The 54693-nt window shown below is 29.9% G+C and overlaps 2 protein-coding genes, 1 long non-coding RNA gene and 1 pseudogene across 3 annotated transcripts; 3 read left to right on the top strand and 1 right to left on the bottom strand.

Annotated features, from left to right (window-relative positions):
- The first annotated feature begins 27864 nt into the window (after positions 1-27864).
- Positions 27865-31899, top strand: LOC107012214 (formin-like protein 6). Its single transcript, XM_015211990.2, has 5 exons — positions 27865-29146; positions 29254-29513; positions 29625-29824; positions 30164-30405; positions 30781-31899. The coding sequence occupies exons 1-5, from the start codon at positions 28016-28018 to the stop codon at positions 31555-31557; spliced, it is 2610 nt and encodes an 869-aa protein (XP_015067476.1). The 5' UTR covers positions 27865-28015; the 3' UTR covers positions 31558-31899.
- A 10371-nt stretch (positions 31900-42270) lies between these two features.
- Positions 42271-42695, top strand: LOC114076443. The gene is made up of 2 exons (XR_003577374.1): positions 42271-42512; positions 42605-42695. It is a non-coding gene; the product is annotated as an uncharacterized LOC114076443 (long non-coding RNA).
- Positions 42696-42885: 190 nt separating this feature from the next.
- Positions 42886-43929, top strand: LOC107013153. Its single transcript, XM_027915333.1, has 4 exons — positions 42886-42949; positions 43023-43101; positions 43183-43318; positions 43437-43929. The coding sequence occupies exons 1-4, from the start codon at positions 42886-42888 to the stop codon at positions 43653-43655; spliced, it is 498 nt and encodes a 165-aa protein (XP_027771134.1). The 3' UTR covers positions 43656-43929.
- Positions 43930-44032: 103 nt separating this feature from the next.
- LOC107013152 lies at positions 44033-51373 on the bottom strand (annotated as a pseudogene).
- Between the last annotated feature and the right edge of the window lie 3320 nt (positions 51374-54693).

Below are 54693 nucleotides of genomic sequence, written 5' to 3'. Positions count from 1 at the left end.
GGGTTACGCAGCTTGTGATGGTCCGTCGTATCTACGACGGTCCGTGCTGCAAGTCCGTCGTGAAGTTCAGAGAGCGATTCCGGTATCCAATCTCCAAAAATTGAAGTGTTTTGGAACGAAGACCCTGTGACGGTCCTCGTATCCATGACGGTCCGTCCTGCAGGTCCGTCCTGAAGTTCAGAGAAGTAACTCCAGTACCCCGATTCCCAGAGTTGAAGTGTTTTGGAACGAAGGCCCTCGACGGTCCGTCGTGCCTATGACGGTTCGTCCTACTTGTCGTCGAGGGTAATGAGAAGAGCAGCAGAAAAAACTAAACAAGTGTGGGACGACGGAGTTCATCACGGGCCGTCGTGACCAGGACGATCCGTCGCGTGGTATGTCGACCCAGTCAGTTTTTATCAAAAATAATTCTACTGTTCGAACCGGCTAAACAGGTTGTTACATTAAATTGTGGGTAGAGATGAAATTGTAAACTTAATTGTCAAGGTCGGTTGTTGCACTGTAACGTTGTTATTGATAGGATTATCACTTACCTAGTGAGTCACATTGAGGGTCAAATTTAGGAAAATAGTGAATAGTTAATCGTACGGGTAGGAAATTTATATTATTTTAATGTTAATGTTAAGGCAAATTGAGAACTCCTCTCTACTCGTGATTGCCAATTTTAAAAATGAAACATTATGGCCAATAAAAAATTTAGAAAGTTAATGACTAATTAATGATTTTTTTGGTGATCAATTAAGAGTTAATTTAGAATTCTATAATGAATTTGAAATTTCGATCAAAGCTTTAGGCGTTATTCCAGTGTTTAAGTTATGGGTTATGCCTTTGATTTTAGGTATGTAATTTTCTTATGGTTATCACATAATGACTCTAGTATTAATATGTTGGTATAGGTAATTAAATATTACGTGTACTATATTATATGAATGTCATTGTATAAATCTATTGGAGGAATCAAGACTTAACCTTAAGCTTTAATATAAAAATAAAAGACTTGATATACCAATTGACCTCAAGATTAGGAACTTGAATATAGATTTGTGCTTGATGATTTTTGCGGATCTAGGCCAAAAGTATAGAATGATCGATGTCCATGAACTTGTTAATTTACAAATTATATATATTTGATAGATTTGAAGTGTTCGATGCATTGAAGAAATGAAAGGCATTGGAGAAGTAGTTTGTTTGACTTCAGTTTTTCGGTGGAGGTAGGTTATGGTTTATGCTATTTGATAGTAAACTCTTAATAGTGACTGTTATGCATTGAATAATATTGTGAAGTTTTCTATGTACTTGATTGTGTGATTGTGTGGCTTGGTCGTGTGTTTTGTAATTGGTCTGAAATCCCGAGACCGTGGAATGTATAATCTTAAACCATCTCTATCGAAGTAATGCCTTGAATAAAGAAGACTCGATGAAATATTATTAACGAATAAAAAAGTGGTGATATTAAATGATAAATTAATGGTATTATTGGATCGGAGTGTCACTTCCGACACGGTATTCCTGGATCGGAGTGTCACGTTCCGACACGGTATTCTTGGATCGAGTGTCACGTTTTGACACGATAATATTAAAGGAAAACCATGTTGAATTAATGGAAGATACTCAATCTCAAAGAACTAACTCCCAAAATGGTTTGGTTTGGAGACATGAGTCCTCATGTGTGATCTTGATACCGTTGACTTAATAAGTGCTTACTTTATTGTTATTGACACTTGTTCTTGTTGTTTGTTGCTTATCACATGTTAAGTGCTATAGTTGAGTTCATACGATTATTCTTTGTATATTAGTTACTATTTTGGGTTGACCGATGATACTTACTCAGTACATGTTGCCTCGTACTGAGCCCTACTTGTTTTCTTCTTTGTTTTCCTTTTATGAAATGCAGCGAGTGTAACTATAACTTCTGATTTCCCTCAGCTCTAGCCAGCCTCCCGCATATCAAGTTCCAGGGTGAGTTATCCATTCAAGCTCGTGTTGGATTTTTTCGGTCATGAATACTTTCGGACACATACCATTTTATTCATTTATTTTGGTGTATTTGATATTCTTAGACTTAGTATTGGATATTAGATGTCATTGATGTGATGACTTTCAGATTTTGAGAAATGATATTTAGTAACATTTGAGTTTTTCGCGTTATGCTTGTATTTTGTAAGTTAGGTTAAATTGGTTGGTTCGCCCACTTAAGAGGTTAAGTGTGGTGCCACTCACGACTCGTTTTGGGTCGTGACAATAAACAATGTAATCATTAGAATGTCCTTCATCAACTGATTATATATTTTTATATTTCTTTTATAGATAAATGCATGTGATGGAATGTTATTATAATATAATCTATTCAGACGATACATTCAAGTTTTCACGTTTAACATGAGTCTTTTGTTATTATAAATTTAAAATTATAAAAAAAAATATAAATGAAGTTTTAAATGATAATAAAATGAAATCATAAATTTAAAATTGAATGCCTGCCTTTTAAGTGAATTTGATATCCAAAAATCAAAACACTAGATTAAAGTTTCAAATATCATTGACAAACGCCAACTTTATCAAAATTTTAAAGGCATAGTTTCATATATACACAATAAAGTACTAGTTTATAAAAAAAATCATCAAATTTTAAAGGAATAATTTCAAATATATATAAAAAATAAATAGTCTAAGCACATAAAAAGTATGCACTGAGTATATATTATGATACATTAAAAAGACTAAAAGCCTATTTGAATGGGCTTAAAAGTTGGTCAAACTGACTTAAAAGTCAATTTTTGACTTATTAGAGTGTTTGACAATTATCAAAGTAACTTATTTTAAATAAAAAATGGGCAAAAGCTAAAAGTTAGGTGACGGATGTGTTTTTTTTTCAACTTAAAAGTCATTTTATGTTGACCAGATATATTACCTTTTTACCCTTAATTCTTCTATTTTTATTTTTATTATTATTATTATTATTTATTATTATTATTATTATTATTATTATTATTATTATATTAATATTATAATAATTATTATTATCATCATTATAATTAGTATTATCAATATTATTTGTATCTTTTATTATTATTAATTATTTATTTTATTATTATTATATATTACTATTATTAATAATATATATATATTATTATTATTATTATTAATTTATTTTATTATTATTAATTTTATTATTATTATTATTATTATTACTATATATACATATTTTTTATTATTATTATCATCTAATTTATTATTCTTTATTATTATTATTATTATATATTATTATTATTTATTTATTATTATTATTATTATATTATTATTATAATTATTGTTATTATTATCTTCATATTATTTTATTATTATTATTATTATTATATATTATAATAATTATTATTGTTATTATTTTACTATTATTATTATTATTTATTATTATTTTTATTATATATTATCATTATTATTATAATTGTTATAATTATTATTATTATTATTATTATTTTCATATTATTATATTATTATTATCTATTTTTATTATATATTATTACTATTATTATATATTATTATTATTACTTTCATATTATTATTATATTATTATTTATTATTATTAATATATTATTATTATTATTATTATTATTTGAAAATAATTTGTGATAATAAAGGAATATTTGAATGATAGCAAAATATAATTACTTATGGATGTAAATATAAATTTATTTTATTTTATTTTTTTAATTATAAAAACCTTAAATTAATCAATTTTTATCATGTTAACAACTTTTAAGGATATTTCAAACATTTTGATTAAAAAAGTGTTTACCAGCACTTATTTTCCAAACACATCAATTTTTTTTTTAACTTCAGCACTTTTATCCAAACACATAACTACTTATTTTAGAATTAAGTTTCAGCACTTTCAAAAATACTTTTTAAAAGCTATTTTTGTAAGTCCATCCAAACGGGCTCTAAATAGTTTATTTATACATTTTGTGTGTATACTGATTATACATTATGATACACTCTACATATAGTATATACTGACTATACATGAAATATACACTGAATATTCAATTTTAACCAACGCAAAATCTTTTTTGAATTATAGGATAAACAACACAAATCTACTAATTTAGTAGTTAATACCTTCCTTCCCGTGAATTTACAATATTACAGATCTTGTATTGGTTGCATCCACATACATGTATATTGTATAGTTCAACAAAAGTGAACATCCTTGTATTGTTAAGAATCATGTGTTGGAAATTTAATAACAGATGCATATACATGTTCGAATACTCTATTAATGAAGGGATCGATACAACTCAGATCTTAATTAACAGTTTTGCTTGTTGGATACACATGTATTTGATAATAAATCTTTTGTCAACAAGATTAAACACAAGACTTAATTAAATTACTACATATTAAATACAAATATATCTAATAATAAATCTTTTATCAAACAAAATTAGATATTGAAAAATAGCATTATCAATAATATTTATAATGGTGCAATATTTATATCTATTGTTTTTGTAAAATGACAAGTATAAAGTAATGGACTTTCCCTTAGTTATACCTTACTTCATTCGTTCCTATTTAGTTGTCACCACTTTAGGTTTGATGTCCCTTAAAAAACTAGATAAATTTATCATTTTACCATTTTTTCAGTGTTCTCTTTAAATCAAGTTTTCAATACATGAACATAAATACTTTGATTGACTAATTTGACCAATGAATATGAGTTGATTGCTTAAATTTTCTACGTTGAGCAAATGTATACTTTTTAGTTTCAAGGCTAATAACATTCAAACAATAAAATAAAAAGAATAATGTCATTCGTGCATTGAATTTGTGAAATGACAAATATTATGCAACTTCTAATTTTATCAAGGATGTCACATAAATAGGAACAAATGGGTATAAATAAGAAATCACTTGGTTATCTAAGATGCACAAGTATTCCCTCCGTCCAGGGGCATACCTACCCTTAATTTAGGGTGTTCAATCGAACATTCTTAATTGAAACATTATACCGTAGTTATAAGTAATGATACTAAAATGGTTAATAGCATATCATGAATACCCTTAAAAAACAATAAAATTTCTTAGTTCGATAGTTCAATTCCCCTGACTAAACTTTTTTACATTTTCAAAAGAGCTCCTAATTAATTTCTTAATCATAATTAATAAATATGTTATTTAAAATAATCCAAAATAATAACTCTGTTATTTGACTTTTGATTTTTTTCATTAAAAAATGAAATTAAATTTAAAAATAGCATTATCAAATATATGTTATTATATCGTATACAAAACAAAGATTCAAAATCTTTTTGAACGAATGATACATAACATTAATTTTAAAATATATAGAGGAATTTCAAAATTATGTTTAATCGATAATAGAGACTTTTGCCGGACGACGGTTAGCACTATCATTGTTGAATACTTGAATTCTTTCGCTTTCATTAATGAACAACTTTCACATATAGCAAACACAAAAATTATATTTGTATGTTATAACTATAATTTATATAATTACATTTTATAACAAATTTTGCTATGCTATTTTCGCTATATATATATATATACAAAAAGCAGTGGCTATTTCGCTAGACATATATACAAAAGATATAATTGTATAATTCCCTGACTCCTCTTCAAATTTGTATAATTTCGCTGGCAAACCATTTGTATAAATTGATGTCAGTCTCTCATTTGTAGAAATCGTTGGCATCCTCTCAAATTTAATTTTATGTGTTTGTATATCTTTATAAATTTAAATTTGTATACAATTGAATCAAAATAAAACATTTGTATATCAAATATCGTTCTCTCTCTCGCTTTATACAAACATAAATTATACATTTTATTTTGTATGATTTGTATTTGTGTAAAGCGACAAGAGAGAAAGACAAAAGAAAGTTGGGCAAGGAAATATTTGTGTTGTCTAATTATAATTGTATAGGATGAAGATATATGTATTTGCATGTGTATATACGATTTTCTCTCGCTTTATACAAATAGAAACGCAATTATACATTTTGTTTGCATAAAGCTAGAGAGGCGAAGGAAAGAGTGGCGAGCGAGAGAGGGAGAGTGATGAGCGAGAGTTTAAGGGACAGAGACGACTGACAACATCTTTGCTATGGGGCAAAATTAAGTCAAACTGTAGTTATAGCATTTAATTTGAATTAATAGTTTATCATTATATACAATTTGTCTTCATTAATTTGGTATAATTATTAAAAATAGAGAACATCAATTAAAAGCTATAAGAAATCAAACACACATTGCATAGATAATGGTTGCATTAGTTACAAAACTTAATAAGCACATTTAATTGCTTTATTTTTATTAAGATTTTGATGATTTAGTAAAGAAAATCGTGTGACGAATGTGAATTTGAGGCCTTTGAATAAATTTTTTTACAAAAATTATAAACAATTTTGCTATTCTGAACTGTTTTTGTAGGAAGTGGTGTATCTCAATGTATCTAGTGGTGTATCTCAATGTATCTCACTTTAAATATGATATAACAATTTTAAATAGTGAAATTATAGATAATTTTTATTTTCTTCTAAAATATAGATTAAATTAGATTATTACATATGATATATATATATATATATATATATATATATAAAATTTTATTTTCTAAATTACATAAAGAAACGGGCCAAATTATATGATTGGGCCGACAGTCTTCATTTGTCGTGGAAAATGCAAATATGAATAAGAGGAATAAGGTCGGTGAGCCTAAACAGAGAAAAATAATAATTATAAGATATTAGGTATTTTTCATATTCAAAATATTGAGATGTTATTCTCTTAGGGGAAATTTGATGGTTAAATTTTAAATATTTGCAGAATGTATATTCAAATATACTAACTATAAATCATAATATCATATTTCGAAAAAAAAATATTTAAATTCTAAATATTCTTTAAAGAAAGTATGGTCAAACTCAACTTCAACTACAAATTTAGAAGTTCCAAACAAAATGAAAGATACTTAATTTTCGTAGTCAAACATTCACTAGGCTTTTAGCGGGACATAAATTTATGTTTTATTATAATATTAAATAAGTTATGCCCCGCTTCATCAAAACAATTAAAAGTAAATACACGAACTAATTGAAAGTAATTTAACATATACACTATATATATATATATAGAAAGTAATTTTAATCAAACATAAAAATAATATAATTAATTTTCCATCAAATCGGATCCATGATGGACCCCTTAGCTCCAAAATAACTACACTCATGTAATCTATGCGTCTTCTTAATTATGAAAAATACATAAACTTTAAATTTTGAATCAGTACGTGTCATTCTTCCAACCAAGTGATTCTTAACTTAATTAGTATGGGAAAAGGTTGCATGCTTAGGGTAGGTATCAAGGCAACAACTAGAGATGCTTGACGTGCATTTTGAGAAGCCTTAACTTCACCACTCAATTATGCATTTCTTAACAAACTCAACATTCCAATAATTATTGTTTCTACCTTTCTAAAGAAAACAAAAAAAGAGCCAAATAAAGCTAATTAGACACTGTTTGCTTTAGCCTTTCACCAACCATAAAAATTTCTCCATGCTTTATTTTTGTCTTTGTCTTGTCTATATATAAGAAAAAAAGCCTTCTTCAAAACGAACTATCACCCCCTTTTTGGCTTTTTCTAATAACAACTTTGACCTCTCAACTTTAAAACCTTTTTCATCTTTTAGATTTTGATTTTGGAAACTTATATTCCTATAGTTATATTTTAGCTAAATAATAAATAAAATGTATAGTTATTATGTTAATTTTTAATAATGTATCACTTATGAATATGAGTTATGATAAGTTGGTTGAGGGTCCTTTATGCTTAATAATTTCAAAAAGAAAGAAGTAAGAACTGTGTATATCAATCTTTATATTTTTTCAAATTTCACTTGTAAAATTATATTTCTTCCATCACTATTTATTTGTCAAATATTTTCTAATTTGATGTCCCATTTTACTTGTTTTTTTTGACAAATCAAGAAAGAACATTGTATTTTTTTCTATTATATCCTCAATATATTAACATTGAGTGAAAATGTAGTGAGTGAATATATTTGAAATCCTATTAATTAATATAGGTAAAATGATAAACTTATTATATCAAACAATATTTTCTTAATAAGTTTATCAAGTCAAAATTTGACAAATAAAAAAGGACGGGGGAGTATTTGTTTGGTTCACAAATAAAAAATTAATAGAGTAATTATTACGTGATAAAAAGACTTTGAAACTGTTAAAATTGGTGTTACTTCCTTTTGTCCGACAATACTTGTTCATAGGATGTACAAAATCGAATCGAATATCGAATCAAACCGCAAATCGAGTCAAATCGAAAAAAAAATTCGACTAGTGGTTTGGTTTGACTTAGTTTGGTGTTGGAAAAAAAATCCGACTATATTTGGGATGATTTGGTTTCAACTAAACAAAAAACAACCCGAGACCAAACCAACCCGACATTATATATATAATTTTAAAATTTTATTTTATACGTAAAAATACTTACTTTGATATAATTTTTAAATATCTCTTATACTTTTTTATAGTTTTTATCTTTTAATATATTTATTTCATGTTTGGAAGTTAGAATTCTTAGTGATCTAATAAAGATTATAGTCCATACATCTTGGTAATTATAATAAAGTTTAAAGAAAAAACAAATTAATGCTAATGCAAAAAGAAAATCAATTCAACAGTAAGATTGACAAAATATTGAATATTTATTTTTTAGTTTTACATCGATTTAAACAATTAAATATATGATCTAATTTTACTTTCTTTTAATATTTAGTCATGTAACTAATGCTTACTAGACTTATTTTAGCATGATTTAGTACTTTAAATTATGATCAAATTCATTATGACTTATTAATTTGCAATATTTATTTTACGCGATTTTTTTTTGTTGATATTTTAGTGTCATTAATCATATCATATTTTTTGTTATTTTCTTGAGAAATAACTTAGATAGTTGCATTTTGATAAGACTAAAGAAATATTTGAATTACAAGTAAATTATATGTTTGTATGAATGTTTTATCAAAAAAAATCCGAAAATTCGAAAAGATTCGATGAAACCTGAAAAAATCCGAAATTGAAAAATCCGAGTTTTATTGGTTTGGTTTGGTTTTTAAATTCAAAAATCCAACACAAATGATTTGATTTGATATTTGAAAAACCCGAACCAACCCGGTCATGTACCACCTACTTGTTCACACTATTGACTTTCACACTTCTTAAGAAACTATAAATAGAAGGGTAATTTTACTATATCATCCTTCAAATATAATAAATACAATATCTTGAAAAATGTAATAGGAAAAAATTATAATTAATTATAAAGATAAATTAAAATATAAATTTATCCATTGATTTCATAAAATGAAGAAATATTGTTGAACATCGATAGTGAACAACTATTATTGTACGAAGTACAAATAATTAAGCAATTAATTATTTGGATAAAAGTATTGAAATGTGTACTCCCTTCGTCATATTTAACTTCAGTTTTAACCTACTTTTTACATTCATTAAGAAAAAGGAAAAGGCATGATATATCCAACAACTTTGTCATTTAGAGTTGGTTACATCCCTTATTATAAACTGTACTCATATATATTTTTATTGTTATACGAATAACTCATATATATTCTACCGTATACAAAAGGAGCTCACATATACTCTTCATCTAACAGAAGTGAAAAAAATAATTTTAAATTTATAATTCTGATTTTTAATTTAAAAAATATTCATATAGGGGTATATATGATCCTTCCAGCAAAATTCAAGCTATATTTTTATCTTTCTCAAACATAAATTATTTTTTGACTTCTTTGATTATCATTATTTGATTTTCTTATTGTTATTTTTTTCTTTCATTCTTTAGAATTAAAAAATAATCATTAAAACTAATTTTTTGGTGGCTATATTATAATTTAAAATTGCTTTTTGTGGCTATATTGATAATTTAGTTTTTGTATTTGTTAAAATAAATTAGGACATCTATGATAAATTTTACAAAAAAAATAGTGAAATATGAATAAATTTCACCATTAAAATAATAAATTCAAATTAATCGTGGAAATAAAAAAGTCAAAGCAAAAATACGTGAGAGGAGAATCAAACATACTTTCTCTGTCCCTATTTAGTTGTCTACTTTACAAAAGGCACACATATTAAGATAACAATAATTAACATGGTGAAGTTACAATTTCACCCTTATTAAATATGATTTCAAAAAGGATGAATTAAGACTTAGAAATTTTCAAGAAGTTTAAATGAGGGTATAATAGAAAATTTATTTTTGTCCTTTCTTAATTTATCGAAATGGGACATCTAAAAGAGAAAATATGGACAAGTAAATAGGGACAGAGGGAGTACAATATATGGATTACATTCTTTTTAAAAAATAAATAAATAATTATATTAAAGTTAATGTTTTCACTTCTATTAGAGGAAAATGGTATATGTATGAATCACTTGTATAACAGTAAGGGTATATATGAGTCACTTTCATAACGAAGATATATCAACTTTAAATGACAAAGTTGACAATATATCAAACCCCTTTTCCTTAAGAAAATAATAAATATATGATATAGTTTTTAAGTTATTCTTATTTATTAGATATTCATATAGAATTGAGCAGTATTAAAAAGAAGGCACATGAATTGTGGTGCAGTGGTGAATGCTTCACCCTTAATTAACGATCTCAGGTTCGAGTCTTGAGTCCAAATTTAGTTAAAGTTTCAATGTAGACTCCAAATACTAAGTGAAAAAAAAAGAAGGAATCATCTTATTAAAATTAATTATCAATCTTTATATTACATTTTTAAAGGGACAATTATTTTGAAACAATCTTTTTGAGTTGAAGCAACTATTATGATAAAACACATCTATAGAAATTAGAATGTGTTTGATAAAATGTGCATGTAAGTATTTTATTAAGATGGTTAAAATGCCCTTAAAGATTTTCCGAAAAAATAAAAAATAAGATCTATTTATACGAGAATAGAATATATTAAATCCCTGAATATAAGATTATAAATTACCTTAATTGTTGAGGAATTCAAAATTTAGTTTAAGATTTCAAATTTATATCAAGTATTACACATTTATATTTTCAATTTTTTTAAAACTTATTAATGAAAATTTTAGATCCGCCATGCTATACAAAAGAAAGAAATTGCATACTTGCTTGTAGGGAAAGGAGGAATGGATTCCCATGCAGAAATCTTTTTTCGAGTGTCCCTTTCAATCTTTGCTTTCGGTTTAGTGAGCCCAACTTATTCTCTTAGATATACTGATATATTCTTTTAACGGAAAAGGGCTTAAAATACCTTCGAAGTATTGAAAATGGTACACAATTACCCTCTATCCACCTATTGGCCCCCAAATACCCTTCACATCCACCCTTGGGTCCAAATTTACCCCTTCATTAACGGACCAAAATTAAAAATAATTAAATAATAATTTTTTATTACGTGGCACTCAACCATTGGTTGTAATTTAATTATTTAAAATAATTTTAAACCCACCCATTACCCACCCATTTTAACTAAACCCGCCCACTTGACCCAATTTAAAAAAAAATCCATCTCTATCACCTGATAACCTTGGTGTTTAAACTTTTGTATGAGTGCCACGTAATTAAAAATTATTATTTAAATAATTAAATTACAACCAATGGTTGAGTGCCACGTAATTAAAAATTATTATTTAATTATTTTTAATTTTGGTCCGTTAATGAAGGGGTAAATTTGGACCCAAAGGTGGATGTGAAGGGTATTTGGGGGCCAATAGGTGGATAGAGGGGAATTGTGTACCATTTTCAATACTTCGAGGATATTTTAGGCCCTTTTTCGTTCTTTTAAATAATTATAAAAATATGATAAAATTATATTATTTTTTAGCATATATATACTTATTATTCATGTATTTGTGTATAAAAATTCTTAGTCTCTACTATCCACCCCTACTTCACTCGTTCCTAATTGTTTGTTGATGTTTCAGTTGATTGTTAGAAAATCGATGTTTTCGTGCACATATGGTTTGAAAACACATACATTGGATTCGATTGGCAACATCTAAAGTTGATATTCTCACATACATACATATACAGTTGGTCACACGTATCTTTAACTTCTATTTCAAAAATATATACAAACATTTTTAGATATATTTGACTAGAAATTTGATATGAAATTATTAATTAGAGTGATAATATATAACTTTTCAAAATTATAAGAATTAATAAATAATAAAAACACTTAGACATTTTTTTGTAAATTTCCTTAATGAAAATTCTAATTATACCTCTCTGTTGATCATCTATTAGGTAGTGCAATTTACATTTCTTAATTTTCAATTTTAGGATTCCATTATAAATAAATTTTATCCTCAATATTTTTTTTAATTGATATACACAAATTTTCATATATTAATTATACATGATTGCACATATTAACTTGAATCATATACTAGAATATGCATTCAACCCCCTATTTTTAATGACTAAGTTAACGACTATTTAAGTTATTTTTCTTATTAAGTCATTCATAAAAAGAAGATGAAAATGACGGTGGAGAATAAATGATTAATGAGTATGGTGATCTCATGACTCTATATTTTTATTCACTAAGGTCTAAGGATAAGAAAAAAGAGAGAGAAATAAGTATCAATGCACAAAAATTTCATATATTTAAGAGTTAATTATATTTTATTTCGAAGGTTTTCTTAATTATAAAAATTTCAGACTTTTTATTGCTTTTGAATATATTTTTTGTTTGATATATTATAAATGATATATTATCTAATGAGAGAAACGTATTCGAGAGGGGACAGAGTTATATACAAGAGGAATTTTGTAATTTCTTTTTAAGGATTAAAAATTTAAAAAATATTTTAAAATGTATATTTATGTAATTTGATCGGAAATAATAGATAGGAAATTCTTTTTTAAAAAATTGGAGAATTAAAGGCAGTGATGATGGCAAGCAGAGGCAATCATATTTTGGCGTAATACATAAGAAAAACAAAATAAAGGAACAAAAATTGATGTGAAAGTAATTATGTTGACAGGAAGATTTTATAAATTTAGGAAATTAAGGTTGTGTTTGGTAAGATAGAAGAATTTTTTTTAAGTGACTCCTTTTTTTTTTTTTATAATTTTGATAAATAAATAAAATATTTTCTTTAAAATATTTATATATAATTTAGATAGATACTATTTGAAATGGATGAGACTGGGTACAAAATTAATTTTCCTACTTTCAATACATGGTTAATAATTTTTAAAATATTTATATATAATTTAGACAAATACAATTTAAAATAGGCATAATTAATTTTCCGTACTTTCCCTAGGTAGGTTATTGTTCTTATTTTTGAAGAACTTATTTTTAAAAAAAAAAAATTAAAAATATGAATTAATTAAACATGAAAAAAAATTAAAATATTTTTTTTTAGATCAAATACACCCTTGATGATTAAGACAACATATGCCTACATCAATTATGTCAATGGTATAGTGGCACTAAATTGGAGTCCATCGTCTATGCTATGTCTTGCGCATGCAAATCCTTAGGGTTGTTTGGTTTGTCGACTAGTTATAATGAAATTAGTACCAAAAAATCAAACCATCAACAAAATAATATTGAAATAATTAATTTCAATTTGGTACAGATGATTTGAGAGTTGTTATAAAATATTATAGTGTAGATGTTCATTCATATTAGAACTCCGACAAATATCAAATCACGTGTGATACTGCAGGGCTCATTCGACGATAACGCTTGCAACAAGATTTTCTCCATATCCGGGGCTCGAACACGAAACCTCTAGTTAAGGGCGAAACACTCACAATAATGCTCCACAACCCATGTTGGTACTTTATCAAGAAGTTACTTTCACTATTAATGATCTTCATTATTTCCTCTATAATGAATATAATTTCCACCTTTTATGATCAATATTTTTGTAATCTTACACCTCTTTAACCTTCTCCATTATCTTCATGATTAATGTGTGTTTATGACAAACTTTTTGTATGTAGTTATGTAATATTATAAATAGAGACATAAGCATTAATAGTGTATAAACTCGAATATTTAGAAGAATAAGAAAAACTCTCATCTTTTTGTTTCTCTATTTATATTGCTTTGATTTTTTATATTCCTTATCTTATTTTGCTTTAGTTTTACAACGAGAGTCAATTAATTAATTTTTATATTTTTTGAAATTATTAGTTATTGTGATTTTATACAATTTTTACATCATTTTAAAATAAAGTACGTTACTTTCCCTATTTCAATTTAAGTGACATATTTATACGGTGTTTGGATATTTTAAATTATTAATTAATGTGATTTATAATACCTTTTTGCATAGTTTTTAAACAATATTGTTACTTCTCATGTCTGATAGAACTTTATTGTCAATCAATTTTTATTTTATTTTAAAAATACTTAAGTTATTATTACTGTAATTTATAATACTTTTAATGTAATTTTCAAGTACATATCATCTTTCAAAAAATAAAAAATAAGACAATTAAATTAAAATGAAGCTCACATCTTTAGCTATAAGCACATAACTCAAGTACATACGTGATATATATATATATATATATATAGGGACAATTTGATAATGCCCCAAAAATCTATCGCGCATGAATTGTTGGTGAGGTTACCTAGATAAAGATGAGGACCAACGACAAATTAAAAAGGTGGCTTTGGAGTGCTTTAGAGGTCATATTATTATTTTATATCTAAATAAGTTTTTGAAAATATTAGTACTATTATTATTTTCCATCAAGAGGTAAGAATTGTTTATCTCAGCATTAATTATTAATATTGAAATAAATTTTCAAATGTTATAATTAAAAATTAATTAAATGTTGTTTCAAAATTATTTTCTATTATCCATCATATCAAAATGTGTCCTTGGTCTCATTATTTTGCCGTACCAACTTTCTTAACTTTCAGAGCAATAAGACAGTAATATTTAATTTGGGTGTTAAATTGTTCATTTATTTTAAATATATATTTTCAATTGGATATTTTTAAAATATTATGTTATTATTGTAGCTAATAATATAGTTCGAGGTTTCTCCTTTCAATTTTAATTTATTTGGTTGGGTGACCTTGCTTTGCTTATATTTGTTTTAGGATATTTGATGTTTTAGAAGAAAAAAAAAAGTTAAATTTTGATTTTTTTTTAAATTTTTTTATTTAATATTTAATATCAGTATTGAATTTCAATTATATTTGATTGTATGTTGTAAGATCTATTCTAGAAATAGCACTTTTAACATGACAATTTTTTCATACTCAAAACTCAATTTTGAATTTCAAATTTTGCCTTGCAGCTCCAAGCAATGAAGTACTCCCTTTGTTCCTATTAAGTTGTCACTTGTCACCATTTCAAGTTTTACATTTTTAAGATATGAAGTAAGTTTATTATTGTACTCTTATTTAATATTTTCTTAAAGTCAAATTTTTAATAAATGAATATAATTAATTTATATCAATTATAATTTATTTGATGTATATAATTTAATTATTTAACTTTTTATATTGATTTAGATACATATTTTCAAGACTAATAATCTAATAATCTAATATGAAAATAATATTATTTCTGTATTGATTTATGAAAGTAAGATATTTAAAATAGAATGTAGACGAATTGTGAACTTATGAGTTAAATTTCCAATAGGTTTTGAAAATGACAGTTGTTGTTTAATTTGAGAATTAAGTATGCCAGGCAGAAAAAATAATTGTGATAGTCAAACGGTAAAATAAGGTTAAATAACTTTTGAGGATAGAATAGAAAGAAAAATAATTATTTATGTATTGTTTTTGTGAAATGATAAGTATTGATGAATATTAATTGCTTTTGTATAATGATAGGTATAAAATAATGGATTTTTCTTAGTTGTAACTTACTTATTTTTTTCGCTTTTATTTAGTTGTCATCATTTTAAATTTGACGTTGCTTAAGAAACTAGATAAGCTTATTATTATATTTGTCACGACCCAAAAATCACGAGTCGTGATGGTACCTATGTTCCCAACCGATAGGTAAGCCAACCCAACAAGTATCACCAATTCAACTTAAACGTGAGAAAGATAAGTATCAAACTAATATCTAACATACTAAGTATTCAAATAAATGCGGAATATAAATAAAACTACCCCAAGATTTAGTGTCATAAGTACAAGAGCTTCTACAATATGATACAATTCCAAACTAATATAAAAATCTAAACATAAGAATTATCCTATCAGCATAACAAAATAACCTAATAAATAGAGGTAGACTGAAGGTGTGGGCCGCAGAATATCCCAAACAGCACACCACAACTCCAAGATAATTCAAACTCATATCCAATCTCGAAGAACGTTCCCAAATTGAAAGTCAATCACTCAATCTGCACCACAAAAGTGCAGCAAGTGTAGTATGAGTACGAAACCACGTGTACCCAGTATGTCTCATTGACCGACAACGAAGAAGTAGTGACGGGAGTTATATAAGAAAATAAATTCTTAGATTATACAAGTATATATATATATATATATATATATATCACTTACTATTTAAGTTTCATCAATAAAGGAAATCAACATTAAGTATTTTCCAAACACCAAACGAAACATAAAATCATCAAGAATGAATGATGGGATGAAATGCAATGCAATATGATACCATGTAATGATATGTCTCAGAATACCCAGTACTCACTCAACCGTATATACATGATACTCCTCGGAAATACATCGAGAGTTCATGACCCATGGGGGACTCGCGAGGTCCATATACCGACACGGACGATCTCCACGTGTCTGTGCGGACGATCTCAACGCACTATCATAATATCAAACAATTTTCGCACGGACGGTCTCCACGTGCCCAAATTACAATCTTAACATCTCACCATCCCCAGCACGGACGATCTCCACGTGCCCAACTTATACTCAGTCTCATGTCTATGCATGTGCACAATATTATTTCAATAGAGGGGATGATGATGCATCTCAATCAATCAATATGAACATAATACATAACCACCTCAATTATCACAACTATACGGGTGAAATAAATAAAACACAATCACACAAGGAATTCAAGTCAATAATATATCAGCTAATGCCCATATGCTTTGGCATTCTCAAATTTCAATCCACATTCTATAATAGAAATTTTCCTTTTTATAACACCGGTACTCGTACCAATGCCCGTCACACCATTGATACGAGACCACCATCTTTCTCCCTTACCCCTTGTCTATTTTCATTTTTTTTAATCTTTAATTAGGAAAACGTCCTTCAACAAGTCTAAAAAGTCTTAACATACCTTAGATGCCGAGCTTGTGCCACGAATCTTTTAAGATTTTTCCTTTCCTTTTCGCAAGGTTTCGGAACGTTCCCAATCTACCAATTTTGCAATATTCGTAAGTAAGCAATTTTTGTAGACATTCAAATTATTATATGTCTATCATAGACGCTAAAACTCACTCATTTTTTCAACCAAACTCCAAATCTTGATATATATTGGTATGCCAAATTTTTCATACTTGCTAAATTTCAAGCCAAGAACTTAACTCTAACCTCTTCAAATGGACTAAAATTCAATGTTAGATCATATAAAATAACACCTAATAATTAATTACCAATTAAAAAATCTATTATCATTGTATACATTATTATTATTATTTTTTTTTGCAGAAACCCATTTGTAAACAAGTGCCAATTTTCTAGAATATTTATCAAATTCCAATCATTGGCAATCATTGACAATGATTGGCTCAATCTTATTCCTACCATTCTGAAACTAACAATATATATAATAAATTCTTTTGACAAAATCACAGAAAACATTAACCTGCAGCCATTCAACTATTCGACTTCGATCGATTTATATATATATATATATATTTTTGAATACTAACCCAATTGCTAACAATGTAATATAATTTAGTAATCATCACCAACTTACCCATTATTTCTTATCACCCATTATCAATATAGCATAAAATAATAACATAATCCCAAGCACTCCGACAATATATTACTATATATAGAATTGAAAAGAACGAATATCTCATATCTTTACCTGAACAATGGCTATGATTTTTCTCCCTCTCGCTGGTCGCCTGTGGTAAGGTTTCGCATCCATTTTTTTTTTTAAACAAGAGTTTATTAACCGTGAAACCCCACTAACCTATTATCTATATTACTTATTTAATAAAAGTTTCATCAATTGGGTACTCATAGTTATCTAATAGTTTAAAAATACCCCTTTAAATTTTTAAATGGAGTCAAACTAGTCCTAGTTTTCAAAACGACCTAGCGGGTCGTTACATCATCTACCACTAAAACAAACGTTCGTCCTCGAACGGTAAAATAATAGGATATCAATAGACGCTCAAAAAGTTAGAGATATCTGGTCTATATGTTTGAATTGTACTCCTTAGTAGCCTGATCATCCAGATGATACTTCTTCAATATCAAAAACATTACTATTACACTCAACAATAAAAAAAAAACAATATAACTCAAGTTCAACTTTCCTTTCTTTTTGAATCTCATCACACCTTTTATGAGTGAAACCTTTAACAAAACATGTTCTCCAATCATGAACTATAAATCACGAACCTTTTTAATTTGTATAACTCTCACCTGTTTTTAAGCGATGAGAAACCTATCTTGAAGAACTTGACCTTATATAAGAATTTTCTCAATCGATCAGTGTCCCACAACCCAATCAGCTCAATACATCATATTTATCTTTTGGATATCAATATGTCCTACCATGCAATATCTCGAATGACGCTATCTCACTATTCAAATGATAATTGTTGTTCTATGTATACTCTACTAAAAATAAGAACTTGACCCAATCACCACTAAAGTTGCTCACACACGCCTGAAACATGTCCTCTAAGACCTAAATAGTTTATCAACAGACCATTGAAGGTGAAAGCTTGTAATAAAATCCAACCTAGTACCAACTCCATATGCATAGACATCCAGACATGAGATATCAATTATGTATCTCAAATAAATTTAAAATGGGCATCTCATACAGGTAACTATCTCCTGAATGTAAATCTAGACTAACTTATTCAAACTACAAGTAATCTGAACTAATATAAAATATATACACTTGGTAAATCGGTCCATTATAACCCATATAACGTCAAACTTGCACAAGATACGTGGCAACCCTGCCAAAAATTTCATAACAATATATTTCCACTCCAACTCTAGTATAAAAGCATCATTTAATTCCTACTTTCATGCTTTTGGTGCTCATAATTTTCTTGATAACAATTCAAACACGAGATACAAATTCAATCCCTTCATACGATACTATCGATAATATTGCTTCAAAATAAAATATACTCCAATTGCCTCTAGATAAAATAAAAAAATTGAACTATCGAACTCTTTCATGATTAATCTAGTCAGCTCACATATTGGAAGAACATAATTAAGTCTATAATACTTAAAACTCATTCACCACCAAGAATTTCTTCCTTGACTTCTCCTTATAACACCTTATCGTAAGTCGTACACAAATTTCCATCACCAAACTATCGAACATGAATAAGCATCTCACCTCATGTAACAAAGGTAGACTACCCATACTCACTGTATTTCGCCCTAAGTAATCTACTAGCACATTTGTTTTGTCCATACGATAAAGATTAATCATTCCATAATCCTTGAGAAACTTCCATATCCATTGTATTAAATTTAGATTTCTCTTATTAAAACTTATACTAAACACCTCGCAATACACACTATAAATAAATGCCTCTACAATTTTAATGCAAGCACCACCACCACCAAGTTTAAGCTATAACTAAGACAGTTCTTGTCTTGAACTTTCAACTATCTCGAAGCATAAGCTATTACTTACCTTTCTTCATTAATACCCAACCAAAAGATAAATATAAAGAAAGACCATCCAAACACAGCTGTTGTTCGGGCCTAAAAACAGTATCATACTAACCTCTGAATTCGATCTCCACCGTTCAAATCAACCATTAACATGTCACGAACACTCAATCCAAATTTCAGCTCGATCCAACGGTTAATTAATCAGGAAATACAATCTGAAGTTTGTTGGTCGAAGGGAAAAATGCAGCAAAACAAACCTTTTTCTTCTCTCTTCTCTCCTCTCTCTTCTCTTGTTAAAAGCTCTCTAAAAAAAAACTATTATGTCCTAAAGTCTTTCAAAAGAAATACTACTGAGTAGTTGAGTTATTCCCTCAAGACCATCCTCTATTTATAGAGTTGTTTTTTTTTTTTTTCCCACAAGTCAAAACCAACTGGAAATAGGATTACAATTCAAATCCTTTTCCTAATAGAATTGAAAACAAAATAAAGAGAATAAATCCAATTCATTTTCAAGTAGGATTAGACGATGAGCCCCTTGGTTGAAACATGGGCAATAGCCCAACATTGAGCTTTAGAAAACTCACCTCACACACATCAAACCATTGAAAAGCCGATTATTTCTAGGTTAATCTAGTTAATGCATGTGTAATGAATGCGAGCACCATTGATACTAACCAACTAGGCGTAAGAAAATCCAAATATCATAGCTAAAATAGGCCAGTCCCAATTTCAAACTGCCTCAATTCTCTTGGGATCCCTGTTAATACATCCCTGTTATTATTATATTATTTTTTAGTGTTCTCTATAAATCATGTTTTCAATACATGAACATAAATTAAGTTACTTTGATTAACTAATTTGACCAATAAATATGAGTTGATTACTTAAATTTTCCACGTTGAGCAAATGTATACTTTCTAGTTTCAAGGCTAATAATATTCTAATGGTAAAATAAAACAAATAATGTCGTTTATGCATTGTTTTGTGAAATGATAAAATATTAAGCAACTTATAATTTAAATAAGGACGACACATAAATAGGAACAAAGGGGAATAATATAAGAAATCACTTGCTTATTTAAAATGCACAAGTATTCCCTTCGTCCAGGGACGACACATAAATAGGAACAAAGAGGTATAATAATGTTGCTTAATCAAGGCTGTCTAATTGAACACTTTTCATTGAAAAATTACACCATAATTATAAGTAAAAATGATACTAAAATGATTAATAACATATTGTGTACACCCTTAAAAAACAATAAAGTTTATTAGTCCAGTGGTTTCAGTAGTTTAACTCAAGCTAAGTCCTTCCTGTTGTGCGCTCAAAAATAATAAATCTGTTATTTGACTTTTGATTTTTTTCATTAAAAATTTTTAATAAAATTTAAATGTTATTATTTAGTTTAATGTTAACAAGCAATTTTTTTGTTTATTTCATAAATCTACTAAAAGTGAAAAAGCTCCATGCGGATTCTCTTTTAAAATCACTCTTTCAATTCTACTATTTATTTTTCATTTCTCCTTAGTCATTAGAGATTTGTGAAATCTTGAAGAGTAAAGTGATTTCATTCTAAACTGAATTTTCTCTCTCTTTTTCCTTTATTTGTTCAGTTACTATCAAATAAACGTAAACATTAAAAATAAATATTATGCAGTTTGATTTTAAATTTTTTGTTATATTATTTTAATCAAAAAATTAATCATTAATGTTACGTAGTTTTATTTAAAATTTTTAAGTATACCCATTCATTAAATTATTTTGATTAGCTATGAAATTTTGAAACCCTTCGTAAAATTTCTTGTTGCGCCGCTACTTTCGTTTATCTTAACTTGTCTATTATACTAAAAATAATTGTCCAACAAATTCAGTTTAAAAAATCAAAAGATAATTTATCATTTTGTGTCATTTTACCGTTACTATTAAATATTATTCAGTATGTAATATAATTTTCAAAACATTGAACTTATATTCAAAGGAAAATATAACAATATTACCATATTATTTATTGTTGTATAAGGTGTGCGTTAACTTAATATTAGACAACTATTGTTGGATAAAGGAAGTAAATGAGAGAAAGAAACTTTATTACTCCTTTCAGCCTCCAAATTTTGATTTGACATACTCCCCTTGTCCCTAATTATTTGTTCACCTTTTTCTTTTTTAGTTGTCCTAATTGAACCCTAAACTTCACTTCAAATTTTAATTTTGATCTCGAATTTTCATAATGCACAAACATGCACTTTAAGTATTCAACTTTTAAATAAATAAACACATGAGTCCTACATGACACAATACACGTAGGACACCACATAGGACAAAAAATGACATGTAGGACATGTGTGTTTATTTTTTCAATTTTATACAAGTTTAAGTGTTCATTTGTGCACATTCAAAATTGAAAGACATAAATGTTATTTAAAGCCAAGTTAAAGGGCATATTTATGTATTATGCATATTATTTATGTATAAGGTGTGCATCAACTTAATATTAGACAACTATTGTTGAATAAAGGGAGTAAATGAGAAGAAAGAAACTTTATTACTCCTTTCAGCCTCCATCCTTTTTTACTTGTCAAACTTTATGTACTCATTATATTTTTAAAAAAATTAACCTGATATTAATAACGACTTAAAGATATAATAGAAAAAATTATCTTTTTTTAATATTTCAGAAATAAAATAAATTATCAAATATTTTATAAATATATTGAACGGAAAAGTTTACATATTTTATAATCACAAAAGTATAATGATAAGAGAGTGCGGTGAGCAATGAAAAGGATTCCACTGTCTGTTTGCGTAGTCCTACAACAATAGATTATCTAAAATAATCAACAAAATAAATAAAAGTAAAGACTACTTTTTTTTACTTTTATTTTTTTGCTCAGTTATTTAATATTCATTTTGAAGCTTATTTAATTTAAATTTATATTTTAAAAAATATTTTAGGGGATAAATTATTTCTATCAAAACAAATTTATATATATTCAAATATCCCACTCGAAAATTTTAATAAAAAATGAAACACATCCCGTAATTATCCTATAAAAAATGATTAGATGGTGAGTTTATCGGTCTATTATTATAAACTTAAAATAAAATAATAGAAAAGTGACTCTAAAAAGAAGAAAATGTGGACAATTACTCAAAATTAAGAGGATATTTGGGTTGATTTAAAAATTGATTAAATTTATTTTTTAAGTTAGGTTTTTATTTTTTGAAGTGTTTAACAAATATAAAAAAATAAAATAAATTTTAAAATAATTTATAAAAAAAAAAAGACTTCAAATAAGTTAAAATTAACTTAAAATTAATCAAAAATAAAAAATACGTCTCTCCTATTTTTATTTCAACTTTTTATTTATGACTCGAAAACTACTTAATCCAAATAAATTTTAAATATAAACCCACCACAACAGAAAGAAAACAAAAAGAAAAAACCATTTCACTTCAAACTCTCGAGGATTGTGTAACGACTTTTATATTGCAAGAAACAAGATTTCTTTTTTAGAAATCTTCAAACGTAAACCATTTTTGAAAATATTTGTGAGCTAGATTAATATATATTTGGAAAAGAATCATCATACATAATATATTAATCTTATATAAAATGTAAAAAAAGAAGGTTTCTGATTAAGTATGAATTAAATTGTAAGTTTATATACAAATTACACGCAACGTGATATAAATATTTAAAAAGTAATAGTGTAGTTTCCTATTTTTTCCTTGAAGAATAAATGACAGAAGTCTCACCTTTAAGTTGTCTTATTACTATTATTCACTGCTAGTTTTATAAATTTCTAAAATCTCATTTTCACACCAGATTAATGTATAGCGCATGCACATCAAATTAATGTATTTCGCGCATCATATTAGTGTATCATGTATAAGATGTATATTAGATTAGTGTATTGTGTATAAACTGTAATGTATCTTACTTAACAATTAATGTATCTGGCACATCAGATTAATGTATCAGCGTTTATATTATCGTATCAATTTGAGAAATTTTTGTAACTATAAACATATAACGATGATTTGTGTCCTTTTCCTTTTTTAATTGCCACATAAATCAATAATTGAGAGCCAATACAAACAGTCTTACAAAATTGAAGAAATGGGTGGGTTATACGTGCTTTCAATTATAACAATGTTAAATAAATACTTAATTTGAAATAAAACCGAATAAATCAATAAACTTGAAGAAATAGATAATTATTTGTTGCTTCAATTATTACAACAGTGTATAAATGGTTAATTTAAAATTACATTAGATAATCCATTAAAATGAAACAAAAGAATAAATTAATTTATATTAAAGTTATAATTATAATAATTATTATTAAAAATAAAAAGAATTTAAGTTAGAAGTTGAATTAGATAAACACCTTTTATACATTAATTTATTTTCTAAAAACAATTTCTTAAAAAAATAATTTTATATTTAGAATCAACTCGTATAGTCTCTTTACTTTCATAACTTATATTCTAACAATATCATTAATTTTATGACTTTAACTCACTATTATCATCTTCATAACTCTTTTTTTTTTAATAATTTCTATTATTACTATGTCTTTTAAAATTCATAATCTAAATAATATGTGACAAAATTATTGAATAACAAATTGTAGTTTAAATGATTGTATACTTATTCTGTAATATTTATATTAATTTTACATTTAAAAAAATAAGCAGCTTGATAGAGAATCTTTAGATCCATCTAAGCAGACCAAACAATTAAGAATAATTTTGAGACAAATTTCAAGAACAATAAAAAACAGCATGGTTATATCCATAACCCTCACAAATATCAATATATTATTTTGCAATATGTATCACTTAAAAAATGTATATCATCATTTTTAAAAAATTCATAGTTAAAACAGGCGAGATAATTATACAAAATATTATATAAACACATAAAATTTGGGTCGATATCTCAAAAAAAATTCTTTTTATAAACAATTCTTTTCCGTAGGTTGATAATATTGTTGTTATATATTGACTAAGATTATTTTATGTAAAGGGGATTTTAGCTATGTGTTAAGAATACTCGGTAATAGATCTTATTGTCAAGAACATTTATATTTATATTATTAATATAAGATTTGAATAGTTTAATTAAAACTTCTAAAATATTAGACAAAGCTCTTTTAAAAGTAAGAAAATCAAAAGCTTGAATTTATAATTCTAAATTTATTTTATTGTTTACTGAATTCTAATTTAAGAACTAATTGTATGTAAGTGTTTGATAGGTATGTATATGTTAAAATATTGGAGAGTCTAATAGGTATAATGTTTAGTTGAAGTGTTTAAGTAATTAAATCATGTAAAAAAAAACTTCAATAAATTATGGATGACTTAATCATTTTAGAAACTATCACGCAATTTGAGACAGAGAAAATATAATCGATATGATCGAAATATAATAAAGAGTATATTCTAACAAACTTTTGGCCTGGGTTGTTTGAACAAATTATTGAATTGATATTGTCATGAGTTTGTAACTGATTCAAAAAAAATGATATTTATATATAATATTTTAAATTTATATTTTACCTATTAGATTTAGATTTATAACGACAACAAAATAAATTCACTATAATCATTAAGGTAATTTACCTAGATCAATTAAGTAAGCAAATAGTTTGAAATCAGGTCAAAGATACATGCATGCTTTAATTATAACAATATTAAATAAACGGCTAATTTGAAACTAGATCAAATAATTGTAAGGACAAAAAAATAAATAGGTGAATCGATGTGTCTTCCAATTATAACAATCTTCTAATAAACGAATTGATTTGAAACCAGGCCAAATAACTCAGTTGATAACAAATAGGGGGGTTGATGGTTTATAAAATTATTTCACTTGTATTAACTTAAAAAGTAATTTTTAAGTAAAGAATAAAGAGTTAAATAGAAATGATTTTTAAGTTAAAAAGTAAAAAGTAGAAAAAGATTTATTTTTTTTAATTTATTTTAAGTTGCTTTTTATCCTGATAAATACTTTTTAACTTATTTTTGAATTATTTTGTATATTTTATCAAACACTTTTAAAAATAAATTTGATCAATTTTTAAGTTATCTACGAAACACCTTAGTGCGAAAATTGAAAATATGGTTAGGTAGATTTAGCTTTTTGATGGTACAGTAATTATATATGTGTGCTACTCTCTATTTTATTTTATGCAAAAAATAAATAAATTATACTCACAAAGTCACCACTATTAAATGACAAAGCTAGTTGGGAGTATTAATACATGCATTTTAAGTAACGGTCAATTTAGATGCAAGGCAACCTTTTTTTCCATACTATACTTGTAAGTATTTAAATTTGAGAGTCTATGTCTAGAACTCTAGAAAATTTAATTTGATGTTGACGATTTAAAATAAATCTAAATAATTATTTGGTAAATTGAGGTACAGATAAATTGAGTTATTTGAAAGTGCATATTGACCTTTAATTATTTGGGTGTTTAGCATCATTTTTTACGATTTTTTTTTTGCAATTCAGGAATAACTCATAATCGCTATATCATCAGCGGTGACTACCTTGTGAATGCTAGATAAATCCTCATTTTATAAGTGCATGCAAATCATACAGTGAATGTAAACTGCACTAGGCAAATCATATGCGATAGACTCGAGTCAGAAGACATTGATGGATAATCAATTCTAGGTCATTCAACTGATGACTGACTATAATTCATGAATTTCGTAACCTAAATTATCACTTTTTATATATTAAAACACACTTCGATGTTTAGTCTGTATCTACTCTCTACACACTTTTTATCACGTGAGAATAATATTTTAGTCAACTTATCATCGATGTGTGCTTTCAAGGGCGGGCCCGCAGAGGGTCCAGTGGGTTCACATGAACCTACTTCATTGAAAAATAACACCGCATATATATGTATATTTAATCAGTTTTTAAAATTTTATATGTATATATTAATTTTTGACTCCACTAACACAAGTGTGACCTTTGACCTAGTGGTAAAAAAGGTAGAATTTTTGCTCAAAATCCTTATGTTAGTATTTTTCGCTATTCTACTTTTTTATTATATGCTTGAATTTCTATTTTAATGTTCATACTAATAATTTGTTTTTTTATATTTACTTGTTACAATTAATTTAAGATTCATTAAATTGATTATAATTGTTCGCAATCTTTTATTACTCTATTATTTGAGTGGTTTAATTTACAATGTTAAAATTTCTTCTAATTTAAAGAGTAGACAATTTTTTTAATTTTACTAAAATTTATATTTCCAAGAAAAATATTTTTTCACAAAGTTATCAATGGGGCTTCAAATTCATTAATTTTCATTCTTGATATCATTCTCGTCCCTTTGATGGTGCCACCGCTTAAAAAAATATAATATGTAAATTTTTTTTTAACTTGATTTTATTTTATATTTATATCCTTTAATTTTGGGTTTGCATAGACTCTTAAACTTGTACAAAATTGAACAAATAGACATAAATATCCTACCTGAAATCCAATACAGAAATTTATGTCGTATGTGTATTGTGACACATAGAACTCGTGTGTCTATTTATTCAACTTTATATAAATTTAAATATCTATATATATACATTAAAAATTGAATAACGTATATATAAACTGAAATTAAATTAAAAAATATATTTATATATTATGCCTAAAAAAAATTCATCCATACTAATAATGGATAACCAAACTGTAAAACTTGTGAAAAAGTAGTAATTTAATATGTTTTTAATCATTTAACTCTCAAAATTATATAATATAATACAATAAATTACTAAACAACACGTATAAATCACCCAAACAAGCTGTAAAGGACATCAACGTGGTCCTTTAATTTTAACCCCATCACAAAATCTCTTTTTAATTTTAATAATAATAATTGTTGTAATTATTCCAAAATTCAGTAGAAGCACAAACCTTGATTCCACCACACCCCCTTTTAAAAGTGTAGCTGCTCTTAGAAGCTTCTCTCAACCATCTCAAGATTTTGGAAACAAAAACCAGAAAGAAGATGAATTGTAGAAAAAGAAGAAGAAAAACAACAATAACAACACAATGAGAGCTCATCCAATTTGCAACTTTTTATCAACACTGCTAATTTTTATCACTATTACAGCAGCAGAACACACACAAATTCAACATCTCATTGATATTAATCCCTTAACCACTAGAAGAATTCTTCATCAACCCCTCTTTCCATCTACTTCATCATCCCCACCCCCACCACCACCACAAATCAATTCTGAACCCATTTTCCCTACCCCAGATCACCCTTTTTTCCCAGAAGTCCCAACTGTACAAACCCCAGATCAACCACAACAACAACAAATTCAACCAAATGGGACACCAGTTTCAAGAAACAATTCAATTGCACCTCAACAAACAAGCCCAACCAAGAAATATGCAATTGCAGTTTCTGTTGGAATTGTTACTCTTGGTATGTTATCTGCTTTGGGATTTTACATCTACAAACACAAAACAAAACACCCAGATGAAACCCAGAAACTTGTTGGCAACAATAGTTTTCAAGAAGAATCAAGAATGCCACCTAATTTTCTTTACATTGGTACTGTTGAACCATCATCAGCATCAGCAGCTTCACAAACCCAAATTAATCACTCCATTGTTGCTTCCCCTTATAGGAAATTGAGTCCTCCTAAGAAATCAGATAGATATAGACCAAGTCCAGAACTCCAACCACTTCCCTCATTGAGAAATAATCCTACATTTTTCAATCCTCCTGCAATAATAAATTCCTCTGAAGACGACGATGAAACCAAAATTTACAAGCCATATAATATGACTAGTGCTAGTAGTACTAGTATAATGACGAGATCAAATAACTCGATTCCTCATTCAAAGAGAACATCTCCTAGATTGTCTCTTTCGTGTTCGTCCCCTGATATAAAACGCGCGATAATTGTACCATCAGTTAAGCAAACTTCACCACGATCTCCTCCACCACCATCACAATTGCAGCAACATAAGAAGCCAACACTAACTTATGTACCACAAAGGGTGAAATTCTCACAACCACCTCCACCACCAGATATGTCCAGGCTCAAATCACCAAACAACCAATTACAAGTGACATCAAAAGCTTCAGCTCCTCCTCCTCCTCCTCCTCCTCCGCCTCCTCCTCCACTATCAACCTCTCGAGCACTCGGAGGCAAAGTTGGCTCAAGAGTAAGAGAGTTATATTACATATATTTCTTTGAATTAGATATCGGAGAGTTATTTTGTGTTTCATTAGTATATATGAAAATAAGTTTAAGTATTGATTTTGCTTTTAGATCACCAATTCTATTGAACGATCACGACCCCAAAGAAGTTTTTCATCTGTAAAGCCCCAATCAAGTAGTCCCACACCAAGATCAGGTTATGTTGTGAGTGAGAAGATAAATCATTTGGAAGAACAAAATGGAGGAGCTATGCTTGATACTGAGACTATTGATGAATCAAAGCCCAGGTTGAAGCCTTTACATTGGGACAAAGTACGAGCTACTTCTGAGAGAGCCACGGTGTGGGATCAATTGAAATCGAGCTCTTTCCAGTAAGTTGATGTTTATTTTGCTCAGTATTGACGGCCTCATTTGTTTTCACTAAGAATAATATGAATATTAAGATTAGCATTTATCATAAAGATCCTTTATATGTATTCCAGATTAAATGAAGGCATGATGGAGTCACTCTTTGGATGTAATTCTGTAAATTCAGTAACAAATGAAGTCACTAAGAAACCAGTCCGTCCTACGGTTGAGAAGGAGAACAGAGTTCTTGACCCGAAAAAATCACAGAACATTGCCATAATGTTGAGAGCATTGAATGTAACAAAGGATGAAGTCTCTGAAGCCCTTTTAGATGGTATGATGTCAAATTTTCTACTCTGCATTAATAAGGTGTGCTCTGGCGATGTTTGATTGGTTAGTGGAAAATATTTTTTTATATATATATTAAGGATTTCATTTCATAATGATATTAACAAACTGTAGAGTATGTTGATGAGTCGTTTGAGTTTAACAATAATATCTATGGAGTAGTTGGATCAAGTGATAGTCTGAAGTTCCAATTTTACTTTTCTCGGAAGGAAAATGACTCGTTTTTACACCTTTCTAGTAAACCAAACACCAGAAAATGTATATCTCATGAAACACATTTTCCTTCGAAATATATATATATGAGAATGTATTTTGATGACTACAGGAAGTGCAGAAGGATTGGGGCCTGAACTTCTCGAGAGTTTGGTTAAGATGGCTCCAACAAAGGAAGAAGAGATAAAACTAAGAGATTACAATGGGGATACTTCAAAATTAGGGTCAGCAGAACGATTCCTCAAGGCCATTCTTGATATTCCATTTGCCTTCAAAAGAGTAGAAGCCATGCTATATAGAGCAAATTTTGATGCTGAAGTGAAGGATTTGAGGAAGTCTTTCCAGACACTTGAGGTATTATCCGTCTAAAACTCATGCATATATTACTTTGATTAGTGGCGGAGCCAGAATGTTTATTGAGCGAGTTCAAAATATGAAGAAGTTAATTAAGAGGATTCAACATCTTCTATTTATACATAGAAAATAATTAAACATTGAATATATAGTGTAACTTTTCCACCAACCCGTTGCTCCCACATGGCTCCGTCTTTGACTTTGATTAGGATGAAACACATTCATAATTTAGTGATCTCCCAAAGTTTAACTATGCGGAAAATTTTATATGAGTAATGTTGTGACTGAATTTGGATTTGATTTTAATGTCTATTGATGAAGAATTTTTTACGACACTTGTAAATTTGAGCCATGTATATTGACAATTTTCAACAGGAAGCAAGTCAAGAACTGAAGAACAGCAGACTATTCTTCAAACTCCTTGAAGCTGTTCTGAGAGCAGGAAACCGCATGAACGTTGGCACTAATCGCGGTGATGCAAGAGCTTTCAAACTGGAAACTCTTTTGAAGTTAATAGATATTAAGGGAACAGATGGAAAGACAACCTTGCTTCACTTTGTAGTTCAGGAGATTATCAGATCAGAAGGGCTGAGTTCGGACGATAATAACCTTGCTAATTTATCATCAAATATCAAATTCAAAGAGCAAGGGTTGCAGGTAGTTGCCGGATTAAGCAGAGAACTTTGCAATGTCAAAAGAGCAGCAGGAATGGACTCGGATGTCTTAAGTGGCTACGTATCAAAGCTTGAGGCAGGACTTGTTAAAGTTAGGTTGGTTTTGCAGTTTGAAAAGAGAGGCATGGAAGGGAAGTTCTTTGAGTCAATGAAAGTATTTCTAAAGGAGGCTGAAGATGGTATTGTGAGGATCAAGGCAGAAGAAAGAAAAGCTTTGTCGATGGTCAAAGAGGTAACAGAATATTTCCATGGTGATGCTGCCAAAGAAGAAGCTCATCCTCTCAGGATATTTCTGATTGTAAGAGACTTCCTCTGCATATTGGATAGCGTTTGCAAAGATGTCGGAATGATGCAGGATAGAACAGTGGTTGGTGCTGCCAGATCATTCAGAATAGCTACAACTGCATCATTACCAATCTTAAACAGATACAACGCGAGACAAGATAGGAGTTGGGATGACGATAGCTCATCACCTTGATGCTAGGATCTCAAAGTTCGTTACAAGAGTATCCGAGCATCACAGGCTACATTTGCTACAACGATAGGATTAGCATTCAACCGTGCAGCTCAATAATAACGCGCACATAAGAATAAGAGGCTGCAGCATTCTGAGTCTGGGGTAGTGTCAAAAACAAAATGATCATTATAAGGTAAAGAGATTAAATTCCTAATTTCTGTTTAGAGCTAGTTTTATATTTATTCATCATTTGTATACATAGTAAAGTTGAGATTTTGATATTTATCATTTGAGCAACAGAATTATATGTCTTAATTATAGTTTCATACAGGATAAAACAGCTGTTTTAAAGGTTTTTATTAAGTGGATTCTACGAAAAGAATGTTGGAAATTTAGACCCCACTGCAATCATAAAAGTGAAAAATAAGACAAAAGTAAAAGCATATTATATTTTTTTAACTTTATCAAATCTTCAAAGATACAGAAATTGTAAAATAAAGAACCAACTACAAATGACTGTAAAAGAACAACTTTAACTCAAGAAGTTGCAGCCCTTTTACATAAAGTATTACAAGTACTAATGAATAAGGTAGAAGATATAACATCTATCCATCCTGCAATTCCAATCAACCGATTCATTGAGTAACTCTTGGGTAAACTATTAAACTAATAAGAGCTGTATCGTCTAACTTCATTCAAAAATGAAACAGAAACTTATAGATACTCTGGAATGTAGGTTGGTTTCTGACAGGGGCGGATCTATGAGTCTTGATTAGTGAATCCACTACTTTTTGTTCGGATATATTAATAAATAATATATCTTCAAGTTTTAAAAAAAGAATCATTTATATCATCTCATTAAAGAATTGGCTTATTTATATCCTTTCCTTTTGAGAAAAGGTTCATGTATCAAATGAGGAGTTATAACAATTAGATAATGAAGGAAACATATGCCATTTGATATGCATTTTATTGTTAGAGGGAAATGGTCCGAAAAATACTCCAATTTTGATCGAAATTGTTGTTATGATATCAAACTTTATAGAGTCTTTTATCCCGCACTTTTTAAAAGTGTATCTTAAAGGTATATATGTGGACACATTACTATTTAAAATGATGCAATATTTATGATGTCCACGTGGACACAAATATACTTTTGAAATACACTATTAAATAACAGCTCTATTAAAGTTCAGTAACGTTATAACAATTTCAATCAAAGTTCAAATATATTTGAGTCCATTTTCCCTTGTTAATATCTAATTGTTCTTTCTCTAAATGGTTTATTTTTTCTCATTTCAAATTTAATTATATCAGAAATTCTATGTTGATAGGATAACAGAAGTCATTATATCAAACACAAAACTATCATTATATACTTTCCCTTATTGTTCTTTTATGATCTTCTTACTTCAAGTTTCCATTTTACATGTTTAAAGTAACTGAAAACTTACTTTAAAATAACTAAAAAGTGAATGGAGGTTGACACACATTAACTTGCCATTTCTACCCTATTCCTTCAGAATTTTTTAAATTCTAACTAATTAAAGTTCTCAATTATTACATTTTAAAATAGAAAACATTTTCATATATATAAATCTGAAAATATCAGACAAATCAAATTTGATTTACCTATAAGCTTTTATTTGAATGTGTATTAAGTAAAAAAAATAAAATTAAACGAAAAAATGTTTTATAAACCACCTACAATTCCCACTTCTCCACTTATTTTCTCCTTACCATCACATTTCATATTTTTTTCACATGTACGAAGCAATTGACTTTTTCTTTTTAAAATTACTATTTGTGATGAATATCACAATAATAGGAAAAGGGAGTTGATGCGTGTATATATATAAGGAAAATTGTATATAATAGCAAATTAATAACCTAAAATAAATGGAGTAATTAGGGTTTGATTTGATTGTGCTCCATAGCAAACGCTTGCAAAAAATTGCCAGGCGCCTCTCTCCCAAATATTTCGCTCGTCACTCTCCTTCAATTTCTCGCTCGCTTCCTCACTTTTTATATAAACACAAGTGTATAAAAATTGTTTCTAATTGTATAAAGCAGAGAAAATTGTATAAATACATATATTTTTGTTCCCCTCTCTCCCCTCTTCCAGATATCGCTCGCCACTCTCCCAAATCTTGCCCGTCGCCCTCGCCTTTCTCACTTATACAAACAAAAGCGAAATGTATAAATTGCATTTCTGTTTGTATAAAGCGTTAGAAAATTGTATATACACATGCAATTACATATATTTTCGTCCTATACACTTATAATTATACAAAAAGAAAATACTCCCCTGCCTATTTTCTTTTGCCTTTCTCACTTTCTCGTTTTATACAATTTTCAAATTGTATCTAATTTCTCTCTTTCTCGTTTTATACAATTCGATTCAATTGTATATTCCTTGTCAAGTCTCTTTTGTCTTTCTCTCTTTCTCATTTTATACAAATTCAAATTATATATAATCGTTCTATACACTTATAATAATACAATTCGTTTTATACACTTCGTTTTTATACAGTTCTCTGTCCAAGTGTATTTCTCTTTCTTGTTTTATACACTTCGTTTTATACAATTCGCTTCAACTGTATATGTGTAGCGAATTATACAGTTTCTATGTTTGCTATGGAGCGCAATTATGAAAACTTTGCTATAGCATACAAATATAAAATTTTTTATTTACTATATTTGAAAGTTGCCCATATATATATTAGAGGGGAATGGCACGAGCCCAATATTTTACTGTTTAATGCCAACACACAACATGGGCCCAATATTTTACTTTATAATGCCCACAGACAAATGCAAAAGTTCAAAGACAGCTATGAACATTTATTACTATTTTGATGCAAATGTATGTTGAATATGTGCTTAAATTTTGCATCAAAAACACCTTTATTTAAACATATTACATATCCAAAAGAAAGGAACACAATCAGAAACAGATATTTGTTGGGTTATGGGTCTTTTTCCCTTCCTATGTGGATAAATAAAAGCCCAATTTGGACCAATCCATTTTTGCCCATAGGCCCATTCTTATGAGGCAAATATAAGCCTATTTAGGTCTTATTTTCATATACACAGAGAGTTTTTTCAGCAGCCAAAAAGAGAGAAAGAGAGCAGTTTTCGCAGTCAAAATTCAGCCCTAACAGCCAACTTCAAATTGCGATTCCCGCTTCGTTTCTTGTCCGATTGAGCTGATTTTTGGACAGCATATCATCTTCATCTCAATCTTTGATTAGGAACTGACAGAGTTGGATTTGGTGGCCTGCAACTTCAGTTTTGCTGTCGTGAACAGTAGCTGCGAAATTGGTGATTTTGCTCCTTTAATTCTCTAGATTTGGTGCAATCTTATTTTGTTGTTGCTCGTTGTTTGGCACTTGTTTTGTGGCCAATTTTGGAGAACAATATTGTAACTCTTGGTGATTATAGTGGAGCTTTTGGTCCCGTGGTTTTTTACTCTTCACATCGAAGGGTTTTCCACGTAAATCTTGGTGTCTTGTGTGATTGGTTTATTATTGCCTTGTTATATTTGTTTGGTTGAATTACTTGCTGCCTTACTATCATATTGCTTGTGGTTGTTTGTCTTCTCTTGGTTCAAATCGAAAAGGGAAAGTATAGACTTGGGTATTCTTCCGCTGTTATCCTGTCAGGCATTCTTTGTTAGTGCCTTGTCTTTCCCAACAAAGTGGTATCAGAGCATTGGTTATTGTTGATTGTCGTTTTGAATGATGGAGGCAAATATGAGCAAAATGGTGTGTTTAAATGGTAGTAACTATCATATTTGGAAAGGCAAGATGAAAGATCTTCTATTTGTCAAGAAGATGCATTTACCTGTGTTTGCTTCTAATAAGCCTCAGTCTTTGAATGATGAAGAATGGGAATTTGAGCATCTGCAGGTTTGTGGCTATATTAGACAATGGGTTGAAGATAATGTTAGAAATCATATTGTGAATGAGACACATGCCAAAAGTTTGTGGGACAAGCTCGAGACACTTTATGCTTCGAAGACTGGCAACAACAAGTTGTTCCTATTGAAACAATTAATGAATATCAGGTATAAAGAGGGCACTCCTATTTCTGATCATATTAATGATTTTCAGGGTGTTCTTGACCAGCTGTCCGGAATGGGTGTAAAGTTTGATGATGAGATACAGGGACTTTGGCTTCTTAATACTCTGCCAGACTCTTGGGAAACTCTTCGAGTTTCTTTGACTAATTCTGCTCCCAGTGGTGTTGTAACCATGGAATATACTAAGAGTGGTGTCTTGAATGAAGAAATGAGAAGAAGATCTCAAGCCTCATCTTCTTCAGCTTCACACTCCGATGTTTTGGTTACTGAAGATAGGGGGAGAAACAAGTCCAGAGGTCAGAATGATAGAGGTAAAAGTAGAAGCAAGTCAAAGTCTAAATACAAGAATATTACATGTGACTATTGCCACAAGAATGGGCATATCATGAAATATTGTTACAAGCACAAGAGAGATATGAGACAACAAAAGAGAGAAGGCGATAATGAAAATCGTGTTGCTGTTGTTGCTAATGATGATCTTCTTGTTTCTTGTGATGCAAATGCCATTAATCTTGTTCGTGATGAGTCTAGCTGGTTTGTGGATTCTGGTGCTACTTCTCATGTCACGCCAAAGAAGGAATTATTTTCTTCTTATACTCCAGGTAATTTTGGAACGTTGAAAATGGGCAATAATCATGAAGTTGAAGTTATTGGCATTGGGACAGTTTGTTTGGAAAGTAACAATGGTTCCAAACTAGTTCTCAATAATGTCAAGCATGCTCCAGATGTTCGCTTGAATTTGATTTCTGTGGGATATCTTGATGATGAGGGTTATGTTAATACACTTGGTGTTGGCCAGTGGAAGCTTACTAGAGGTTTGATGGTTGTGGCCCGTGGTGACAAGTTGTCTAACTTGTATGTATTTCAGGGCTCCATGTCCAGAGACTCAGTAAATTTGGTGGAGAATGATACTTCATCAGAGTTATGGCATAGAAGGCTGAGTCATATGAGCGAGAAGGGGATTGATAGTTTGGCTAAGAAAAATTTGCTTTCTGGAGTGAAACAAGCAAAGTTGAAGAAATGTGTTCATTGCTTAGCCGGTAAACAGAAAAGAGTTTCTTTTCAGAGTCATCCGCCTTCAAGAAAGCTTGATTTGCTGGAGTTGGTACATTCTGATTTGTGTGGTCCTTTTAAGGTAAGATCTCATGGTGGTGCACTTTACTTTGTGACTTTTATTGATGATCATTCTCGCAAACTCTGGGTATTTCCTTTGAAGTCCAAGGATCAAGTACTTGATGTGTTCAAGAGTTTTCAGGCCTTGGTTGAAAGACAAACAGGGAAGACATTGAAATGCATCCGCTCAGATAATGGTGGTGAGTATATTGGTCCTTTTGATAGATATTGCAGAGAGCAGGGTATTAGGCATCAGAAAACTCCTCCAAAGACTCCTCAGTTAAATGGTTTAGCAGAGAGGATGAACAGAACTCTAGTTGAGAGGGTTAGATGTATGCTTTCAGATGCTAAGCTGTCAGATTCCTTTTGGGCAGAAGCACTTAATACTGCTGCTTATGTTATCAATTTATCTCCTGCTGTTGCTTTAGATGGTGATGTCCCTGACAGAGTTTGGACTGGTAAGAATGTTTCTTATGATCATCTTAGAGTCTTTGGGTGTAAAGCCTTTGTACATGTTCCTAAGGATGAAAGGTCAAAGTTGGATGTTAAAACTAGGCAGTGTATCTTCATTGGTTATGGTCAAGATGAATTTGGCTATCGTTTCTATGATCCTGTTGAGAAGAAACTTGTTAGAAGCCGTGATGTTGTGTTCTTTGAAGACCAAACAATTGAAGATTTTGACAAAGCTGACAAGGCTGATTTTCAGAGTAGTGAGAGCTTAGTTGATGTTGATCCAGTTCCTTTGACTATTGCACCGGAAGAAAATCTTCATAATGATGAAAATCAAGTTGATAATGAAGATGGTGATCATGTTCAGAATGACCGGCATGATGTTGTTGATGCTCCAGTGCAAGATGATGTGGTTGTCCAACAACCAATTATAGATGCTCCAGAGAGTTCTCTCAGACGATCTAGTAGAGAGAGAATTCCTTCATCTCGTTATTCTCCCAATGAGTATGTACTCTTGACTGACGGGGGAGAACCTGAGAGTCTTGATGAGGCCATGGAAAGTGAAGAAAAAGAAAGGTGGTTTGATGCTATGGAAGATGAGATTAAATCCTTGCATGATAATCATACCTTTGATTTGGTTAAGTTACCTAAAGACAGAAAAGCTTTGAAAAACAGGTGGGTTTTTCGGGTGAAACATGAAGATGGTAATCCAGTTCCACGGTACAAAGCTAGATTAGTTGTCAAGGGATTTAATCAGAAAAGGGGAGTTGATTTTGATGAGATATTCTCTCCAGTTGTGAAGATGTCATCCATTCGTGTGGTTCTAGGCTTGGCTGCAAGTCTAGATTTAGAGGTTGAGCAAATGGATGTTAAAACTGCTTTCCTCCATGGTGACTTAGATGAAGAAATTTATATGGAGCAACCGGAAGGTTTTGAAGTCAAGGGTAAAGAGAATTATGTTTGCAAATTGAAGAAGAGCTTGTATGGTTTGAAACAAGCTCCCAGGCAGTGGTACAGGAAGTTTGGTTCTTTTATGAGTCAGCAGGGCTTCAAGAAGACTTCTTCAGACCATTGTGTTTTTGTGCAAAAGTTCTCTGATGGTGACTTTATTATTGTGTTGCTTTATGTTGATGACATGCTTGTTGTTGGTCATAATACTTGCAGGATTCAGAAGTTGAAGCAAGAGTTGAGTAAGTCTTTTGCTATGAAAGACTTAGGACCAGCAAGGCAGATTCTTGGCATGCAGATTGTCCGTGATAGAAAGGCCAAGAAATTGGTATTATCACAAGAGAAGTACATTCAGAAAGTACTTCGCAGATTCAGCATGGACAAAGCTAAGGTTGTCAGTACACCTTTAGCTATGCACTTCAAATTGAGCACGAAACAGTGTCCTTCTAGTGATGATGAGAAGGAAGATATGAAGAAAGTTCCTTATGCTTCAGCTGTTGGTAGTTTGATGTATGCGATGGTTTGTACAAGACCGGATATTGCTCACGCTGTTGGAGTTGTTAGCCGTTTTCTTTCTAATCCGGGAAGAGAACATTGGAATGCTGTGAAGTGGGTTATGAGATATCTCTGTGGCACTTCTAGTCTGAGTTTGTGTTTTGGTACAGGGAAGCCTATTCTTTGTGGTTATACTGATTCAGACATGGCTGGTGATGTTGATACTCGCAAGTCTACTTCAGGGTACTTGGTTACTTTTGCAGGGGGAGCTGTGTCTTGGCAATCTAGGTTGCAAAAATGTGTTGCTCTATCTACTACAGAAGCTGAGCTTATTGCTGTCGTTGAAGCTTGTAAAGAATTGCTTTGGATGAAGAGATTCTTGGGGGAACTTGGTTGTGCTCAAGAGAGGTATGTGCTTTATTGTGACAGTCAAAGTGCTATACATCTTGGCAAGAATTCTACGTTCCATGGTCGGTCTAAACACATTGATGTGAGATACCATTGGATTCGAGATGTGTTGGATTCTAAGTTGCTTGAGCTTGAAAAGATTCATACAAATGACAATGGTTCCGATATGATGACTAAAGCTTTGCCAAGAGGGAAGTTTGAAGATTGTTGCATGGTCGCCGGGATGGCGGTCTCCTCCACATAGTCGTGAGGGGGAGAATTGTTGGGTTATGGGTCTTTTTCCCTTCCTATGTGGATAAATAAAAGCCCAATTTGGACCAACCCATTTTTGCCCATAGGCCCATTCTTATGAGGCAAATATAAGCCTATTTAGGTCTTATTTTCATATACACAGAGAGTTTTTTCAGCAGCCAAAAAGAGAGAAAGAGAGCAGTTTTCGCAGTCAAAATTCAGCCCTAACAGCCAACTTCAAATTGCGATTCCCGCTTCGTTTCTTGTCCGATTGAGCTGATTTTTGGACAGCATATTATCTTCATCTCAATATTTGATTAGGAACTGACAGAGTTGGATTTGGTGGCCTGCAGCTTCAGTTTTGCTGTCGTGAACAGTAGCTGCGAAATTGGTGATTTTGCTCCTTTAATTCTCTAGATTTGGTGCAATCTTATTTTGTTGTTGCTCGTTGTTTGGCACTTGTTTTGTGGCCAATTTTGGAGAACAATATTGTAACTCTTGGTGATTATAGTGGAGCTTTTGGTCCCGTGGTTTTTTACTCTTCACATCGAAGGGTTTTCCACGTAAATCTTGGTGTCTTGTGTGATTGGTTTATTATTGCCTTGTTATATTTGTTTGGTTGAATTACTTGCTGCCTTACTATCATATTTCTTGTGGTTGTTTGTCTTCTCTTGGTTCAAATCGAAAAGGGAAAGTATAGACTTGGGTATTCTTCCGCTGTTATCCTGTCAGACATTCTTTGTTAGTGCCTTGTCTTTCCCAACAATATTCTGAGTTGAACTTTGTCAACTATATGTTGTTATCTCTGGTAAATCATTCTATTTTGATCAACTTCATCTACGTACACACACGCCTTTTTTGTGTGACTGCCATAGTGGAACTCGTACATATTTAGGCTGAATTTTTCACAACAATAATCGCAATATACATGTAGGCGCGAAAGTAATATATCAACAAGGCAAAACTTCGTTCTTTTTTCATTACCTTTGTCTAAATATTATATTTGACTTAAGATTTTCAAAAAATCAGAATTAAGTTCAAAATAATGACAGAAAATGTTCGAGGTTAAAAGTTCAAACAATTTTTTATCTAAATCATAGACCAACAAAATTGAGAACGTACAATAAGCTTATATAAAAAGAGAACAGAAAGGTCTTCAAAAATGAATGATCTTCATTAAAAAAATGTTTCACTTTGAGGAGCTTAATTCAATCTGTTCATTTAGAGTGAACAATTACAATCGAATAAAAAGAAGAAATACCACTTCTATTGTTTGAATAGTAGAAGCAACAAAAGAAAATGATCCTTGACAACTTTAGAATGCTTTTGGCTGAAAATGAGCATACATTCTGCTCAATTCTGGTGTGTAATGTCTTTTGCTTCAACACTTAGACCTCATACTGTTGAAGAATGCAGTCGCAACTTCAGTAGAACATTGGACAAATTGGAACATGTCAATCACAAGTATATCTGACCTGGTTCACTAGCAAATTGTCTGGTCTTTTCTAATTTAAGGAATAAGTCTTACTAATTTTGTTATGTCCAGGTAAGAAGATATCTGTTTATGTATATATACATACCAACTGTAAAATTAAACTTGGACAGGAGTTAAAACTTGTTACACGACCATTTTGTTACCTCAAAAATAATATACTGGTTTTCAGTTTATTTTTATATAGTTACAATCTCAAAAAATCCTAAGAGGCAACTTCATAGCAATCACTCAAGATAAATACACAAACATATACTTGAACAAAGATAAGTGATTTCTGCCATTTTTATTTTCTACTCCATATTATGAAGTCAGAATTCCTTCTGTGCTCTTCCTAAATCAATTCATTTAATAATACAAAAAACAAAAGTAAATATAGAAAATTACACCATCTCAGTCTCATCCACAAACACAAATGACAGAACTTCCAAATTTATATATCTAAAATAATAATATAAAATTATGGAGCTCAAAAACAAACTTGGACCAAAGGCTATTCAAATTCTACTGTCAAATGTAATAACTTCTCTTTCTGGCATACACCATTAAATTTTACTATTAAATGCAATAATTTTTTCTCTTTTTTGGCACAATCTCATTGGCTGCCAAATTCATCAATTTTAAAGAAGACACATGTACTTTTATATAGTATAACGTGTCTACTTTGTATTGTANATATATATATATATATATATATATATATATATATATATATATATACACACATTATTGCTCATTATTCATCATTACTCAAAAGCACAAATTTGTCATCCTTTCCATTGAAGAAAAAAACTATTGCTCCCTTTCTAAGGTTTTTTTTCCCCTTTTCATGTTTTCCCTCTTCCCATTTTCAATTTTTCTTGTAGATTTTAGTTGTCACCAAAGGAGAAAATCAATATGGGACAAAATTAAACTTGTTATTTTCACTTAAAATTCCAAATTTATTACTAGCAGACAGATTTGAGGATATTATATTTTCTAATGTTTCACTAAGTTAGGGATAATTATGTTCTTGCATGTTCTGAATTTCATTACAAATACTCCTATTGTACTTTCAGTACAAATTATATACTTTTAGTATGTGGAGGACAATATGTTCTTGCATGTCTTCCTAATTTAATTGTTCATGTTCATGCAACCACATAAAAGAAAGGACTTTCACTCAATAGTGATGCTATCTTGCAGATACTACTGCTTGGTTAAATATTTATAACAAACATGGTACTAAGATTGAACATCGATCAAATAGCATTAACAACACGAGATTGGATTTGCAAAGTTCAAATTGTGGAAATCGGACGCTAGAGAGAAAGCCCTGACAAGAAATGTAGATTCCAAAATTTGATTTTGGAAGATGAACAGGCGAGCTCATTACATTTAATCTCAAGAATATTCTCCTTTTTTAATATTTACCTCATATGAAAATTTTTGTTTTATTTTACTCTTAGTAAATATTTTGACTTATTCTCAGATCTCTACATCTCTTACTACTGTATGCCGATGAAATTGAACAGTATGCAGAAATGCTTAAACACATGAATACCTATCTCATCTCTACCGCAAGAGTCAAAATCTCCCAAACTTCACACGGCAAGCCGATACATAAGTTTTACTGGATTCTTGACAAAGAAACAGTAATTGAACATATCACACCATCTAATGGAGTTGAGAAACCACTTCCACCACCAACCAAGCTGAATATCACAACCTTTGACCGCATTCCTCACATGATGCTTGATACTGCTGTTGAAATCGGTATATCCATCCTAATAACTTCTACAACAGTAAAATATACTTGCTTACTGATACACACGCTTACAACATTTCATTCTTTATTATATACGCAGAAATACTGGCAATCGTTCTTCGTTGTGGTCCTCAAAAATACGCAGGTCGCAGTCATCATAAGTGTCGAGAAATTATCATTTGTGACAATCACTAAGCACATTTTGCCTTATATTTTCCCATTTAATGAAAATATTTTGAATAAGTAAACACTTTTATTGTTTATTTAATCGTACCATCACTTATCATCTGGTCGTTATCATGGTACTTCAGGAAAAATCAATTTCTCCTCACTCTATGGGAGGGTTTCGGAGAAATTAAAGGAAATGAAATCGAAGCAAAAATGGAAAAAGAGACGGATCTTACTGTAATCCTTAGCAGGAATATAGGAATCTCTACTTTTCAAGGTACATGCATTGAACTTTTTACCAACATAATTTAGATAATAACAAAACGTTATGCAAGCTTTCTGTCATACAGGGTTGTCACTGCAGAGTAGGTACAATTCAACAATACGCGTGGCTCCTAATTACCCACAGGCAGTAGAACTCACCAAATGGTACTCACATTCCATCACTATTCTCTAGCTTTAATTTGCATTTAAAGAACCTATTAAACATACTATTTGTTGTAACAATAGGGCAAAAGAAAACAAATCAATGTTGTTAAGTCGTGCGTCGAAAAAAACCTCAACAAGCTCATCTGCCCCTCTCATGGTATTGACTCCTGCCGGCCAACGAGTTGTCTCTATTGAAGAAATTTCATCACCAACTTCTGTAAGTCATACTTCAAGTTGATAATTTAAGAGTTTGCATATTTATTAAATAATATAAACAAATTTTATTTATTCATCAGTAACTTAACATGTATTATGTATATGATATTTCCCAACAGATGGGACTCTTCTATGTTGAAGCAGAAATGGCCATATCAGATGAATTGCAAGAGTTTTGTGTACTTGAATGCTCAGGATGCAAACAAAAGAAGCGCACAAAAGATAGAAAGGATTTTCATTGTCCAAAATGCAATCGGAAAACAACATTACTTCCTCGGTATTTCTCCTTCTCCTTCGTCTTTGTTCAGTTAATATATCTACTTAAGAATACATATTAGTAAGATCAATTTGAAAGATACACCTAAAATCATGATAAGTTTAAAATATGAGTGTTTCTTACTTTTCCTTTTTTTGACTATTTGAGATTTGATGTAAGGTGCTTTTCTCTTTTATTATTATAGGGACAATTTATGATTCATTCTTAATACATATCAATAATGTTTGTTGTTATGTGTGTGATCTATTAATTTTAGAGGTTGAAGGACAGCCTTCTACCAAAAAGTGTTTTCGATTTTGGCACTAACATAGTTAAAGTATAACTTAATGCTTCTGTATATGTATAGGTCTTATTATTATTTTTTCAAACATATAAATGTACTAAATGAGGCTATCTTAAAGTAAAACTATTTAGAACTACTAAGCAACTAATGTAAAGTCAATTTGGTATAAACTTGTCAGCATTTTCTGTTATAAATGATACACATCAGTCAGCATTTAAAAAAGGAGGTCGATAAAACATCTAACATATATACGGGTTATCAATAGCACATAATATGTATTCTTAAGTAGATATATTAATTGAACAAAGACAAAGGAGAAGGAGAAATACCGAGGAAGTAATGTTGTTTTCCGATTGCATTTGGACAATGAAAATCCTTTCTATCTTTTGTGCGCTTCTTTTGTTTGCATCCTGAGCATTCAAGTACACAAAACTCTTGCAATTCATCTGATATGGCCATTTCTGCTTCAACATAGAAGAGTACCATCTGTTGGGAAATATCATATACATAATACATGTTAAGTTACTGATGAATAAATAAAATTTATTTTTTTTTATTTAATAAATATGCAAACTCTTAAATTATCAGCTTGAAGTATGACTTACAGAAGTTGGTGATGAAATTTCTTCAATAGAGACAACTTGTTGGCCGGCAGGATTCAATACCATGAGAGGGCAGATGAGCTTGTTGAGGTTTTGTCCGACGCACGACTTAACAACATTGATTTGTTTTCTTTTGCCCTATTGTTACAACAAATAGTATGTTTAACAGGTTCTTTAAATGCAAATTAAAGCTAGAAAACAGTGATGGAATGTGAGTACCATTTGGTGAGTTCTACTGCCTGTGGGTAATTAAGAGCCATGCGTATTGTTGAATTGTACCTACTCTGCAGTGACAACCCTGTACGACAGAAAGCTTGCATAACGTTTTGTTATTATCTAAATTATGTTGGTAAAAAGTTCAATGCATGTACCTTGAAAAGTAGAGATTCCTATATTCCTGCTAAGGATTACAATAAGATCCGTCTCTTTTTCCATTTCTGCTTCGATTTCATTTCCTTCAATTTCTCCTAAATCCTCCCATAGAGTGAGGAGAAATTGATTTTTCCTGAAGTACCATGATAACGACCAGATGATAAGTGATGGTACGATTAAATAAACAATAAAAGTGTTTACTTATTCAAAATATTTTCATTAAATGGGAAAATATAAGGCAAAATGTGCTTACTGATTGTCACAAATGATAATTTCTCGACACTTATGATGACTGCGACCTGCGTATTTTTGAGGACCACAACGAAGAAAGATTGCCAGTATACCTGCGTATATAATAAAGAATGAAATGTTGTAAGTGTGTGTATCAGTAAGCAGATATATTTTACTGTTGTAGAAGTTATTAGGATGGATATACCGATTTCAACAGCAGAATCAAGCATCATGTGAGGAATGCGGTCAAAGGTTGTGATATTCAGCTTGGTTGGTGGTGGAAGTGGTTTCTCAACTCCATTAGATGGTGTGATATGTTCAATTACTGTTTCTTTGTCAAGAACCCAGTAAAATTTATGTATCGGCTTGCCGTGTGAAGTTTGGAAGATTTTGACTCTTGCGGTAAAGATGAGATAGGTATTCATGAGTTTAAGCATTTCTGCATACTGTTCAATTTCATCGGCATACAGTACTGCCTTTATTTGGCATTCCTGAAAGTAAGAGTTGTAGAGATCTGAGAATAAGTCAAACTATTTACTAAGAGTAAAATAAAACAAAAATTTTCATATGAGGTAAATATTAAAAAAGGAGAATATTCTTGAGATTAAATGTAATGAGCTCACCTGTTCATCTTCCAAAATCAAATTTTGGAATCTACATTTCTTGTCAGGGCTTTCTCTCTGGCGTCTGATTTCCACAATTTGAACTTTGCAAATCCAATCTCGTGTTGTTAATGCTATTTGATCAATGTTCAACCTTAGTACCATGTTTGTTAGAAATATTTAACCAAGCAGTAGTATCTGCAAGATAGCATCACTATTGAGTGAAAGTCCTTTCTTTTATGTGGTTGCATGAACATGAACAATTAAATTAGGAAGAACATGCAAGAACATATTGTCCTCCACATACTAAAAGTATATAATTTGTAATAAAAGTACAATAGGAATATTTGTAATGAAATTCAGAACATGCAAGAACATAATTATCCCTAACTTAGTGAAACATTAGAAAATATGATATCCTCAAATCTGTCTGCTAGTAATAAAATTGGAATTTTAAGTGAAAATAACAAGTTTAATTTTGTCCCATATTGATTTTCTCCTTTGGTGACAACTAAAATCTGCAAGAAAAATTGAAAATGGGAAGAGGGAAAACATGAAAAGGGGAAAAAATACCTTAGAAAGGGAGCAATAGTTTTTTTCTTCAATGGAAAGGATGACAAATTTGTGCTTTATGAGTAATGATGAATAATGAGTAATAATGTGTGTGTGTGTGTATATATATATATATATATATATATATATATATATATATATACACACACAATACAAAGTAGACACGTTATACTATATAAAAGTACAGGTGTCTTCTTTAAAATTGATGGATTTGGCAGCCAGTGAGATTGTGCCAAAAAAGAGAAAAATTATTGCATTTGATAGTAAAATTTAATGATGTATGCCAGAAAAAGAAGTTATTACATTTGACAGTAGAATTTGAATAGCCTTTGGTCCAAATTTGTTTTTGAGCTCCATAATTTTATATTATTATTATTAGATATATAAATTTGGAAGTTCTGTCATTTGTGTTTGTGGATGAGACTGAGATGGTGTAATTTTCTATATTTACTTTTATTTTTTGTATTATTAAATGAATTGATTGAGGAAGAGCACAGAAGGAATTCTGACTTCATAAATATGGAGTAGAATATAAAAATGGCAGAAATCACTTATCTTTGTTCAAGTATATGTATTGTGTATTTATCTTGAGTGATTGCTATGAAGTTGCCTCTTAGGATTTTTTGAGAATTTGTTTGAGAATTAAGAGTTATTGTAACTATATAAAAATAAATTGTAAACCAGTATATTATTTTGAGGTAACAAAATGGTCGTGTAGCAAGTTTAAACTCCTGTCCAAGTTTAATTTTACAGTTGGTATGTATATATACATAAAGCTTTCATGTCTGTAAAAATCAATAAATTACTACTTGAGATAATAGATATCTTCTTACCTGGACATAACAAAATTAGTAAGACTTATTCCTTAAATTAGAAAGGACCAGACAATTTGCTAGTGAACCAGGTCAGATATACTTGGTGATTGACATGTTCCAATTTGTCCAATGTTCTATCGAAGTTGTGACCGCATTCTTCAACAGTAGGTCTAAGTGTTGAAGCAAAAGGCAACCAAGAGAAAAGTAAAAACAGTTTTATATTCATTTAAGTACATAGCATGCAAATTCCCTGGAAACTAACTCACTGGAAACTAACTCACAAGCTAACTCACTGTGAATTCTGTAATCTGAATAGAGCATTTGCATATACATATGAGAAAGAGATGAGATATTTGTGCCATCAAATAACATTGATCATATTTCAATCTTGCATCATGATAGAACCAAACATTCATTCATGTTGTAGTACTAATAATTTATAGTCTATGTGCAATAGTTGCCTTATAAGGTTTTTTATTATTATAATAAGCGCATAAGATCATACCATGAATCAAACATATAAATATATGAAATACATATCAATAAATGTGCTATAAAATTTACTCTCTGACATAGAGCAGTAACAATGAACACAATTCTTGAACGAATATATTCATTCTAGATCGAAATCCCAACCTTAATGTAGAAGTGAAGATCACAACATTTTAAGAAGTTAGATGTTGGAAGTTTGAATTGTGGCACATACACATTTGAAGAGGCCAACGACATTTCAATGAATGTAATGTGACATGTTTCATTTGGTAAAACATGAATTATCAAATGATGAGCACTATTGCGGCTATGAAGGAACTTACAATTTCAAGACTAAGCTCCATCGTTGCTGGGCGTAAATAGTGTGAAGTTCTGAGTATGGGCAAACAGATAATGTAACATGTGTAAGTGATATTGAGAAAAGACAGAGTCCTTCAAAAATCAAGTAAAATCATTGATATATAGTAATGAGACTCAAGTTTTCAATAATCAATAGAACAGAGCTCAATGTCACAATTGTGTTATAGTGAGAACAAATGAATAGATTATAGAAATGAAGAAGTGGAGACGGAACACTATTTTTTTCAAACAAATTTTGATGTTACTATTGTCAATAAAGAGAAAAGGAGAAAATTAGAAAGCATGATATCCTAATAAATTAACATAATCATGTTAACATGCAAACGTATATAGAACTGGATAATAAGGAATTAATACTTTCAGATACTAAAATTATATTAAACCAAATAATCCTATAAAGGAATCTTGACAATTGTCAAAATGAGAGCATATAACATCAACTCGAATAAATTAGGGTTGGCTACATAATCTCATGGTTCATGTTACTCCATTGAACATCTAATTTCCTCTAATTTTCATAAAGTGTAGGAGAAGGAGGGGGAGGGGGGGAGATTGTTGTTCATATTTTAATTTTTTCATTGATTGGTAGTGATATGGGAGGAGAATTCCTCTCCTCACCCAATTTTAAAACTTTAAATAAATATTTCAAACTCGTACACAAAAATATATAAAAGCAGTAAAGCACAAAGAGAAGGAATCTACTCATACTATAAAGCTCACAAGACAAATTAATAATGGAAGAAGTTGCATCAACAATGGTGGATTTTCTGGTCTTGTGTTTTTGTGTTGAAGCATAGTACAAGAAGTAGAAGGAACTAAAACAACTCTTTAAATATTAGAATCAGGAACTTGATGAATATAATAAATCTTGAAGAGAAAATAGGTCATATTAGCCAGACATGTAAATTTACCTTAAATCATCATGAAGAATACTAGTAGTAAGGCATCCCAAATGAACAAAAAACTTGAGGAGACGTTCACAGAGAGATTTAACGTCTTAAGCTTCTCTCTTAGCCCGTTTTTGGTACCTTTTCGACTTTCAAAAAATGCTTTTAAACGGTTTTATGTTTATGAACACTTTCTAAACTAAAAAATAACTTAAAGTCATGGTAATTTCATGGAAACACCAAAAAATTTGACAACTCAAATTCTTGCTGAACAACTAAATTAGTTGTCCATTGTATTCTGTTTGTGTTTCTTTTTCTGTAATATTGTGTTAATAGATTTGGTTACATTTAAAAACAAATAGTTTACATAATGAATAAATGATTAATTGTGAAATATGTTTCAGGTTTTTGCTCACGCGCTGATGTGCTAACAGATATAGTCACATTTAATAAGACATCTCTTATTCCTAGATATATATCCCTCAAATTACTATATTAGGAGCTGATCTTTTTCGAAAAGTTAGTACAACAACAAAAAGATCAACAATGAAAGCTTACCCTGAGTTTTCAGCCTTTGATATAATTGGTAATTTCATCGCAATACCTAAAAATTCGACAACTCAAATTCTTGTTGAACGACTAAATTAGTTGTCCATTGTATTCTGTTTGTGTTTCTTTTCGTGTAATATTGTGTTAACAGATTTAGTTACATTTAAAAAGACAACTCTTATTCCTAGTTATAAACAAATAGTTTACATAATGAATAAATGAATAATTTTGAAATCTGTTTCAGGCTTTTGCTTACGCACTGATGTGTCACATTTAATAAGACATCTCTTATTCGTAGATATATATCTCTCAAATGACTATATTAGTAGCTAATTTTTTTCGAAAAGTTAGTACAACAACAAAAAGATCAACAATGAAAGCTTACTCCGAGTTTTCAGCCTTTGATATAATTGGTAATTTCATGGCAACACCAAAAAATTCGACAACTCAAATTCTTGCTGAACGAATCACCTGAGTGTTGTAAAATTTATCAATTTTATTAGAAAAGTACTAAATGAAAAAAGATATCAAGAGGATAAACATCTACTTACCCTTAGTAGATAGTTCAACATCATTAACATCTGCCAAGACAATCAGCTGTTGAAACTAATCAATTTTCATAACACATAAGTATTGCCTTCATTGGGGAATTTTGTCAAACACATGACCACATCTATTATCTGCAAAAATATCATATTGGCCAAAAAAATTAGTATTTAAGAAGTTGATAGTTGATACTACAAAATAATGAGAAAAAGATCATGCATGAGCAGAATAATTAATTAAGAGAACTATTGCATATCCATAAAATGAAGGGTTTCATCTTTAACTCTGCTCTCCACTCTAATCTGTCTAGAGTCACAGCAACGCTGGCAAAGTTGGACTTAACAACATTTTTTTGTCCCTGAAAAAAAGTCAAACTTCATCTGCAAGTTTAACCATTTCCTCTTCTTCACCTTTTAAATTTTAACCCCAAAATATGTAGAAATACCATAATTATGTGCTTCAAAACTATTGAGAAAAATGAAAGTTCAGGACGCACTATGTGCATCAAGGGTTCAAAATCATTAGAGAAAACAATTAAGAAAATAGACCAAGCTTAGCAAGGAGGATAAATTGTATATATACAAATTGTAATCCTAATCAAACTTAAGCTTTATCCAATTTTGAATCATCTTATGGAAAACGTCAAATGAACGGGCTGCAGAAATATTTAACTTAAACAGTTTTAAATCTTAGTTATAAGTTATATAAAGGAATCAACTATATCATAAGCCTAAAACGTAAGATAAAATGAGGGGTATGTTGAAGTAAAACGTAAACTTAAAGTGTAAACTGTAAAATGTAATCAGCAAATTGCTAAGAAAATAGATCCAGCGACCTACACATAAGTGAAGAAATAACGTATAATACTTCTTTTGCCTTTCTCGTCGTCATAAAAAGATGTTAAAACACTTGACAAAGTAAAAAAAATAGCATCAAACATACTAAAATGAGGAAAAATCAGAGAAGAAGCAAGAGAAGAAGGAGAAGCTGACAACGCAGATTTTTTTCAAGTTTATATAGTACACTAACAACATCATTAAATAAAAATAATCCAAAAGAGCGAAGAACAAAAGCCCAAATAAACTCAGCAAAACATATAGGTTAAATGTTGGAACACTGAAGAAGAAACATATAGCAACCATTGACTGAAATCTGGTGAAAAAAACAGAACAAACCGCAGCTCCAAATACAACACAAAAAAAGAAGCAGCGAAAGGCCAAAATACAATAGATATTCAACATCAAAATGAGGTGTGAGAAGTTAAATAACAAACAAACAGAGAAGATAAGCAAGAAAAATTCACTGAACAGTGAAAAAAGTTAAGAGCATTAGTTGGTTTAACGTAATGACTGGAAATTTTGATTACCTCATCATCACTTATTTGCACTTGTATAATCTGAAATAAGAAAATTTGAAGCATTAAGAGGTAGGTCTTCTGAGTCATTTCCTTCAGCTAGAACAATAAAAATAGTTACCCTTATAGGAAAAGTTGTTCCTGCAATGTTAGCATTTAGGTTAGTCAAAATCAACCATTTCAAATTTGACTAATTAGACAGGAACAATCTGAATTGAAAGATGAAATTTAAAACTTCAAATGTTGAACTGATATGATTGCAATGTAACTTCTAGTTAGCTTTGACAATCTCCGCCTGAACGCGAAAGAGATTCAACATAAATGATATAGCCAAAAGGCAGTGAACTTGTATTGACAAAATTTACAGTTTATACATTGCATAATAACATGAAAACTATATCAGTTAACCTCTGCAATCATAAATAAATGTGTTCACATATATAATTGAGTGTCATGCCCCAAGTGAAGGGCCATTGAGGCATAGTTACAGGAAGAGCAACAAGAGAACATTTCTGCCGTTATTAGTAGTATTTTCTTGGGGGAGAACTCACTAGATGGTACATTCAAAATGGCTTATAACAATTATAATAGCCTTGTAACTAATTTGGCTGAGGCCCAAACTGAAATTAGTTAATTGTTGTAACCATTTTTGCAGAAAGGAGTACTATGCATTGCAACAAATTGCCAAACTACATACCGTATCAAGAGAATCAGCACCAAGCGCAGCAAACTTTGAATCTCCACAGACATCAGTATCAGCAGAAAGAGCTAGTTGTTTCTTCACAATGTCACACACTTTGTTGACAGTCTCTGGCTTAGCCTGCAGAGATACAACTCTCATTATTTTCAATAACTTGCACATGAAAAAGAAAAACAAGCTATATTTTGAATTACAGACCACAAAATTCCATGTCACGTGTAGAACAGGAAACTGAGAAAAATAATTTTAAAAGAGAATGAAATATGGTTTGTCACAACAAACTATCTCTTTAATTATTCCCAATAACGAATTCCTCTTTTTGTGTATTTATCAGTAGAAGAGTAAGAAATAAACGATCAAAACAAAGTCAAGCTAAGATACTACCAGGAATAAGCAAACCAACCATGATAAGATACTAAGTTGGGTGGTACCGACTTTATTTTAATTTACTCATTTTATAAATTTATAATTGCTATTACTCATTAATTAGTCATCTCCACAAAATAACTTAGTATCTAACTCACAAATTTAACCACTAATGGTTGGTGATTAAAATAAAACACAGTATCAGTTTTGCTCATAGCAAAACAGGCCGTATTGCAATGAATCACAACAATTATGATTTGAGGTCAACTAGAAAACACATTTGCACAATAAAAGAGAACACAAGGTTGATTAGATAAAATTTTAGTTTATAATAAAAGAGTGTCCGTCATTATCTAAGAAGAATGGAACATGCTTGAATTATTAAAAAGTAAGGAGAAACACAAAATTAGGTAAAACATTACCACATTTTGTGAAAACTTAATGATGATGCTCTTGGAGATCATTATACGTTAAAGTTATAACCAAACGAACTTACTACATTAATAATTGAAGGTGGTCGCCATCGAAAAGTACGTAGTTCTGGACAAATTTCATGATCTCGACTGATATGCTCAGTTCTTTTTATCTGCAATAACTCTCGACGGAATGTTCACCCCTGTTAAGTTATATATGGAGAATAGAGCTTACTGGGCGTTAAAAAACAGACCTAATTCTGATAATTACAGAAATAGACAACTTATGAAACAGGTTCTCCAAGAGGAACTAAAATCTTAATGTGTTACCTAAGTTATATAAAATTGATCTCTATACATTGTTAATGTTATAAGTATAGTTTTGAGCATCATAGCAACCATTTGACACAGAGAAAAGCTAAGATAGAGAATTTGAGAAAGTAAAAGTAAAAGTGGAACTAAAAAAAAAAGAGTTTGGGCTCTTTTTTATGGTTGACTCTTACCTTGGAAAAGTTGAGGGTTATAAACTCTAATACAGGTCTAGGTCCATAATATGCAGCTCCAATCCAGTAAATTCAGCATGATCAATGAGAAAAAAGCAACTATATGAATCACACTTTTAATAATGATACAAAAGGGTTAATCTATGGTGTATGTTGATCAAAGCGTCATGATAGCTAAAAGAGAACTATATTTATATATGGTGTATTTTCAACCTCATATCTCTCTCTTAACTATCTTATCCATGTTATTAATAGTAGGAGTCTTCTCTATGGTGGCATGTTCAACTTTTTTGATCCTCTTGATTCTCTTTGTTATTATCGGTGTATAAATTTCATTTTTAAACAACAGTGAATGATAAATTGTTAACAGTATAGAAATACCAAGTAATAATGCCTTTAAACCATGTATGCTACAGAGAAGATTGTTTTCTCAAAGTTCATTTAAATTATTATGTTGGTCAGACAACAGTAACATTTATTGCAAATATGGTGGTTAACTTTTCAGAGCAATAATTGGAGAAACTAAAAGAGTTAGCAGTTGGAAGCAAAATATAATCTGAAAATTAGAAAGAAAATATAGTCATTTTGTTTCACTTATAATGTTTTGAAAATTAAAAGACTGTCCTTTCTTAATTTTTTTCAATGAACAAAGCAATACCTGAGCTTTAAAGTATTCGATTCATTGTTTAGCTTTGACCAAATGAAGAACACCATGAAGAAGATATTCTTGGTATCGCCTATACAATAGCAAAAGATAATACACCTAATCTTCAGTTTCAAAGTTGCAGCTGAAGTATTAGATAAAAGCACCCTAATTCTTCATCAAACATCCTCAAATTTGATAATTAATCTCATTAAGACTTTGCTAATAAAATCCAACAACACATAATCTAAATATTTCACAATTTAATCTTGAAGTTTTAAATCTCCAGGCTTTCTTCTTCAAGATCACCTAATACACCAAAGATCTCCTAGCTTCTAATGGGTCGGACAGGATCACAGATTCAATCGGATATGATCGTAGCTTCGAGTTCAGGTGTTGTACTGCGGCCGGACCAGTAAGGAGGGGGACAACGAACCTCTTGCCAAGAGGCCAAGGTTTCTTGCTAACTCTCAGCCACTTCAAAGCATTTCTTTGTCCCCTCATCACTCCAAGTGTGTCAAGCACAAACTGACAAACATATGCTCATATAAGTTTTGTACTAAAAGCGCACGTTTACACCCCTATTTCTATGGCACCAGGAAGCTGCAACCCAATTAATAGTTGTATAAAAAAAGTAAAAACTACAATAGATGTTCAATGGTCTAATTTCTGTTCTTTCTATAAAATCTATTACTTCATCAAAAGAAGCATTGCAATAGATGTTCGATACCTAATTAATGTTCAGCTACAAAGTCTACATCATTTTGACCGGATGTTGTTAGTGTGACAACTTCTTTTGTTATTTTTT

This window comes from Solanum pennellii, chromosome 3, assembly GCF_001406875.1.
Source record: "Solanum pennellii chromosome 3, SPENNV200".
NCBI classification, from domain to species: Eukaryota; Viridiplantae; Streptophyta; class Magnoliopsida; order Solanales; family Solanaceae; genus Solanum; species Solanum pennellii.
Note: the sequence above shows the minus strand (reverse complement) of the source record. Positions and strands in the feature narration are given on the sequence as shown.

Coding starts and splice junctions, on each gene's coding strand:
- LOC107013153 (XM_027915333.1), top strand. CDS start 42,886: ATGGAAAAAGAGACGGATCTTACTGTAATCCTTAGCAGGAATATAGGA. Junction 43,102..43,182: donor GCAGTAGAACTCACCAAATG/GTACTCACATTC, acceptor TTGTAACAATAG/GGCAAAAGAAAACAAATCAA. Junction 43,319..43,436: donor AAATTTCATCACCAACTTCT/GTAAGTCATACT, acceptor ATTTCCCAACAG/ATGGGACTCTTCTATGTTGA.
- LOC107012214 (XM_015211990.2), top strand. CDS start 28,016: ATGAGAGCTCATCCAATTTGCAACTTTTTATCAACACTGCTAATTTTT. Junction 29,825..30,163: donor CTCTGAAGCCCTTTTAGATG/GTATGATGTCAA, acceptor TGATGACTACAG/GAAGTGCAGAAGGATTGGGG. Junction 30,406..30,780: donor AGTCTTTCCAGACACTTGAG/GTATTATCCGTC, acceptor AATTTTCAACAG/GAAGCAAGTCAAGAACTGAA.